General features: G+C 38.7%; 3 protein-coding genes and 1 long non-coding RNA gene across 4 annotated transcripts; 2 read left to right on the forward strand and 2 right to left on the reverse strand.

The window, feature by feature from the left end:
- Positions 1-16196: 16196 nt before the first annotated feature.
- On the forward strand, positions 16197-20568 carry LOC149593692 (uncharacterized). Its single transcript, XM_089861682.1, has 8 exons — positions 16197-16322; positions 16387-16481; positions 17230-17561; positions 18879-19273; positions 19338-19479; positions 19539-19725; positions 19806-19981; positions 20063-20568. The coding sequence occupies exons 1-8, from the start codon at positions 16197-16199 to the stop codon at positions 20434-20436; spliced, it is 1827 nt and encodes a 608-aa protein (XP_089717808.1). The 3' UTR covers positions 20437-20568.
- Positions 20569-20815: 247 nt separating this feature from the next.
- On the reverse strand, positions 20816-22291 carry LOC149593693 (uncharacterized). Its single transcript, XM_089861683.1, has one exon. It carries the CDS (start codon positions 22289-22291, stop codon positions 20816-20818), a length of 1476 nt encoding a protein of 491 aa, XP_089717809.1.
- Positions 22292-32343: 10052 nt separating this feature from the next.
- On the forward strand, positions 32344-35485 carry LOC149593694 (uncharacterized). Its single transcript, XM_089861684.1, has 5 exons — positions 32344-32379; positions 32629-32742; positions 32806-34920; positions 34980-35109; positions 35173-35485. Exons 1-5 carry the CDS (start codon positions 32344-32346, stop codon positions 35292-35294), a joined length of 2517 nt encoding a protein of 838 aa, XP_089717810.1. The 3' UTR covers positions 35295-35485.
- Positions 35486-38310: 2825 nt separating this feature from the next.
- On the reverse strand, positions 38311-39555 carry LOC149593695 (uncharacterized). Its single transcript, XR_016379524.1, has 3 exons — positions 39487-39555; positions 39371-39417; positions 38311-38387 (listed from the first exon to the last, which is right to left on the reverse strand). It is a non-coding gene; the product is annotated as an uncharacterized LOC149593695 (long non-coding RNA).
- Between the last annotated feature and the right edge of the window lie 32534 nt (positions 39556-72089).

Raw genomic sequence — 72089 nt, forward strand, 5'->3', positions numbered from 1 at the left:
ATGCGTTGGTTCGTCTAAGTTAAACTGCCGTTAAAATAGTTCGCCTTGGATGAGCTAATCGTACTCGCTCCCAAGGGGGTTTTGCTATGGGCATTCTTTTAAAGCAAAAGTCACTCGGATCTAGATCTCGTATTCTATTATCTCTTAAATATTGACCGATTTCGTTGGGGGAGCGTAACATACTGCTCTTTCGACCAGGGGGATAATAATAAATATCCATATCCACTTTTCCGGGTTGGACTGTATGGCGGTAACATAGCTCGCGAATCCATCCTTTCCGGAAGGGTTTCTCATAGTTTGTGGCTCTATGCTCCGGAATGGAGGGAGTTATTAGGGGTCGAGTGTCATCTTCACTAACTGAAGATTCAGGTACTTCTACTACGGCGGAAGGGGGAAGATCGCCTTCTGGACTTGTTGACAAGGTATGAGCCTTCTGCTTTTTCTTTTGGGGTCTTGTAGACGAACTTCTTGTCGTAGGCGTTCGGACGCGTTTTCTCCTTCGTTCATTCATTGTAATCTGGATAGCGCTGTCGGAGGAAGAGGAACTCAATTCGTCTCGCACTTGTCCATTTGGGCGGGCTCCTCTGGGTTCTTTTGTCGGTAGACTCCTACTGGATCCCTTTTTCCATAGTCTCTTCCTTGGTCTTATAGCAGAAGATGTAGTTGTCGGGTGACCTCTCTTACGGGAATCGGAGATCCCAGGTTCGTCACTCGTGAGGCTGCTACTTGACCTGTTTCTCGATTGACGTCCTTCTAGTCCTGGAGCCGCGAAGGGGGTCGTCGGATGACCGCGTTCTTCCGGTTCCGGGTCGGATACTCTATCGTCGTCGGTGGACGTGCTTAATTTCCGAAGGGTTTTCCTTCTGGGTCGGATTCCTTCCGTTGACGTGGTAGTAGGGTGATCCCTCTTCGTTCTCTCGGCTGTAAGCCTCGGGGATGCTTGTGTGGTCACGGAGGGAGGTACTGTTCCAGGTGGTACCGGCGTTCGTTCTGGTTGCCTCTCCTCCGGTTTGGGTTCTTCTACTCGAGGAGCAATTGGAGGGGTTTTTTCTGGTCCCCGGGTTTTCTTTTTCGGAACCCGCTCTACAAATCGGAATGGTCCGAACCTTTCCACAACTTCCTCAAAGGACTCGGAGGATGGCGGAGGTCTCTCTTGTGCTGCATTGTGGGAAGGCTCTCCTTCCGGAGGTGGTGTTATTCTTGTCCCTTCTGGAGCTACAGGTGCGCTTGGAATGGTGGTTTCCATATTCCGAACTTCTTCCTCCGGATGGACTTGTTCTGGTTCACCTAGGGGTGGTGTCCCTTCTATACGTGGTACTCTTTGCCTTTGTGGGGAGACAACCTCCTTTGGTCGAGTTTCTTGGTTGTCTTGATTTTGGTTATCCGGTTCGATTCCTTCTTCTCCTGGGGAACTGGATGTCTCATTTCCTTCCAATGGAGCTTCCGGAGTTTGGTATAACTTCAACTGAGAGATGTTTATAGGACCGGTCTTTTGTCCAGAAATCATGTCTTCCAAAATATATACCAAGGGACTGCGCTTGTCAACAATTTTAAAGGGGCCGGTCCATTTCGGACAGAGTTTGGCCATTCGGCCAAGATTGGCGTTTGATAAAGGATGAGTTACTTTCCAAACTATAGTTCCGACATCGAATTCTAAATCTTCCCTCCTGAGATCGTAATACTTCTTTTGTTTGGCTTGGGCCAGTTTGGAAAAGTTCTTTGTTAGTCGCCATTGGTCTCTAAGGATTTTTAACGTCTCGGATCGGTCTTCGAATTCTTCGAGGGGTAGGCCAACGTCTATATCCCAAGGGAGTCTAGGCTCTCTTCCCATATTCAAGTAGAACGGGGATCGTTTCGTTGTCTCATGAGGAGCGGAGTTGATCGCAAAGGCTAGAGCATTCAACGTTTCATCCCATGTCCGATGATTATTTTCGACATAAATGGAGATCGTCTCTCCCAGGACGCGATTCACTCGTTCGGTTAAGTTTGACTGTGGATGATACGGGGACGTATGGATTGGACCGATGTTGAATAATTTGCATGTATCATGCCATAAGGAGGACACGAACTGCGTTCCTCGATCGCTGAGGATCTGTTTTGGTGCTCCCCATCTACAGACGAAGTTCTTAAGAGCTGACGCGCAGGCGTCCGCAGTGATCCTTTTCAATGGAATCAGTTCAACAAATTTTGTCATATAGTCCGTGAAGACAAGGAGGTACTTGTATCCTCTTCTACTGACTGGAAAGGGTCCCATAATGTCAACTCCAATCTTATCGAATGGTCCAGTTGGAACGGTGGAGACCATAAGCCCTGGAGTTCTTCGGTTGCTAATCTTATATTGTTGACATAAGACGCATTCCTTGACGTATTGTCTCACGTCCTTCTCTAGATCGGGCCACCAGTACCTGTAGCCGACTCTTTCTTTGGTCTTATATTTTCCTCTGTGAGCGGAAAGCGGGTGATCATGTAAAAGTCGTATTGCTTCCCTTCTTAAAGATCTCGGTAAGAAAATCCTTGCTGGGCGGACTCCAGATGCCTTGTGGTACACCAGATGGTTGACCATCTCAAAATCAGGATTTTCCGGCGGATTATCTTGTTGCAAGAGTTCAATAATGCGACGGATGATAGGATCTTCTCCTTGAGCTGTTATAATGTCATCGCGGTCAAAAATATGAAAGTTCGCGTGAGGGTACGGTGGCAAAACATAAGCTAGGTGAGAATGATCCGATGGTGCATTTGATTCTTCCGACGATGTACCTGGATTTTCTTCTTCTTCCACCGAGGAAGCGACTGACATGGCATAAAGTCCAATCGGAGCTCTTGAAAGGGCATCCGCGACGACGTTTTCAACGCCTTTCTTGTGTTGAACCTTGAAATCAAATGTTTGTAAGTACATCGCCCATCTGACGAGTTTCGAATTTGGTTCTTTCAGTCCAAAGAGCCATTGTAGTGCCTTGTGGTCTGTCACCACCGTGAAGGGGTTACCCTCTAGATACGGGCGAAAATGTCTAATAGCCCAGTGAATCGCGAGACATTCCTTTTCGGATGTACTGTAACTCGCTTCAGCATTTCTAAGGTTCCTGCTAGCGTAGGCAATTGGAACTTCAACTCCGTCTTGGATCTGTGATAACATTGCTCCTAAGCCTGCATCGGAGGCATCTGTGGTCAGGATACTGGGAGCATCATGTTTATACGCAGCTAGAGGCGGAGATTTGCAAATAGCTTCCTTAATCTTCTGGAAGGCGTTTTCTTGTTCAGGACCCCATTTAAATTTGATTCCCTTTTTCTTCAGATGGTTGAGGGGCGTGGCCAGTTTCGAATAGTGGGGTATAAAGCGGTGATGCCATCCGGCCATTCCGAGGAATCGTTGAAGTTGTCTTAGGGTCCTTGGCCGGGGATATTTTCTGATGGCTTCCATCTTGGATGGGTCAATATAGATTCCTGTCTCATTGATGACATGTCCTAAAACGACAGCTTCCGACTGAGCAAAGCGGCATTTCTTCAACTGAAGAGTCAGACCAGCGTTTTTCAGTTTATTCATGACATATTCGAGCGCGTTCTTTTGTTCCTTCCATGTCTCGGATGCGATGAGGATATCGTCCAGATATACTACGATAGAGAATTTCTCTCCATCCCGGAATACTTCATCCATCAGACGCTGAAACGTGCTTGATGCGTTGCAGAGTCCAAATGGGAGAACATTGAACTCATACTTGCCGGCATGAGTTATGAAGGCGGTCTTGGGTGCGCTTCCGGGTTCCATCTCGACTTGCCAATAGCCAGATTTCAAATCTAAGGCTGTTATGTACTTGGGTTTTCCCAATTTGTTCAGTGTTTCGTCGATTCGAGGAATCGGGTAGGGATCTTTGGCTGTGATGGAATTGAGTTCTCGAACGTCTATGCAGAATCTATATTTCTTTTTCCCGGTTCCAGATCCATCATCTTGTTCGATGATTACTACGGGAGAAGCCCATGGTGAAGTCGATGGCTTAATGATACCGTCTTTCAACATTTCATAAATATTGCGCTCAATAATTTTCTTCTTCTCTTCACTTACGCGGTATGGTCGTTTGTGGATGGGTTCGCGCTACCTGTGTGTATTTCATGTACAACTAAACTAGTTCGTCCCAGTTTATCGCTAAACAGTTCCGGAAATCGAAGAAGGAGTTCCTTCAACTCTTTCTTCTGTTTAGTTGAGAGTGCGGTGGATTCGACCGCTTCGTTGACATTCGCGATCATTTGGGGCGATGGAGGCAATTGATCTTCTATCACTTCAATTAACTTTAGGGTTAGTCCGTCTATGGTAAAGGTTAGGTTCCCAAAATCAATTACAGTTCTCCAGTCCTCAAGGAAGTCTTGTCCTAGGATGGCGTCACAAAGTAGGGAGGGGACGATGTGAAATTCTTGACTAAATCGCCGGGTAATATTCTGGTCAAAGGTTATTTGAAAATCTAACATCGTGGTGCCTTTTGTAAATGAATATTGTCCGTTTCCCATGACAATGCACTCGGATTTTTCTGAGTTGGGCTCTAACCTCATGTCTCCTCTAAACCTTTGTATCGCCCTCCATTGATCTAAGCTTATCATTGAGACTTCTGCCCCATTGTCAATTCGAGTTGGTAGGCTTAAATGTTAAAATTGTATCTTTATTAAATGAGGAGTCCGTTTTGGGAGGTCTCCTCTTCGTTGGACTGTGGCAAGGTGAAGGGGTTGTCCTGCCACAGTTTCTTCTTCATTAGGGACTATCGAGACGCGGGAGGGAGACGTCCTCTGTGACTCCCCCCCGGGTTGGCGTTTCCCGGATTCTGGTCTCTTCGTCTTTCAACCCGTGGCGATGGGCACTCGCTTGCGTAGTGATTTTGACCACCGCAGTTGAAGCAGGTGAATGGACGAGCTTCTTGTTGGACAGACTGAAGAATTTGATTCTCCGGATTGGAATGGCGTCTCGGAGCTGGTGGAGGAGCTCGTTGTCGTGGATGTTGTTCTCGAGGTTCATAGGCTGGATTTCTTCGTTCGAAGACTCGAGACTGACGAGGGAAATCGTCTTGGGGTGGACGTCTTCTTGTGTCCCGATAAGGTGGCCTAGACTGGGGAGTTGACCTCGGGAAAGGGGCTCGGTAATTCTGAGCTGGAGGACTTTGTGGAACAGTATGGGCGGGGATAGGAGATCGTGATCCGTCCGGAAGTGGGATGTTAGTATTTCCGTGATGGATGTCCCTATTAGTAATATGTCCCATACATTGGGTGCACCTTTGATCCATTCCCGTTGGAGGGTTATTCGCGATCGGGGGAGCTACCTGCTCTCTAATAACTATAGGGTCTTGCGCGACCTTTTTTGGTGGGGTAGTCTCCTTTTTGGATGGGCTTGGTGGGTTTAAATCAAAGGTCTGTTCGATATTTAGGCAAATATCATGTAAGTCTGTGATTGTATTTGCGGGGAGAACCATGAGTAGCCCTTTAAACTCCATCCTTAAATTGCGTTTAATAATAAGGAGCAATTCGTCCTCGGGTATTGGGGGATTTAAACTTTGATTAACTCGAATGAAATGACCGAAAAACGCATCTATAGATTCATTAGGTTTTTGTTTTCTGGTTTGTAAGTCTAATCGGGCCTTGGCTCCCTCATCCTTTATTCTATAGTGCCTTTTTAATCTTCCCTTAAACTCCGCCCAATCAACTCCTGGGGGAAGGGAGCGGAACCAATAGAGGGCATTGTCCCGTAACAATGATGGCATAAAAAGCATTTTATCGTCATCACTAATTTTGTGCAAACTTGCGTACTCCTCAAAGTTCCTAATGAACTCGGGGACGCTCTCACTCCTTTTCCCATAGAATGCTAGCCTCTCAGGGGGCTCTAAACCCTTTACATTTCCTTGGTTAGATACTGCCAGATTAGAAAATGACTGTAAAATTGACGCTAGAAAAGCAGCCTGTTGGGCGCCTCCGGTAGTAGGATTTCCTTGTGATTGGGGATTTGATGTCCCCTGGGCCTGACCTGTACCCTGTGTACTATGGGGCTGAGATCCAGGGGGAGGTTGAGCATTTCCCTGGGGGGCAACTGGGGTTTGACTAATGGTCCCCTGCGATTGTCCTACCGGATTTGCTCTAGCTAATCGTGTCGGGGCACTCATGTGACTAACGGAACTTCTCCTTGGGAGGGTTCCTTGGTTGGAAGTTGTCGTTTGGGTAGTTAAAGGCATTGTGACTGTCGACGTAATTGTGGGATTTATTCGCGTGGAAGTAGGCCAATTCTGCATAAACTGTTTGGCCCCTGCGTAAGCGCTTAATGCGGTTGAGGGTCTAATTGGGCTACTTCTAGGAGTTATTTGTACTGTAGGGAGATCTGATATGCTCCCGAATCTGTTTCTCCTTGTTAAATTTCCGCTAGGGACCGGACTCTGGCTTCTTTGATTGAAAATAGCTAAATTTGCTTCGCGCCTCTGTCTTTCTTCCTCCATTAGAACACGGGTCTGAGATGAAATATTTCCCTGTTCAGACTGGGCTGTTCTATCAGGACCTAGGTCGGGGTTCTCATCCCACAGGGGTTCCTCATTTGAATCGTATGCATAAGCCATCTTTGTTGCGGTTAACCGAGGGGGGCGTAAAAGGCTTCCGACCACGAGATTAGGCTTAGCGGAATGAAGTGGGGATCCCGATGATTCCGAAGGTTTGGAAGAAGCCGAGGACGAGTCCGATTGTTTGCGTTCACGATAAAATTGATTATTAAAGCTTGGGCACGGTTCGGATTCGCTCGTTCAAATAGGAAGATTAAAGCCAAAAACTTTTGTGTCAAAATAATTATTTAAGCCTAATTTATTTATTCCATTCTAAAAGAAATAGGCATTTGTAAAGATTACGGAAACAATAAATAATAAAAAAAGCCGAAAGTCGGAACTACGCTGTAGAATATTCTAGAAACATGGGCGCAAAATCAAAATGGCGGCCTTCATGCCTAAACTTGAACTAAAACGAGAACGAAGCCGAAGCGGGCCCGACCGCCCCGTCGAAAAAAAATGGCGACGGCAAAACAAAACAAGTAATAAGCCAAGGGTTCGAATAGCATGGGCACAGGCACCATTTGTAACTGATTGCCCCGGTGAAATATAAGTGGCCGGTCGCGAAAGGGGGAATCGTTACAAGCCGCGGAAAACTGGAATTAGGGAAAATAGGCCTATGTCACTCCGAACGGAAGAATTGAAATAGCAATAAAACACATACCTTTATGCTCTCAGTGAAAAAAGATTTATTCGAGATTTACAAAACTTCCAAAAGGATGACGCGACTAATTACGCGGACGCATAAACTGACCCGAGCCTGGTCCCAGATAACGGAGAGAAAAAAAATCCGCAATAGAAGAAGATCAACTTCCAACTTCCAACTTTCAACTTTCAACTAACTGTTGCTCGAAGCCCGGGTGTTTCTTATCACCTCGGTTTCGGCGCATACTAAGAAGGGGAGGGGGTGAAACAAATACGCTCGACGGCTGGCAGAACATAAGCAAAGTTCCATTTCTGCCAAACGTGGTCTGCAGCGGTGTCTGCTAGACGCCGTTGCAAGTTTATAGAATATTTCCATACTTATTTCATGAAAAAGGCTCCATATGATTACCATATTTTGCTAGGGTATTTGGACATTCCAACCATAGCTCACATTCTCCTTATTAACGACGTTAAATTTCTACATAAATTAATTAATAATAGGATAACTCTTCCAGATTCGTTCTAGGCGGGCTATCGGTGATGTTTGCATATTTGGAAGCCTCCCATAAGTGACTGTACAATCCAAACACTGTTCTGTCACGCTACTTTTTCCGTAAATGGTCGACCCATAGGATCGCTTTTCGGGGGCGTCAACCGGCAAGAATATTCCTCCAAAATTCTGAAATTCTGGGATGCTTAAATCATCTTGCTCTTTTGCTCTTATTTCCACGAAGAAAAGCAAATCAGCGCTGACAATGAAACTGTCACGTCTGGCACCTTCCAAATGGCCCCTTAAAGACTTGGGGTTATGGAAAAACATTACTGGTCGTGAGAGCAATTTTGGCACAAAGAGTTGCGCCTCTCTTTCCATTCTGTCCATTTCTATTTTAACGACATCATCGTCCTTTGGAGGTTCCGGAGGTACAAAATTTCCGTCAATATAAAGTCCCTGGGGGGAAGTGGCTCGACTGCAAGCGACATATAACATTGACCGTTGCATTTTCCTGTTTTTGTTAATGTGAACCACCACGCATTTCTAGGTATCCCCCTGACTTTTATGAATAGTTATAGCTTCAGCCACTTGTAAAGGAAATTTCTTTCTAGAAACAGCAACATTTTTATTCGAGTGACGAAGCGTGAATGATCTCACTGTTTTCTCAAGGGGTGTCCAAGTTGGTCCGGCCTTTAAAGTGGAAACCAAACTGGCACTCTTTGCTCTAATGCCTTTTCCCACTCTTTCGTGATCAAAAGAAATCCAGACTCTGATAGGAACACGAGCCCATTCAGGACGCACTCCGTAGTCAATTTGACGGATTCTTCCAGTGGCTCCATTAACAATTTCATCTTCAATGTCTATGTTGTTGGTAACCATGTAGCGAGCATTAATTTGTAAGCGAATATTTTCGCTCAAACCGTAAGTGGAACTGGGCTTCAGTTGTTTCGCTTTTTCAAGGATGTTTTTTCGCACACCTCCTTGAATGTCTCCTTTGACGGTATCGAAAGCCAAAGACTCGAAGAATTCAGTATTGTACTGATTGAGACGCAGTTCATTGAAATCTGCGGCACCTTTGTTCATGGCGTACAGGTGAATGGCGTCGAGAGGAGGATCACCTTAATTATTATCTAAAAATCCGGCATAAGGAGTGTCACGAGCTTTAGGTACTTGAAATGCAAAGCTGTCGCCTACGGGTTTCAGTTGGTTAAAATCTCCAACAACCAATAGTGATAGCCACCAAATGATTCCTCAGAACCCATAATCTCTTGGTACCTGGAATTTACCTTCGTAAGAATTCAACTCCACCCATAGAAATCTCGTCTATAATGATCAGTTTGAGGTCCTTCCAGGCAACCCTCATTTTGTTCAACGTTTCAGATTCCAGTCTCGACATGGGTCCTCCATATTGGCTAACTGGAAGCGAGAAAGCCGTATGTAGAGTGGTTCCCCCTATGTTAAACGCGGCTTTTCCCGTGAAGGCGCACTTTAATGCAACAACGTTGGAGTTGTCAGCCCCTGGTTGTTTGTGGAAATACCTCGTGACGCCCTCGTAAACAGCGTTTATCAAGACGCTTTTACCTACTCCGGCTCCTCCAGTGACAAAGAGGCGTAGTGACTGCTCGGGCTTTGTTTTAAAATGTCCAAGAATATGGCCAAAAACTTCTCATTGCCTTACGTTTAAACTCTGCACCATTTTTCCATACTCAGTATCCTCTACGATACGAACAGATTGCACGATTGTGTAGTCTGGAACATTGCCATCCGGCAGTTCCTGTCCAATGTCAGCATTACCATCTCTTAAAGCCAAAACGGCGAATTCTGGGTCATTCATCGTGTATTCTCGATATCTTTCATCTTGATGTTCCAATATTGGCTGAACATTAGCAACATCTACTTGGGCTTCATTTTCAAGGAATTCCACCCTCGCTCTTTCAAAGTCAGCTTCACCAGCTCCGTTCACAAACTCTTTTCTCTTCATTGAAATCAATTCCAAATTTGCTTCGTACACTTCTTTGAAATCCTTATCCAAAATATTAGTGGCTTCATCGCGCCAAGGATAGAACAAGAGAAGCTGTTTCCTGTAGAAATCCAAGGTATCTTTTTCAATGTTGTAATTTCGGTATCGAATGACTTTAGCTTGTGTACGTTTGCGTACAAAACCATGGCCTTGGTTCAAAGAGATCCAAACCGAAGGTAAGTCGGATTCCTCCTCGCTTTCGATTTCTTCATCAACATTTGGGCTTGGAACCCGTGGGCCTCGGCCTTTTTTCTTGTTGAATTCGTACCAAGCTGCAAATTCAGCTAGGCAAACCGATTCCATGGATTCTGGCCTAAAAGGATAACGATCAATTAGGCCTTCCGAGAATATGTCTGTACTCTCTTCCGGTAAATCATCAAGCTGACTCTTGGGCCGGAGAATATGAAGCCGTTTCTCTGGAATATTTGTGTTGATAAAGATGGTAGCTCTACTGGACTTAGATACAGTCATCTGCAGGCATAAGTACGCCGCTTCTTGCGCAGAAATTTCTTGGCCCCTGAGAAACTTGTTAGCTATAACTTTGAGCCTTTCTTTAATAGTTGACCCCGCCTGCCTGGCCGATTTCATAGCTTCCATAAGCAACTGGGAAACTCCACGCTGCGATTTCCCAATATACGCGATGACGTACACAATGCAAGCGTAAGGATCCAGAACAAATTGAATGTCCATATTAGCTCTCCATAATCTAAGAACGTCTTTGTTGTAGGCGTTCACTCTTACTTCCTTGGGGGATCTCTTCAGCAGTGTTGTTTTTCTCTTGAGATTAAATGCAACACAATCAATATACACCCGTTCCGTCATTTGAAGAGGGCGCAAAAACTCTTCAAATGTTTCTGGTGCATTTTCTAGTGTCAAAGCCGCTATAGCCTTTTCAACCTTAACAGATTCGGATGCTATGCGTTCTCCATACTCCTTTGTCCAATTTCTTAATTCCGGGTCGTAAACGTATGTTCTCGGCATCGGAGGCCAGGGAATTCCAAAACGGCAAAGCGTCTCTTCCCCCCGCTTCACCTTGCACGTTTTCGTGTGTTTATGCGTTTGATGCGGAATGAGGTTAAACAAATCTTGGTCTTCAGACTTAGAACAAGAAATGAATTGATCAATGAAGGCCTCAACTTGGGTAACATTGGAGCCATCCGGTTTCAACTTTGGAGCTCCAGAAATCCAAAATACACTGTGCACATATGAGGCGACCCCCGATGTTGAAATTCCACTGGGTAATAGTAATCTACCACCGACCCCAGTGGCGCTGCCTTGCTTCTAAAATACCTGAATAACGCTCGAAACCTGTAATCGATGTATCTCGCGCATGTAATCGGGTCCTCCTGAATCAACTTTGCTATATCCTTGAAAGCCATATTTTCAATTTCTTGGTTGGTCATATTACTTTTGCCAGAAGTGACCAACAAAGCGTTGATTAACTCGAGCCATCGAGTTTCAGCAGCACTTACAGTCAGAAAAAAGGTAGGAATGCCAAGTTGTCTAGCCATGGCGAGAATTTCCCTCGATTTTCGCTGCCAAAATGCGGGGGAGTTGCGAAGAGGCTCCAATATTCTGAAACCATCGTCGTGGTGAATTAGCGATTCAATCCCACCAGCCAATCGTAGTGCTCCCGCTGTTAGTCCTCGGCCATCTGAAGCCTTAGTTTTGCGTAAGCAGATTTGAATGGCTTGACTAACTTTCATGGTCTCAATCTTCAACCATTTGAAAAAGAGATTGGTAACGTCGCTGGCGCACCTTCTGTCAGAAGACAGCAACGCCCATTTTACAAAATCCTGGTAGCTGCTTTTGATCGAAATTTCCATTTTCTGCCCTCCATAAATTCGAGGAAATGAGAGTTCTTCGCAATCTTCATCGTATAGCAAAGACACAGGGGCGGCTACCTTCTCCCGGTGCAAATGTTATCGTAACGTTTTTGTCCAATAAATCGTCAGCTGACAACAGCAAGGAATCTCTGGCTCCGCAATTGACTCTTTCGTCTTCCTTTTCTTCAACCCACTCTTCGTCACTATCAACTTCCTGTTCACCAGCGCTTATATCTATTGGTGCATGGCCTTCAATTGAGGTAGCCTCTTTTGGATGTGAGACTTCAGTTAAAGCAATGTTTCTGTCATTTTCTTTCACGACGAAATCAACGTTTTCATCCACCAACGTGTCCATGAGGCCCTCCGAAAGAGGGACGAATGTTTCTTGTAAAGTGGTGATTGCAGCAACGACCTAAGCGCTGCTAAAATGTTCTTAGGACGTACTGTTTCAAACAAAAATGGGCTATTATACTGCATGCGACGCATTAATTTAACTTGTATTGTATGCGTGTTGTCCGGGAGCCTTGGTAAAACAGAACAGGACGTGTCTACATTACAAGGAACGTTAACAACTGTACCCTTCGAACCTTTTTGCAAATCGCAACCAAGCGATCGTATTTGAATGAACGGAATTCTTGGGATAACGAGCCGTTGTTCTAGATTAGATAACCCTGTAATAGTCTCACTTACGACGGGAAATGGAAAGCCATTATGGGGACTGAATTTTGGAACTAGCCCTTTAGACACGGCTGCATGACAAGCCGTGCACAATTCCACTATCGGAGTCAGAACACTTGTAAGATATCCAACGCTTTCCGGAAAATTTTCTAAACTGATTAACGCCATAGAGCTTTTAAAACAAAGCCTGGAACATATTTCGCACTTATGCGTAGGAACATCTTTTATTGCTTCGCAATACAAAAATTCTTGATATAATGGATCATTCTTCTTTACAAGTTTTCTAACTTGGGCAGACAAATTTTCATTTTCCCGATCCCTATATTCCGGGTCTGTCCTTCTTTCCGCTTGGGCGGCTCGATCCCTTTCCTTGTACTCCGGATTTTCCCTTTTTCCGCTTGGGCGGCTCGTTCCCTTTCCTTGTACTCCGGATTTTTCCTTCTTTCCTCTTGGGCAGCTCCTTCCCTTTCCCTATATTCCGGGTCTGCCCTTCTTTCCGCTTGGGCGGCTCGTTCCCTTTCCTTGTACTCCGGATTTTCCCTTTTTCCGCTTGGGCGGCTCGTTCCCTTTCCTTGTATTCCGGATTTTCCCTTCTTTTTGCCTGAGCGGCTCGCAATCTTTCCCTTCTTTCCGCTTGGGCGGCTCCCTCCCTCTCTCTATATACCGGATCTTCCCTTTTTTCAGCTTGAGCGACTAGCTCCCTTTCCCGCTTCAGTTTATATAATTCCCTTCGTCTAGCATTACGTTTTTCTCTAGCCTCAGGATCCAAACTTTTACTCTCTCTACTTTTTTTTACTTTCCCAAGTTTTTCGGCTTCATCTGAATCATTTCCCCTTTTGTTACTGGGCATTTCACTTGTTATAGGCCTACCATAAATAGAAAATTAGGAATAGCAAATCGATTAGAGCCTACTTGAGTTGTTCAATCCTTTATTCCTCGACTCGAACACGAGTAGAAAAGGGTACTGAGCACACGCCGACAACTTCAACGCGCACGTCAACAATAACAATATAAAAAAATAAGTAATAAATAATAATGATATAATAATACTGAAGCAAGTAATAATATTAAAAAAATTAATAATGTAACACGTTAACAAAATATGCAGCAAAAAAAATAAAACGTCCATCGCTTAAATGTTTTTTCAAGTTTATAAAAATGCAGAATGAAAACGAAAGGAATGTCGTAAGTGGGAGGGGGGAGAAAAGGGATTGAAAGTTTTATGAAGAATGAAAGGGACGCGAATAGGCCTATAACCAAGGAAGTAGCTAAAACTTTCTTAGTATTTCACCATTCTGTCCGGTGGTTGGCAGAGAGTTTTTGGCGTGAATCATTACGTTACAAGTCCCCCCCACTTGCGTGACGTCGTACTGGCGATGATGGAGACGATAGATATGGGTTGGCGCCTTAAAATTAACAGGTCGGGGTTGTTTCCGGAGCTTCCTTTGATCTGTATAGATTCGTACATAAAAGAAATACGTAGGGTAGGGAACAGTACTTTCTACCTTAATCCTTTGGGAGACTCGTGGCGACATCTATTTAAACCAAGTTCAATTTTAATATTAAAAATAAAACTACAATGTTTAAATTTTTCTATTACATAATTAATTTTATGTTGTTCAATTAAATGCAAATCTAATATTTTTTATTTGAATCATTAGTTTTTTAATTAAGTATAATGTATTACGAGCGAGGACGAACACACCCACGGCCAAACAACATAAAAAACATCGTTTGTATAATCTTGCTTTTGAGAGGTATTTGTTATTTGCCTTTGTGAATCGTTTTTCTTAAGGATAGAAACCTATTCAGTGGACTGAATTTTGGAACTTAGCCTTTAGATACGTTTGCATGACAAGCTATGCACAATTTCAGTATGGGAGTAGCAATACCGCTTCTAAAACAAAGCTTACAACATATTTCACACTTGTGTGTAGGAGCATCTTTTATAGCTTCGGAATAAAAATATTCTTTATAAAGTGTATTTGAATTTGTTTTTAACGATAAGAAATAAATAAATGTACATATTAGAAATTCATGGATTTGGAAACTTTTATTTGTGTCATAGTTACAATAGATTGAGGAAACAAAGTGTTTTATTTGAGTATTTCCTCCTGTGATGATGTTTTAGGCGGTTCAGCCTGTGATGATGTCTTGGGCGTTTCAGCCTGTGATGATGTCTTGGGTGTTTGAGCTTGTTGACCCATAAATTGTTCTTCAGTTATGTTATGGAAAGTTTCATCATCGTCGGATGTGAGGTCAACATCCAGTATTTCTTGTGGACTGTGTAATATAATAAGAGTGCCAAAGCATGGATTTTATAGTGTCTTTAAACGTAAATGTAATGTACATGTCACATGTGTGTAATGACAGTAGGGAAAGTGCTTACTTAGTTGAGTTCATTTTCTGTTTTTTTTGTGGGTGGAGATTCAAATTTTTCGTCCAGAGGGTTGATGGATGTAGTTCTAAATGATGTATATTGTTTGATTAGTCATGAATCAAAGATAGAATCGAAGTTAAAATTATCTATTATCCGCATATATGATAAGTTTAAGTTATGATATATATATATATAGTTATGTAAGTAAATCTAAGATCTAATCCAAATGATTTTAGAAGACGCGTAATCATTAAACGCTTTGACCCGCCTTTGATAGTTCTAATATAGTTACATGTAATCCGTAATAGGTGCACAAGGTTAGTTCAGTGATTAGCTCCTCGGTTTCTAATAAAAAATATTTGATTTATCCACTTTGGAAGTATTTGCTGTTGTGCACTTTTAAATTTAGGTCGGAGCTTTCAAGACAGTATCACACTGACCATAATATTTGTATTAATTACCGGTATTTTATGTAAACATTTTAAAATAGCTTAATTTACATGGTCAGAAAACTGACAATCTACTATCTAGTGATTTCATATATTTTTGAAGAATTTATTTATTACCCTTTTAGTAAATGGTAGATTAGTCATGCATGTAAATATGAAAATGTTTATGGAAATTTTCAATGTAGAAGTAAAATAAGATATATCATGAAAAGTGGCTTACTCAGTTGAACAAGTTTTTCGCAGAGATGCTAGTGTTTCGTCCAATGACTTGGTAGCTATAGTTCTAAATTTGGTTTATTTTTTTATTAGTTATAAATCAAAACCAAAGGTTGTAACCAAAGGTTGTGTTAAAAAAATTTAATTTTTTCCTTGCCTCTTATTTTCCAAATTCATATAACAGGCAGACTTTGAGTGATAAGATACAAAGGCTTCCCGCAAATCTTGGAAATCATCCCAAACTTTGTACAAATTTTTTATAACCCCATTTGAGTTCAAGTATGCTGTCGAACCGTGGCAAAAACTCAGTGTATGGCAAGCCATTTCTTTGGGAACGTCGTTCAAATAACAGAAAGCCGCCAAGCGTACGAGTTCAAATTTATCCTCTACAGATTTTTTGAAGAAGGTTTTGTTGATGTCATCCGGCCAATCTTGAGCTTTCAGTCCAATAACACTTTGTAAAGTAATCCATGGGTTTGTAAAATAATTGTTTTTGCGAGGAGACACATATTTCGACATTTTTTTTTTAATGAAAATACTAAGGAAATAAACTTTTGTTTCAGAATGGTTACTTATAAGCAAAAACCAATTTACTTCGGGCTTGTAGGGCTAACTCTTCAATAACGTAGATACTTTGTAACTTAAGGCTTGGAATGCTCTATTTTAAAAACAGGATTTTTACGCTGGTTTTTCTTTTATTGTCCGATAGTTAGCAATCGTTGAAATACCAAAATTCCCAGAAATGAGAATTTGTAAAGCACGGTTTCTGGCCGGTATACAGAAGGTTTAGGGGAAGGAAATTTTTTGGTTTGTCCCGCGAGCCTGTTGTGGGGGTGGTGGTGGTGGTGGTCAGAGTTAACCAAAGAAATGGTTATGTCGGTGTCAGAGTTTACCGAAGAAATGGTTATTTTTTTCTTTTGGATTCTAAAGGATACATGAATGTACACCAATTCAACCCTGAATACACGAATGTACACCACTTCAACCCTGAATACACGAATATACACCATTTCAGTCCTGAATACACGAATGTACACCATTTCAACCCTGAATACACGAATGTACACCATTTCAACCCTGAAAAACACGAATGTACACCACTTCAACCCTGAATACATCACCTAGAAGTGTGAACAATATTTTATTGTTGACATTGATATTGAGCCAATAGTTCAAGGTGGGGAGTTTATGTTGAAGAATATTTGGATTAAGCAATTTTTGTAATTGTATTATGAGTAATTGATTAATGGAATATTAATTTTTGGAATTTTTTCATGGGTAAAATAGTTTAATTCTTCAGCATAAAGTAAGATTCTATTTGAAGGTCGAAGGGACTTTTTTCGTGTAAAATTTGTATAGAGAGGTGATGGAAACTGTCACGTAGGCCTTGTGGTCCTATAAAGAAACACCTACGTCATGGGTAGCCTTTCCCCTTATAGTGCAAGAGCTTGAAATTCTTGGAAATAAAAAAGACCACCAGAGTGGGGCTTTTTCGGAAAAGAGTTTGTTCTACCATAGAGGGTATACAGTAGAGGAGTAGACAGTTTCGATATTTAGTTCTTGCAAAATTTTTCGGGGCTACTTCCGGTGTTTGGTTTCCTGTTCGAAATAGAAACCGTTAACAATTAAAATTAAGCAGACGACGTTTTTTAACCAATAAGGAAGAGTCTTGCTTAGAAGTCAATCAGCCAATGAGAACAAACCGGAAATGAGGGTAGAAAGTTTAGCGAGATATTCCCGTATACGTTAGAAAAGGCTACAGTGTCTACTCCTCTACCCTCTATGGTTCTACGATAGTATTACCCCCCCCAAAAAACAGAGTTATCCGCCATTCTTTCTAAATCTTTGTGGAAGAGCGGACACAAACAAATATGTCTCTACCAAATACTCAAGGTATACGTTATTAATTTCTTTTTTTTTGGTTAAGGATAGTTCAAAATATTTTTGGGAATAACACGTTACTTTCAGAGGGCAAAGACAGTGTGACGACTATAAAACGAATCAAGAAAACATCGTCGATGAAGCCCATATGAATGAAGTAAATACTATCGATGAAGCACACATTAATGAAGATAACAACTTAGAAAAAACTACTACTGATCCAACATCGCCGACAACTGGAACAAAAAAGGAAAACTCCAGAAACTTGGAAAAACGTTGCTATCATTGCAAATCTCCACAACATTTAATAAGACATTGTCCTAATGTCAAACGAGGGCACCATCGCCGTGAACGAGGACGGATTGGCAATGATAACCACCAACAAAGACATGGATTACAGCGATCGTCAAGACATCATCGTAATGATAAAGCCCGCAACAAAAATTTGATAGAAAAACTTTTGGATTTTTTTAGTTTCTTACATGCTACAAGTTTTTTGAAGTTTTATGACAAACAAAAATTTGTTTGAAAAACTTTTGGATAATTTTTAGTTTCTTACATGCTACAATTTATTTTAGTTTTATTACATGCTACAAGTTTTAACGAGTAATTGAAAACAAAATATCCAAGAAGCACTCAATGTTTAATTGAAAACAAAATATCCAAGAAGCACTCAATGTTTCATTGAAAACAAAATATCCAAGAAGCACTCAATGTTTGTATTAAATTAGAAAATCATTTTCATTGTCATAGGCATGATTTTTAACACTAGAAATAGTAAAAAACTACGACAAAACCCATTTATGACATTCATGTATTCAGGATTCATGTATTTATGGTGTAATTGGTGTACATTCATGTATAATGGTGTACATTCATGTATTCAGGATTCGTGTATTCAGGGTGTAATTGGTTTACATTCATGTATTCAGGGTGTAATGTATTCATAGTGTCAGGGCAACTTACACAGCGACATCTATTTAAACCAAGTTGAACTACAATATTAAAAATAAAACTACAATGTTTAAATTCTTCTATTACATAATTAATTTTATGTTGTTCAATTAAATGCAAATCTAATATTTTTTATTTGAATCATTAAAGTTTTTTTTTAAAAAAATTAACTATAATGTATTACCACAATAGAAACGGCAACTCCCACTTCCTTCCCCAGTGAAACTAATAGCTCACATCTTACGATGTGGCTAAAAACGCCTTTCACGTGCGGTTTATAATTGTGTCGAGAGTCATTATGACAGCCAGGGTACAAACAGTGCCTTGTATCGACCATATTTGCTAAAAACTATACCTAATTTTATTATTTTAACACTTTTGTGCGTCAATAAGTGGCAATAGGCTAATAGCCAATAATAAAAATATACTTACCAAGGCTTAAGTGTGTTACTCGCGATTGCTTCTAATATAACCCCTAATATACATTAATTACGTAAAATGTAATGAGCCTTTTCGCACTGCGGGGAGGGAGAGAACAGGGGAGTTCGTTGGGCATGCGCGTTGCGTTGTTTGTAGCCGACTGCTGCCCAGGGTGATTGGGGCCTTTGGAGGTGAGTGGAAATTTCTTTTGATTTGTAAGTTTAGATGAAATATTTTATGTATTATTATTTTGTTTTAGGATGACCAAATTGTATAGTTCTAAAGACAACCAATCTTTAATAAATTAGCATATTAGATAGTTAGAATTTTCATTAAAATCAAAATGCCTTCATGTTGTGTAGCTGGCTGTAAGACTCGGTCAGGTACCGATGTAGCCAGAAGAGATAATGTCAAATTTCACAGAATCCCTATTGCAAGAATTAAATTATGGCAAAGGATTATTAATAGAAAAGACTGGAAAGCTTCATCCACTAGTAGAGTGTGCAGTAGACATTTTGTTAGTGGGTACCCAGGCTGGGAAGTCGAAGACCCAGATTGGATACCAACATTGTTTATGAAACCAAGTTCAACCCAAGTTAAAGCAAAAAGAATACGGCTATCGCAGTCACCTAATACCAGTAAGATTCTTGAAAACAAATCAGTGGATCCTGATATTGTCCCATTCTACCAAGAAGAAAGGCCAGTAATTTCTATTAACGAGAGAGAAGAACGATGCAAAACGAGGGAAGCTAAAAAGGTGTGATGATGACTTAAAACTTCTTATAAATACAAGATTAATGTTGCATATTTCTTTTTCGTAGCTTAAAAGAGCTAAAGAACTGAAAAATAAAAACTTCATGGCAGACTCTCTTAAAGCTTCGTTAAATTTTCATGACTATGTGGTTAATTCAGTTAGTGAGACTGTTGAACGAAAGAAGAAAAACAGCGAAATAATTTACACTTGTAGGTATATTTTTTCTTGATAAGTAATTAAACGGTTATTTATACTATAATTGTTAAAGCTATTGGCACGCAAACAATTACTGATCCACTTTTATACGAGAATCATTGTTTAAAAGAAAAAGTTCAAGAATATGAGGAGATATTACGTCAAAAGTCATGGTCGGTTGAGAAAATTCAACACGATGATAATGTCACTCGATTTTATACAGGAATGCCAACTTTTCCTGTTTTCATGTGGTTGTTTAAGTAAGTATCTTAGCGCAAAACTGTTTCGGGGAACTTTTGTAAATTTTAAGTGTTAATATGTTATTTAATTAATATTTTAGTTTTTTGAAAGAAAAAGCGAGAAAAATGACGTATTATCGAGCCTCAAAGGTAGAGAATAACGAAAGGAAGAACGTGCGGTTTCGGAAATTGTCCCTAATTAATGAATTTTTAGCAGTGCTAATGAGATTAAAACTCGGTCTGCTTGTGCAAGATATTGCCGATCGTTTTGATATTAGTATATCAACTTTTTCCGAAATTTTTACAACTTGGATTTGTTTACTGGATAGAGAACTTTGTGGTTTATGCCCATTTCCAGACAAAGAGCTTGTGGAAGATTACATGCCTAAGAAATTTCGCAAATACCCGGATACGCGTATAATCCTAGATTGTACGGAAGTTTTCATTGAGCGGTCATCAGATATGTTAACTCAGAATGTAACATTTTCTTCATACAAACATCACAACACAGCTAAATTCCTTATTGGGATTACACCAGGAGGTGTAATCTCATTTATTTCGGCAGCATGGGGAGGTCGAGCCTCTGATAAAGTGATTGTTGAAAAAAGTGGAATATTAGATATGTTAGACGCCGGTGACAACGTAATGGCTGATAAAGGATTCTTAATAGAGAAAATGTTGGAAGAGAGAGGGTGTAAACTTAATATACCTCCAATGAAAAAAATCAAATAGAGATCAATTTACAGAAGAGGAAGTCCTTGAAACTCGGAGGATAGCCGAGTTACGAATACATGTTGAAACATCAATTGGACGAATCAGAAATTTTCATATTTTAGATGGGGTATTTCCCATTACCCAAATAAAGCTAATAAGTCAAATATTTAGTGTTTGTGCATATTTAACCAACATTAATAAACCAATAATAAGATAGATTTAAAAACGTTTATAATAAAATTTATAGTTCAGTAAATTTAACATTGTCTCACTGAAATCTTTTGTACTATAATCAAATTTTGAACATTTGTGTACCCGTTATGTTTATGATTAACAGCATTTTTTATTAATATTTATACCATTCTCAATTGTAAAAAAGAGGAACTTAAACCTGTTGTTATATAATATAAGGTACAATGTAGCGTTGATAAAATTCAACAAGACTGGTTTCTAGTTCGTTCCAAGCATCGGGATCAAAACGAATTCTTTCCATATAGACGTGACTAGTTTCTTTGGTACCAGCAAATATCACAAAATCTGCCCAGGGCAGATTTTTAATTGCCATTTCCCCTAAAATCTGATAATAATAGATGGAGTTTCGCTTTAAAAAGTATTCGTCATTTTTCCTCTCTACACAAAAATTTTTGAACTGACTAGCAATTTTGGTGGCAGGCATGTTACTAATATCTATTTTGTTTAAAGATGATGGACATTTAACCTCTAAGACTCCTTTTGAAAACTCGTTAGGGTCCATTACAATTCCATCGGAAGTCGCTCCAAGAAAATTGTACTTGGTGTATAGTGTAAGGCCCGTTTCTTTAACTTCGAATCCAGTTAGATCCTTGTACCTCTCTATTGCTAACGGTTCCAAGTCTATTCCTCTCTTCATGGCCTTTGGAAGAGACGAATACATGTCCAGTTTTTGTGGATTGAGAATTTTTTCAATGATAGATTTTGGAATCGTCTTGCACTTGGCTTTCGCAACAAGTCCAAAGTTGGAGCTGGTAATTCTGCCAATTCTTAAATCTTTCCATAAATCACAGTTTGCTTGAGTTTTGGTGTGCTGCTCAATAAATTGAACCTCTTCCAAACTTATTTTCTGTACATTTATGTCTATGAAAGCTCTTTCATCGGTAGGATTTCCCAACTCGTTTTTTATTTTGAAAATGAATTTCTTTGCATCAATTACAGCGTCAACTTTGCTAGAATTTTTTAAATCAGATGGTTTGGAAGAGTCTGTTAATTCAGCAATTTCAAAAGCAGATTGGGCGAGAGATGGTGCTATTTCTGGAAATTCTCTAACGTTGATATCGTTTCCAGCATCATCTGATCTAATATCAATTTCTATAGCAACTTCCGGCACCATTTCTTGAAATTCTTCAATTGGGATTTTCCAGAAATGCTGTAATCCAGTTGGAAAGATTGTCATTAGCTCTTTAACTGCTTGCCTATTTTTCACAGGATCAATTTCTCGATCACAAGCGCGGCGTCCATCAAAATCGAACTTGAGGTTGTTAGCTTCTTCGACAATACGTGTAGTGTCATTGCACAATCGTGGTCTTTTAAACATCTTTGGCATAATTATACTAGGTTGGAAATCTTGAGAACGTGGCTGGTTCCACACACATGGCTTGGATGTGCATGCTGAATCTCCAGAAATTTGGCGTTCCCGACTTAAAGCCTCCAAGCACAGAAGCAATGCTCCGATATGGCTACATGATCCAGATAAGCCTCGAGCACATTCACATGCCCCGCCACAGATTTTACCATTGGTTTTGATGCAAACGATAACATTGTACGCCAGACGCTTTTGTGATGCAAAACACTTTGACTTTACGTACACTAAAGTGGCTGTAATTTTAACAACTAACATCAAAGAATGAATGTCACCAGAATTTTTATGTGCAATGGCCCTATCTTCCAATGTGAACGTCGTCAATGTTTTTGCAAGTTTGAAGCCTTGGGCAATCAGTTACTGCAGCTGTAGAGGAGCTGGAAATGTTATTATTTTGGTCTTGACCGCCTTGGTTACCTAAGCCTTGGTCACAACTTTGTCTTTCATCACAGTGAAACTTTTCTAAAGCTTCGATGTATTGAATTTTTTTCCAGTTAGATTTAAAAACTATTTCCTTTTCTTTCAATAACAGTTTCAGTTGCGGAATGGTGTATTTACTATACATTTTGGATATAACTGTACTGTTCACAAACCCTCCATTCGAAAATAAGGTAGAATCGCGCCGAAGCGAGAAAATAAGCTACATCGCGCTTTCTGCGCAGGCGTGAATAAATTAGCGAAAAGGCTCATTACGAACGAAATCAAATTTAATTATGAGCAAAATGTTAACAATTTGTACCTTTAAAATAGAAAAACAATAGGAAGAACGTTCCGAACCGGAATTATAATGGAATTCAGCGCCTCAAAAGAAACTTTTAGAGCAGTCAGATTTTTGGGGAATCAGAGACCAAGTTTGGCTTTGACCAATAAAATTTGTCTCGGAAAGTAGCTAGGCGCTTTCAAAGGTTAGGTCTCCTTAGGGGAAGGGGTGTGGGGTGTGCCCGATATATAACTCCTTGCTATGCTCTCCCAGATTCAGGGAGGAAAGGAGGTTCCCCTGGGTTATTACAGCAAGTTATTTCAAGGGGCGGAGTTTAACTATGGTATCCCCGAGAAAGAGTGCCTCGCTGTCGTTAAGGGCATACAGAAATTCCGCCTTTATTTGGAGGGACGTCACTTTACTTTAGTTACAGATCATGTCTGGCTGTTGACATTGAGGGAACAGAAAAGCAAACTCTGAGATGGGCCATCGAGTTACAGGAATACGACATCAACATCCTTCACGGTCCCGGAAAAACCAACAGGGTTGCTGATGCGTTGTCCCGTCCCATTCAAGAGCTCCAACAGAGCAAGAAAATACCGTTTAAAACCTTTTTGTCCATTTTCCTAGCCGATGACCATCATGAAATCCAGCCTCTGTCATCAAAAGACATTCGGGAGGCTCAGGAGGCTGACTAAGAGTGGGATACCATACGAACAGGTATTAAGAGTGGTAAAGAACACACGGTGTACGAGCTCCGATATGATCTGTTGTACCGGAAGAATTCTGCCTTTCATGTTGCTAAGCCAGTGGTACCGAAGTCTCTACATCCTCTTCTCCTGGATATGTACCTTAGCCATCCCCTTTCCGGTCATATGGGGTGGTCTGGCCACTGAACGCAAGATTCTGACTCGATATTACTTCCCGCACTTTCGTCCTATTATTCGTCGTTTTTTTAAGGAATGCAAGACATGTCAGCACTACAAGGCCCGTAATATTCGTCAGCTGGGCCGGATGTTGTCCAACACCAGTGCCTTTGTGCCTAACCAACTAGTATGGATCGATATGATGGGTCCGTTACCACCTACGCAACGCCAGAATCGCTTCCTTATTGTCATTGTCAATTATTTCACCAAATATGTGGAAATACACGCTGTCCGTAACATTACTGCCGTTACCGTGGGAAACGTCTTCCTGAAGTACATATCACGCCATGGGTCTCCTGAATCTGTGTGTTCTGATAATGGCCCGTAATTCACGTCGGCCCTGTGGACCCACGTTTGTCGTCTCATGAAGGTAAAACCAACCTTCACGAACTTAACCGAACGAGTTAATCGGGTTCTCAGCGAACTCATGAGTATGTATGTGTGCAACACTCATGCAGATGGGACCTAGGTTTGGAGATGCACGAGTTAACCATAAACTCGGTTGTCCATGTAACCACTGGATTTTAACCCTTAGCTTTACAGTACGGACGTGAACGACGTCTTCCATGGGAGTGCGAAGATCGCCCTTCGATCCATCAAGGGACTCGATGTCATGGTCCCTGACCTGATTACTTACGACAAAGGGCCGATAAACCAAATACAAGCCATTAGAGACGAGACTGATTTGTTTTCTCGCCTTGCACAGGCCCGACCGAAGTTCTACTACGATTTACACTACAGTGGAACGGAATTAGAACAGGGACAACTCGTCTGGAAACGGTCTCATAAACTATCGCAAGCAGCTACCGGCTTTAGTACTAAGTTGGCACCAGCTTGGGAAGACCCGTATCGTAATGTGGAAAAACAGGGAACCCTGACAGATGTTTTACGTCATGGTATCACGGGTGCGCCCGCTGGCACTTGGCACATTAACGAGCATAAACTTTTTATCCACCAGGGGGAGTTTCCTGTCCCTCCTGATACAGATTCTGAGGACGATGCCGAGGAAGGGATTGATGATAAGTGCAAGGACACTGCTTTTAATTCTAATTTAAATACTACTTTTAATAAAGCCCTCTCTGATGTCGTACCATCATCGCCTGATACAGGCCCCACGGCCTCAAGTGATGAAGATCCCATACCTATGCCGTCCCTAGACGAATCACTACTCGGCGATATATCTGCTACGGGAGACCAAGAAGAGTCTTCCACATCGCCATCACCTAATCCGTTGCTAGTCCCGTTCGAATTGGGATGGACACGTGAAGTGGTGAAACGGAAAAAGTCGTCTGCTACGGGTCAGACTCATGCGGTGTATTATTACACTGTAGGGCCGTTGCAACGGAAATTACGTTCCTGGCCCGATTACTTGCGAGTGCAACATATTTTTCGTGGCTTGCAACGCCATCACTTTAGTTGGCTGGAGCTCCTCCGCACTTGGAAATATTCCGGGACGCACGGTATTTATGTCTCGTACTAACTATCTGACCTTTTCATAGATGTCCGACGAACGCCCACCCCCCTTCGAAGGCACCGTTCAGGTTGTCCTTCGCCGGCAAGAGGGCGTTACATTACGTTCCCTAGGCGTGAGAACGTCTCCCCCGCCTCGACAGGTGTATATCACCTCAACCTTTTGTCAAGATAGAAACCGGTCGGAATCCGCTTACCCTCCTCGTTCATGGCAACCACGCCTACAGTACGGACGTGAACGACGTCTTCCATGGGAGTGCGAAGATCGCCCTTCGATCCATCAAGGGACTCGATGTCATGGTCCCTGACCTGATTACTTACGATAAAGGGCCGATAAACCAAATACAAGCCATTAGAGACGAGACTGATTTGTTTTCTCGCCTTGCACAGGCCCGACCGAAGTTCTACTACGATATACACTACAGTGGAACGGAATTAGAACAGGGACAACTCGTCTGGAAACGGTCTCATAAACTATCGCAAGCAGCTACCGGCTTTAGTACTAAGTTGGCACCAGCTTGGGAAGACCCGTATCGTAATGTGGAAAAACAGGGAACCCTGACAGATGTTTTACGTCATGGTATCACGGGTGCGCCCGCTGGCACTTGGCACATTAACGAGCATAAACTTTTTATCCACCAGGGGGAGTTTCCTGTCCCTCCTGATACAGATTCTGAGGACGATGCCGAGGAAGGGATTGATGATAAGTGCAAGGACACTGCTTTTAATTCTAATTTAAATACTACTTTTAATAAAGCCCTCTCTGATGTCGTACCATCATCGCCTGATACAGGCCCCACGGCCTCAAGTGATGAAGATCCCATACCTATGCCGTCCCTAGACGAATCACTACTCGGCGATATATCTGCTACGGGAGACCAAGAAGAGTCTTCCACATCGCCATCACCTAATCCGTTGCTAGTCCCGTTCGAATTGGGATGGACACGTGAAGTGGTGAAACGGAAAAAGTCGTCTGCTACGGGTCAGACTCATGCGGTGTATTATTACACTGTAGGGCCGTTGCAACGGAAATTACGTTCCTGGCCCGATTACTTGCGAGTGCAACATATTTTTCGTGGCTTGCAACGCCATCACTTTAGTTGGCTGGAGCTCCTCCGCACTTGGAAATATTCCGGGACGCACGGTATTTATGTCTCGTACTAACTATCTGACCTTTTCATAGATGTCCGACGAACGCCCACCCCCCTTCGAAGGCACCGTTCAGGTTGTCCTTCGCCGGCAAGAGGGCGTTACATTACGTTCCCTAGGCGTGAGAACGTCTCCCCCGCCTCGACAGGTGTATATCACCTCAACCTTTTGTCAAGATAGAAACCGGTCGGAATCCGCTTACCCTCCTCGTTCATGGCAACCACGCCAACCTCAAGAGGAGTCTCAACCACAACGGTATAGAGACCGTTCGCCACGAAGACCAACAAGAAGCTATGATGACCAGCCACGTCGACAAAGGCATTGTCAACGAGAATGCCTCGAATGCGGTATGCTGGGGCACGAAACTCCGACATGTCCTTATTTACGCCGTTGTTACCGGTGCGGACATCGGGGCCTTTTAGTAACAGTGTGCCCGCACCCACGACGCGTGCTACGCAAAATCCCCAACGGCAAGCATGGGTTACGAAAGGTTGCCTGTGGAACGCCTTCCCCGTCCACGAAGACATTAATATTATGTTGAATACTTAATGAAAAACAAATGACATAACATTGTTCTAAATACGTTCCAAATTTATTGTTCTAAAAATATCATTCTGTTTATAACAAGTTAGATAAATTGTAAGAAGTTCCTAATGAAGAAATAAACATATATGTAAATGCTATGTAATTAGTTAAGCCTGTAAATATTGTAACAAACACACTTTACCGCCGAGATTGAGGGGGGAAATGTAGCAGACGACGCTAGTTAGGGGATATAACGGACGGACGGCTGGCAGAAAGGGGCAGTCGGAATGGTCCGTGGAGTCAAGCGGTTAGAATAGTCAATCTCGTATGAATTTGTGTTAATATTTAGATAAAGGAAATAAATCAAATTCAAGTACAAAGTAAGAAGTCTTTATGTTATTTATTTAACTATCGGAACCCATCGACATGTCATGCTCACGCCTCCTACATGTAAGCTGTCCGTTACAAAACAAATCCAACAAAATCAATTAATATTATGGTAACAAAGTATTGCAAATAGGAATTAGCGGAGTGAAACATAAGTCGAGACTGAATGATGACCTGTTACTCAAAAAACGTCTAGTATTATGATTTAAATAAAAGTGAATTTATATTAACTTTATCACGTAGGTTTCTTGATGTAAATTAGTTTCTTATTTTTAATATATAAAAGACAATTGCATTTGACAACTAAGTAATGTATACTTAAGGTGATATTAGGCAATTAACTGTCGTAGACAAATGTATGCGTCTGTTTTATTGGTATTAGGGTGAAGGAGGACTGGCATTCAGGTGCCATGAACAGATATTTTTATGTTCTTAAGTATTGCTTTGTATAAATGATCATTTTAAAATTGTATTAATATTCATTTCAAATATGACTCATTAAATATATGTATTCAACTTAAAATACTGAATAATAAAAAGTCTTTTATATTGATATCTGTGCTGCAGTTTTAAATGAAGATTCCCGATATGTAAATTTTCATGTACATTTTAAGGTGTTACGATGCAAGATTTAAATGATTAAATATTTGGTAAAACTATAATTTTGTACGACCTATTCAAAAATGTGTATCAATTTAAACTGTAATGATTTATTTACTGGCTACTAACCCTTTAACAGTGTTTCTTTTGACCTTTCACGTCTAGTCACAACTAATCCTAGTAAAATAGGTTATGACCTCAGCAAACTTTAACGAAGATTCGATTAGAAAATGTCCCGACCTAAAGACTAGTAAGCCTATTGATGATTCAATGGTGATATTTCCATCTTACATTGCCTACTTTGTGATCAAAGGGATCAGTTATTAAATTTTCGTGCATCTCAATGTATTCAAGGGAAAATGCCAAGCACAAATGAGTTGAGACAATAAAACAACATTTGAATGGATAGAAAATGGGGAGTCAACATATTCTTGGGTTTTACTATTATTTCTCCAACAGTTCCCTTGAGGTTGGACATTTGGCAAGTATTTGTATATATTCTTCTGCTAGGTCGTGTTTGGCTTTCGATGAAGTTATAAAACTACGTTCTCCATGAATTAGTTATCTCCACTTACGAAAATGGACACGTTAGTGACGAAAGAAAATATTAATATCCATGAAATTCCTACTGTAGAGGTCAAAAATTCGTTACATAGAATGTTGGCAGTGGACTGAACTAATTTTTAATGGGATGATAGTATCAGTTTCATTTTCTTCATGTCAAACGCGCTCACCAGGCCCAATTACGGAGCTCTGACCAATAACATTAATATGGGCTGATACATGATAGTTTTGAATTTAATAATTTATTATAGCATATAATTACATTTGACCTACCAAAACACAACACAGAAATTTACATTTCAATATCGTAAGAAATAACTTTTCCAATATTATAAAGCACAGTACACAAATTCTCAAAGCCCGTAGGAGACACATATGGTTAAGTTTAGGTTTATAAACTTGATGGCGTAAAGCACTTAAAAATTTAATGTAAAAGTTATTGCACTGACCTTGCACCCACAGTTCAGTGTTCACGAAAAAATAAACTGAACTGATCCAGATTATATTTTCTTCCTAATATCAAGATCCAATCACAACCCTTTCCTAATATCAAGATCCAATCACAACCCTTTCCTAATATCAAGATCCAATCACAACCCTTTCCTAATATCAAGATCCAATCACAACCCTTTCCTAATATCAAGATCCAATCACAACCCTTTCCTAATATCAAGATCCAATCACAACCCTTTCCTAATATCAAGATCCAATCACAACCCTTAAGTTAAATCTGCCTTTAACCACCATCAACAATGAAAAGCCTTAAGCTTGATTTGGACTGACCAATGAGCGAACTTAGGAAAGGTAGGAGGAGATTCCTTTGTCAGGTTAATCCGGCGACTAAAATATTCCACTGAAGAAAACCTTGCTCCTGAGATTAAATAAATATTCATCGAGACAGTCCGGTGCAAATAGCAGCGGTTGACTCTTAAAGGGAGCCATCGGAGGGTTTGCATTTCCCTCCCGCAGATTTCCGAGCCCTCTTCTAGTTACGAGGGGAGTGAATAGATAGTATCCCCCTTTTTTTAAGGTAACTACTTTTTGTGGAAATGGGACACAATTTTTGAAGCCGTGAGTTTGCTGCTATGATCGCCATCTATTGCTTAAATAAATTATAGCTTCTCCAGATTTGAGTCTGTCTCGTGTTTTTTTTTTAAATTCCAACATTTTAATCCTTGGCGTAGCTTAGGGTAAATTGAGTTAATGAGTACTTTGTACTGTTGATCAAAATGCCTTGTTCTTGTAGAACCAATTGCTTAAGCAATAAAAATAGAAACGTTTGAAAATGCTGAACGGAAAACTTAAAATGCTCAAGTTTATGTACTAGTGGGGAGAATTTGGAGTGCTGTAATGGCGAAATCGATGTATGCGCAGGTGGTAGTGGTATGGGTAATGAGCCCCCAAGGAAAAGAATTAGAATCGGTCGTCCTAAAATAAAGAACTCGAAAATAACCCTTCATGCTGCGACCAGTAGGCCCAAACAATATGATAATGAAGCACCCCAATCCAACAATGTAGAAGAAGCTTCTTTGATTCCTAATGACCCAACGCCTCCCATTGTAGCTAATGAGGTATTCAGTTTTTTCGCCACATCGTATATATACGATGAGGCTATTAGTTTGTCCCGCGAGCCTGTGGGAGTGGTAATGGTCGTGGTCGTGGTAGTTGTAGTAGTTTTTTGCGATTTGGAATGTGGTCACAGTTACCCAAAGAAATGGTTATGTCAGAGGTAACCGAGGAAATGGTTATTCTATGCTTTTAGCAGTATAAAATTTTTCGTTCTTCATTGAAGGGAGGGAGAGTGAACGTGAGAGAATTGTGGTGAGGTAATATTTTTCGTTCGTGTATTTTAAAAGGATGGGGATAATAATAGCATGTTTAAGCATTGCATTTAATTGTACAGGTAAGATTAAGCTTTGTGAATTGTGGTTTACGTTTCCTCGATATATTTAAAGCTAGAGAGAGAGAATTTTAGTAGTGCCTTAATTTAAATGGAAGTTTTAATACTCCCTTTAAAATTCCGGTCACCCGTGGACAATGAGGGTTTCACGCCATCAATCATCCCTCTCCCCGATTTCAAAATTCAAAGAAATGGAGGGGGATTTTTAAGAAGCAAATGCAAGTAAATACCGACGTTATATATTGAATGGTGTTTATTATTAGAATCTACGTGTATTTCTCCTCAAATCGAGAAGAGTTTTAAAAGAAAGTCCGAGCCCGCGAGAATTCTAGAAGCGCGCTTTGGAAATTTTTTAGTTCCTTCTTAGCTACAAGGTATCGATGGGACTAATAGTTTTACCTGAGTAGTAGTGGTAGTAGTAGTAGTATTAGTAATTTAATAACGGGCGTTGGCGATATTTGATTCTCTTTGTCAAGCAGCCATTGAAAAATTATTCCCTCTGACCGGTATATTAGGGGATATTTCACTAGAAATATATTTATTGTAGTAGGGATAGAGAGAGTACGTAAAAGATGTGGCTTAATTATGGGCTAGACCATCTTGTTTTGTTTTATTTCATTCTGGAGAAAGGTAACAACTAGTTTGGTGGTGTTAAAGCTACAAATTTTAGGCTATAAATGGCCTGTCCGTTCTGTACGATAGTAAGGTTGTAAGAAAATCTGCGGGACTTTAGATTTTTGAGCGTGGTAACTCATATCAATGATTTCCTATAATTAACTTGTTCTGGGGTATTTAGAAGAGAATATTCAATGTTTGTAGAAGATTTTATTCCATAATGTATCGATCGTAAACGTAATTCATATAATTCAGCAGAGTGAGACTCACAATCGTGTAGATCTGAAAAACCTCACAGCAGCGCAGCTCCGAATATTAATTGAAAAAAATCCAAGACGATAACCCTAACATTAGGATAATGAAGTATTTGGAAACTTCAGAGGACCTTGAAGAACCATGGGAAAAATTAAGCGCAGATGATATTGAGCCTCCACAACCAAATCCCATCCCTAATGTTGACCCTCTACCACCTAACCTAGATGAAGGAAATGATGTCCCATGGTGTAAGTATGGCAATTGCCAAGAGATGCCAACCACAGAAGAAACACTCGAGGAGAAGAAACACTGGTTGCATGACAGATATTCCAGATTTGGAAAAATTAATTTTGAATAGAGGAGTTTTGGATATCCAAATGGAAATGGGACAAAATTTAATGTACCTTCTCAAGGAGGATGGGGATGTTAATAGAAAATACAGGCATGCTGCTTATAGGCAGTATATTTATTGGCAATGGGGTAAGCTTGGCCAAGGGAATCGGCGAGTTATACCTTCCTGAGTAGTATGAAAAATTAGAGTATGGTATCCCAATCCAAATGGTATTTACACAGGATATAAACAAAACCGTTATCTTTAGGGGGGTTATTATTGGTGGTTTTCACAAATTCATCTTTGAAAATTAAAACATTTGATTAGGAGGTTTTCTTTCATAATTGTTTTTAACGAGTTCATTCTGTTAAAAACTTAAACCCGCAGATACATTGTACTCTCTTACATTGGAGCTGAGCCAATAAATGATATATATATATATGATCAGCTAGCAATTCATGTCTGGGAGGGCATGGAACCTTAGCAATGTTCTTCCTATTCTTCGTTATAGCAGGGTCCTCTGGAAACATATCCAAAACATTGCGAACAACTTGGCGCGACATTGTGATGTCCATAAGATTTCTTGCTTGCTGATGTCTTTTGGGTATTTTAACTGGGACAACAGTCTATCTCGACGTAGATTTCGAAAACTTCGACTACATTCAGGGAAAAACGTTATGTCAACTATAAATTGAGAGAGAAAAATTAATTATATTAATTTTACCTAGTTGTTCCATTTTTATTAGTCGCCACTGGGTGAGAAAGGCTACTATTATGGTCAAGGACGGCCAAAATATTCCTTGCTATATATCCTTTCCATCTAAAATGTTTTTTAATATTTAGCATATAACTTATGACAATACTAATACTATATTCTTACGGATAATAATGTCTTTTTGGGGCGCACTTCAACAATACGCTATGGTATGATTCCAAAGCCCCTGTATGTCTGCAATAAGTGTTATTTCCAGATCATTATCAATTAGCTATGCTAAAATTACCAAAAAAAGTTAAAAAAAAACAACCTGAAATTCTTATAATATGGAAAATCTTTTAGGAACTGTTTGTCGCAAACGATTTTTCGCAACTCAATGAATGGCAAGGTATTGTTTCGCAGCCATGGCTTTACACGATCGTCCTCATTAATTTCCTCATGCCTACATTCACCGTAAGGAAAATTGTGCACACCCAATCGAACGTGTGAATTGCAATACTTATCTTTGTTCCAAACATTTTGTTGGTGGTAATGGGCCTAGCCCAAATTTTCCTGATCCAGTACATTCCAAAGTAAGTCTGTATTCTCTTCAAAATAACCAATACATGGTCTAACTAAAATCTATTGTGAACCAGGATTATGTTTCAATTTTGAAAACTAAACCCAAAGAAGATTCCAGTGCTACGTTTATAACGCATTCATTGAAAGAAATTCAAGAGGTTGTAGTTTCCTTACCAGAACAAACTTCCCAATCTGAACAGAACAATACAGAACAAAACCGCCAGAACGTAAAGAAGGTGGATACAGGATGTTTTACGTTAAAGCCAGCTCTAGTTCACTTGACTCCAGTAGAAAATGCACCGGAAGAGCAACCTCAAAACACAGAAACAGAAATTGTAAATGACACTGACCAGATGATGTCTGCAAAATGTATCGCATCAGTGTTCGGAAACTTCTTGGCGCCACTTAATTGGTCAATTACCCGCAAAAAGGATGAATTCAAAGCACAGAAACTCAAGGAATCGTGTGGTGTAATTGTGGGTTTAGCAGTTGACAAAGAATTTGCCGTTACTTACGAAGCTTTAGGGAAACCCTTAACCAATTTGACTCTTCTTCAATCCCTCCCAAAGGAAATAAAGAACACTACTGACTTAATGATTGCTATAAACTGCTTGGATAAAATGAAAATGTGCAATGGCAATACTGAGGTTGAGTTTGTGAAAATGTTTAATGATCGTAACAGCTCTACTGCATTCTTGAGCCTGATAACAGGTGGAGTTCACAGTGAAAGGTGCTGCCTTATCGAAATTAATGAAAAAAGATCTAGATATTTTTATTGCGTTAAACAAAGAGCATGTCTCAAAACTATTTTAAGACGAAACCAAAATAAGAATCACCGAGATCTAACGCATTTCAAAAACATGGACAAAGATTGCCTTGTGGCTAATTTGAAATCAACTAAGGGTCTTGTTTATAAATTAAAAGCAAAAATAGTACGTCTGAAGAGAAGATTAACTAAAGTAATTTCTGTTCATGGTGATGAAATAGAAGAAGATACGCACAACGTTTTGAAAGATGTTTTAGACAAAAACCTGGCTAGGAAAAATTACACCAATGAAGATTTTGCTAAAATATTCTTGCAAACCCAACAAACGATGCTTAATGGCAAAAATTCCAAAAGCCGACGATGGCATCCTTTAATCCTACAATGGTGTCTGTATATGTATGCAAAATCTCCATCTCTTTATCGTATACTCAATGAATCAGGCATCCTCAAATTACCATCCAAGAGCACATTAAATAGAAGAGCACCGAAAATTGGTTTAAATCCTGGGTTTCATAAAGAAGTGATTCAAAAAGTCCAAAAAGATTTAGAGAAACTTGGTCTGCACCCACATCAGGAATTTTTTGGTCTAGTTATTGATGAAATTAAAGTCAAGGAAGATCTCGTATACAGAGTTGAAACTGGGGATGTTGTTGGGTACACTTCCCTAAATGATGTTCATAACAGAATATCTGATGCTAAAGCGGTACTTTATAAAGACCGACCCATCGCTACACATTCCCTCCAATTTATGTTGAGAGGAATTACTTCAGGATACAAATATCCCATTGCGTATTTTGCTACCAATAGCTTAACTGCGGACAAGCTTGATTCCCTCATCATGGAAGCCATTCACAAGTTTGAATTTTGTGGATTGAAAATATTATGCGTCACTGGTGATGGTGCCTCGACAAATAGGAAGTGCTTTGGATATAACACCACCTCGAATGAACCGCACAAATGCAAGAACCCAGCTTCCGGAGAAGACGATAGATTTTTGTTCTTCGTATTCGACCCACCGCATCTCATAAAAACCGTTAGAAATGGTGTGGCCAATAGCACAATGTCTTGCAAATACCGTTTACTCAAAATCAATGGAGAGTACATTACGTGGGATACCATCCGAGCCGTGTACAACAGAGATAATGAAAATGGGGGAAATTTAAGAATGCTTCATAAACTTACTTTGGACCATATTAATTTGCAAAACCGCATGAAAGTTCGCTTTGCCACGCAAGTTATCAGCCAGTCAGTTGCGAACGCCATTAGAATTGAATTTCCTGGTCAATATCCAGAAACGGTTAGATTCCTAGAAATCTTCAACAAATGGTTTGATCTTATGAATGTTGGACACCTCTATGAGGGCAGAAACAAAGCAAATGAGAATCTCCATCCGTATACTAGAGCTGATGATTGCAGGCTTCGCGTAGGTTGCCTTTTAATATTGAACAGCGATAGAGTACTATTAATTATTATCCGTTTTAGTGGTTAAAAGAAGTTTTTTTGCCGTACCTCGACGAATGGGAAACATACGTTCACAATGAGCCTGTTGACAAACAAACAAAAAAGAAAATGCTACTTCCCCAAGAGACATTTTTAGGACTTCGTCAAACAAGTCAGTTATAAATCTAACTTCATATAACCAAATAAATATATTAAATTGTATGTTATTTCATAGCGCTGGCAGTTATGGAAATGATCCCTTTTTTTTGTTGGCCCAAGGGGCACCATTTGTGTTGTCAACGCATTTTAACCAGGACCTTCTGGAACAGCTATTTAGCAGACATAGGCAAGCATTGATGGCTGGGTCGTGTCCGTCAATTTTGGATTATTCAAGAAACGGGACAAAGCTCCAAAGATTAGACGAGGGAAATTTAAAACTAAAACAGAGCAAATTTGGTAATACCGAGTAAACTGGTTTATTTAACCACGTTATTGTCAAAATATCAATCTAAAAATATCACGTAATACACTTTTGACCCGTAATAAATAATAACTTTTAAAATATCTAATCACAATAAAATATTGTATTTTTTTTTTACAATTTCTTTTAAGTTGTTTTCAATCTTGGTTTTTGATTTTTCTTTGGTGTTGCTTTTTGTGGTTAGCGCCTTGCTCCTTGTCTTAGCTTTAAATTCATTACGTCGATTTTTATTGTGTCCGTTTCCACAAGTGTTGATTGAGGTGTTAATGATCACGGAAAATATTTTGTTACCACTCTCTACGCTAATTTTAGCCTTTTCTGCAACTGTATTGTATTTGGTTCTTAAAACGAAGTCATCATTTAGGTCACAGAGAACTTTCTTCTTTCGGTTTGAAATGTATGTTTCATTATAATATTTTCCAACGTGTTTCATAATCCGGACAAATATTTCCATTGACTCTAAAGTAGGATACTTGAGATTCTTTCTATTTTGAGCATCTATCCATTCTCTCAATTTCTCTGGCACTTTTGATACATCTTTTTCTCTCATAACATCACCAATAGCCCGGCTGTCTTTAGATGTTTTAGATTTCAAAAGCTTATGGACAATGAAACCAGCTACGTAATACAAAATACGTGCGTCTTCCTTAATTTCTTTCACAGTTACTGACGTTTGCTTATTTTCATGCATATAAATCTGTCCAATGTTAAATACCTCAATCAAGAAAAAATGAAGAGCTGAGTATTTTTCTTCATCAGTGACGTTCAAAACAGTCTGTAAAACAACGTTTTTTGTTTAGTAACTTTCATGCCTATTTACAAACACACATAAGATATTAGTACACACCTTTGGAATATCACAAATGATGATGAGAGATTCAATCGCTTCCCCTCTTCGAAAGGCTCTTAAATTGTCCGTATTGTTTATCCTCTGGGGTTTTTGTAAAAAGAATCTCCCAACCACGTTTCACTGCTTCAAAAACCCGAGACGATTGGTCCAACAAATTTACATAACAAATTAAAACTGCCCGTCGTGGCAATATTGGCAGATCCTCCATTTCTTTAAACTTTTCCTGAGCTCCCGTCCAAGTGTTTTTAAACATTTCATCATAATCAGATCCTACAAATGAATGGTGTAGTTTTGGTTAATTATTAATTTTTGGCCATCAGAACATTTCCCATGATCTGAATGTCTACATACTTGTAACTATTTCCTTGGCGAAGCTATTAATCAAACTTGCTTTCTTTGTCGACTTTTTGACACAAATTTTCTTTTTCCTAAAATTGTACGCATAGACAAATTTGTTCATAAAAAAACAGAGAAAGGAACACGAATTTTGTCTATTGTTTAAGGAAAGTCGAAAATATTCTTACGGAGATCCTGTATTCTCTATTGATTTTATTGGTGAAAACGCTACAGTTGTGTCGTCAAATTCCCCTTCATCATCTTTAGAATTACATTAGTAAAAGCATTAGTACACCTAAGCCTTGGCTTCAATATTACAAATTTAAGAATTTATAAAGTTAATATTCTTGTAATACCTGTTAAAATATGGTTTTGAAAATTTTCCATTTGCGAGATGGGTCACGGAATACCTAACACTTCAGAGGTATTTGCAGAAAACATTTTATTAACAATTATTGTGATTTTCATTTAACATTTCAATTTTTCAAAGCTACGAAGTGGTTAGGATTACGTGGGTAAAAAAGCAGACGAAACAACAACCGACTTGACCCCGTGAATCAGTAAATTGAATGTTTCCGGTTCTAATCATTTCGGCCGCGAGGGTGCGTCTCGAACAAACATTTTACCGCGGTGATTTATCCCTGTTAGTTTTTTTTTCATCCATGGGTCAAGCTAGTCTTTTTATACAAGCATTTGAATAGTGATAATATCCAATAGCTGCTTAAATGTCATGATTATTTTGCTTTTGCTTAATTTTGACTCAAAAGTTTTCATGTTGGTAATTTACTATCTATTAGTTCAATAAAAATCAAAAATATCAAATAAATCAACTAAAATCAAAAAAATCCGATTTAAATCAAAAAAATCGATTTTTTTTTTGATTTTTTTTGAAAAAATCAAAAAAATCAACAACCCTGCTCAGAATCCCATAGCTGCATAATTGCAGGGTAACACTCATTAACCTGTTTGTCAATGATTGTTGTTGAGCCTATTGATTTAAAATCTATCAATTTGCATAAATTGTCAAACTGCAATAAAAAAAAACAACCAACTTCAGTAGTGTCACATTGAAATTTTAAAGTAAATATGTATATAGTCTCTGCCACAATAACTTTGAAAAGGAGCATCCCGAATATAATAATCCAGCAGCCAGTTTGAGATTCAAGTTTCCTGCCGCTGCTTCCCATTTGTCATAATGGTAATTTCTTCCCTTTTGGCATTTCCATGACACATGAAACTTAGCACCCATGAAGAATGACTTAAAGCTTAAGGTTTTACCACAACCCTTCACTCTGCAAGTTGAACCAACGGATCTTTTGATCAGTTTTTCAAGTTCCTTTACTGATGTTAGACAAAGTTTAGAGTCATCAAGTTTTGTCTCTAGAGAATTCTCCATTTCTTCCAAAGAAAAATCTAGGGATTACCTAGAAGTAGAGTAAAGTTGTAAGAAATATCAATATTTACATTGATCTAAAACTGTTATTAGTAACGCTGCTATGTGGGGTTTCAGCAACGCTTGAAAGAGGTGATAAAGTGGTATTTACACTAAAAAGAAATTAATATTTGTAAGTAATCCCAAAAGTTTAAATTAAGGTGAATATCGCTTAAAACAATTTCAACTTTACTTTCTTCTTCTTTTTGGTTTTGTCGTGCCATCACATTCCTTATCAGGGTTACTGCAATTTTCCAAAAGTTTGCGTTTTTATTTTGGGGTTGACGACATTTTATAATTACTAGTAAATTCTCTAGTAAAAGGTTCGGTGGAAGGTAAAACTGCCCCTGCCTAAAAATTATTACAGGCATATATTATTTGAATTTATTTCGTCAAAATTCAACAGATTCTGATAGTAATGAAACTTTTGTTGTCCAGATAAAGGGGGGGGCTGTTCGAGGAGGTACCTGCCTAAATAGGTAAAGCGTCATAGATTTCAGGATTTTCTAGCGACTGTAGCACAGGTTTTACACATCGCATCCCTATCTGGTTTGGTTTTTCATAATATAAAATTATTTTTCTAGGTAATCATCGAGTCGAACCCGCGCTGGTTATTTTATTTAATTTTATATTAAATTTTGAATATGACGTCAGATGCAAAAACATGCTTGGGGAAATCATTCTCCAACAAAATTTTTTTAAATATACTTCAAAATTTCAAATTAGTGCTTCCTCGTGTAAAATTTTAATGGCAACATTTAAAAATGACCCTCAAAGAAGCAGCCTAAACGTTTCGTTTTAGATTTTCTAAACTATACTCTCAGGCATAGTAGAACAAGCCTTCATACGTACGAGGAAAAAATAGTGGAATAGTCTTAGAGAAATAAGCGATTATATAATTTAATAATTCCGCTCTTTTATGAGTGAAATTTTAAATATACGCGCCTTATCATTTGTGACGCCATTGTTTCCCACTAAAAGGATTTTAGAAATTTTTTAAAAATAAATTTAAAGCTACAATTGGTGATGAATGTAACCGCTATTCATGCTGGATTTAAGATAGACATCTCTTCTCCTCGTCACTCCTTATATCTAATTATTTGTATAAATTTCCAAAATCCTCGATAAGGCGCGTATTTTTAAAATTTCACTCATAAAAGAGTGGAATTATTAAATGTAAAATCATTAAATGACATAAAATAGCTAGCGCGGGTTGGACTCGATGATTACCTAGAAAGAAATCCTAGATTATGAACGAGGCTTTACCTTCAGATTTTTTCCAAACAAAAAGGTTTTTTTAAAAATGATGAAAATGTAAATCACGATAATCTTACTATTGATGGACTATCGATGCATGTTACTGGTGACATTTCTTTTCGGACTGCAATTAAAATAAAATAATTTATAATACATTATTTTATGCACAAAAAATTTAAATCGGGCTTTATACTATGCAAAAGTGTTGCATCATTTGTATCTTCAATTTCCAAGTTCACTAATGGAACAGATAGATTTGCAAAGCATTGTTCTTCACCAGAATCATTTTTTTCAATATCACCTTCCTGTGGTAAAATTTCCTCCGCAAAACTGTCATGTCCTAATTAATGAATAAGAATTTTTGGGTTACTTTGATTAAATAGACTCAAACGTTAACAAAACTCAACTACACATTTTCATTGTAACAGATTTTGCCGATATTAGGTGAAAATGATTCTATTTTAATTCAATCATATCAATATTAAAAGAAAAATCAGATTGGCAATTTCATTGGCCATAATTGAGCCAAATTATCAAACTATCTGGATTAAGTTGCCATTAATTGTGGAGTTGCGATTATCAGGCTTAGCTATGGCCAATGAGAAGAGAGCAAGGCAGATTTTGACTTAAAATACAAAAATGGCTTAATTAATTTTGTATCATTTACGCCATATAACGTCAATTTTAAAATGAATTAATAATTAACGGGAATGTTTTGATGAGTTTTTAACATTTCTAGCCTAATTTATCATTCAATATCAAATAAAATCCACTTGTTTGAACACTTCATTAAAAAAAAGAATCTTCTTGCAATTTCTTTGAGCTCAAGTGGATAAACCTTATACCTGAAATGCTAGTTACACTGGTTTGATCCAGGGTTTCATTAACAAACTCTGTATATGAAAGATGATATTCAATATGTTTTTAAAAGATTGTGATGTTCACAACACCCTTAAACTGAGGTTGTGATCATTAAAATATATATATATTACCTTGCACCACTTTAACAGGTTTTACCCTTTTCTCCGATTCCAGATGTGAAACATGGTATGATATTACTGCAAAAATATAAATATAAATTACATACATTACCCGAGTTATGAACAAGAGGAGGCTTTGTACTAACAAGCTTGAATATATTAGTTACTGCCCTCGCTTTACAGTTTATTTTTTGAGGATTTACAAATTAAAGGTCTACTTTTGATCTTACCTTCCATATGTGTCATGAGTTGCTCCTCGCTCTCCGTAGCTATAAGTACTGGCTGCACTGCTGCTTTACAGAGAAAAGGTTTCAATTAATACAATCTAAAAATCCAAAGTTTGCTCCTTACCCTTCTTCATGTCATAACATTCGGTACAAAACCTTTCGTGTAAAGTCAATAAGTGTTGAGCGAAATAAACATTCATCTTGGGCATACTATTTGGGTCCTGATGAGGAGTTTTAGCCAAAATTTTAGCACGCACTTGTGCTAAAACTACATTCCCTGTGGGAACTTTTGACAATGATAACCATGATGCACCAGCAGCACCACACCGTGCACTATGGTTAGGCTTTTGCTTCAATTTTACTTGGCTTCCAATATTAACCGCAATCCAGTTTGACTTTTCCCTTTGCCACTGCTCACTAGCTTCTAAAAGAAACACTTTTGTTTGGTCTCTTTTCAACTGCGTTAATTTACGCTTTTCTAAGCCGCTAATTGGAATCATTTTGAACGTTGAAACAAAGGAAACAGTATCGCGCAAAACCATACAACAAACGTGTAAGAGAGAGAGACGGACAGACAAGCCGTTAGTGACCGTAGTACCAGCGTTTCAAACTTTCAGCCTTCTGTAGGCTTTCAAGGCGCGTAGTAATATCATGGCCACCTAGAACCAGGCTTCTCCCACAGAAAACTGAAACAAAGTTGGACGTGCAGATTCAGCGCCACAAAAGTGCAGCGTCAAAATTTGAAACGAATAGGCAGACTGGCTAGCATACCCTCCGATGGCTCCCTTTAAAGCAAGCTTTTGCAATCACACCAAAGTTGCTCATATACTAACATTTTCCCTTGAATTAGTTATGGCTCCTTTTCTGTTGTATAGAGTTATTTTCCTCCTTTAAGTAGAAGCAGCAACGGTAGCATTTTTTGGAATATGGACATTTGACTTCTAAAACCCCATAATTTTGAGATATCTGGTGACTCTGGTCATACACGAGCCTATCTGGAGATGCCGCTAAAAATTAAGTCTTTACTAACAAACAAACCGCTATTAGATACTGTAACTGGATTGCCTTCTTGACATTTAAAATTAACATAAATTAATACAGCGTTATCTTCACGTTCTTTTCAATGACGGATTTACCGTATATCTTCCAGGGTTTTGCCATACAGTAGGTTCTTAAGCCGCTAGTCAGGTTCTGTCGTGCATTTTGCCATTATGCCATAATTAGAAGACTTAAGGCTTGACCGCCTTTCTTTCATCCAATCTTCACTTTATCCTTGTTGTCTAGTCTTCATTTCGATTACCCAAAATTATTATTCTTTTAAAATTTGAAAATTTTGTTTAATAAAGCTATGAATAGCCTCGCGAATGCAGAGAAAGGGAATCATCGAATTTTGGGTCCAGACATTTTGGGCTACCACTACATCGTCCCAAAATGTTCCTCTTTTTTATAGGGCTTAGGATACGTGAAGGTATTTGGATAGTTGATTGACATGGTTCTGGATTGTTTGCTGTTTGAATAGCTGACAATACGGAGTTTTGAATGGCTGTAGACGTTGCGGTTTGCAAGGTTAGTTGGTAGCGTAGTTATCTCAATAGTGGGTCGTTCAATCGCAAACTTGCAAATTTGCTTGTGCCCCTTTAACTGGTAAATCTTCGAAATGCTGAACAATTTACTTGACGGGATTTTTAGCTAATTATCTGAAAAACAGCAATCGTTTCTTTTGGTCAATCACCCGGCAATTTAATTATCTTGGATCCAAATCCTTTTTAAATAAGTTCTTCGGTTTAATTGTTTTGAAACGCTGATGTTTCACAATGACCAAGGCACCGATCGATTTCTGATACGATAAACTATTACCACCCACATTAATCCACTTGCATAACTTCCCTGTGGATGTAACATCATCAGGTAGTTCCAGATCTCTCTGAAAATTGAGCAACAGGTCAAAAACTAAGACCAAGTGGTGGCACTTTCCCAACTGACTGATAGGAAAACCTTTAATTTAAACATATAGATAAATTTGTATGAACACCGAGTTTAACTTACCCACATGGGCATTTGCAATAGCTATATAGCACTGCACCAGTAGACTTCCTGAACCCTAGTATTACAGAATAGTTCCCTTTTTCATCGAATTAAAAACATTAGCCCTCACGGCACAAACATCATTGTATTCCTCAAAAGGTTTTGGGCTGTAAAATATTTTCTGAACATAGCCTTCCTCCCGTAAACTTTGTCCCTTGGTCGATTATATTGGTATAGGGAGCTAACAGTTCTGACCCTGAAACGTCACACCTCTTATCTCTTACTGGAGTTTTATCCCCCCTAACGGTTGGAAACAATATTCTACGTGCAAAAATTCCAACCAGAGAGGGGCTAAGTGACGTCAGACTATCTCTTCCCCCTAGCCAGTTGTTAGCTCCCTATAGTCGAATAAATTTATCTTCGATACTACAAGCAAAATCTTGAAAAGATTTAACCCCGCTTTATTCTTCTTATAATCCTTTGGTGTATCTAACTCATTTCTAAGTGTAGAAATATCCAAAATAGTTTTGCTGTTCATCATTTACCAGTTTTACTACCTGAAACTCAAACATCAAAACGAAAACGCGTTTAATATATTGCCTCTTTAATATTTATAATCCGTGCAAGGCAAACACACGATAGAACTTCAAGCGGCACGGTAAAAAACCAGACGATGCAAGTGACATAACTATAAGTTCCCTGTTTCCTCACACGAGCGCTCCACTGTTCTGGTCTTGCGCAGTTCATATCTCTGAAGTGGTGAAATAATGGAATGGTCTACAACAATCCGGAGTTAATCGATAGGAGTATCTTGAAGCAAATTCCTATAGGCCAAGGCTTTAAAAATGTATAGTCAATATAAATACTAGTCAAAAATGAACATATCATTTTGAAAATTATCAGACTTCAGAAATACTCTTAAAAAGTTCACACGTAATTATGTACTTAGAAATTATGCAGCACACCAAACAAAAGAGTAGGCTACCATTTGTTATTGTCGAATTATTTTCAGAAATGTTCTTATCATTATTTTTAATTGCTTTAAAGAAGAGTGTGTTACAATTAATGCTTAATAGTTTTACAATAAGTATAACTATTGGGTGACTTGGTTCAACCCTAATTATTGGTGAATTATTAATATTTGCTGTTAACCATGTCACTCAAATACTACAGAGTGGCAAAAGTTATTTGAGGCGGACCAAGGACCAATAACGTCTCTAATCATAAATCTATCGTTCACAAAATAGTGAGAATTGGCTCTTAAGAACCAGCAGTGACTGCTTCTTGTTTAAGCCAGAGGAAAGAAACTTGAACACGTGACTGATGTTGCCGTTGATTGAGTCTCACCCAAATCTTACATAAAGATTAGACGGTTATTGAAGATATAAATTCACATTACGTGGTGAAATTTCTTTCGCCAAGCATGGAGAAGAAGCACACAGGGTAGCTTATAAGATTTCGCGAACGAAATATCCATGATTATAGACGTAATTGGTCTTCCTCAAGTAGCTAAGCCACTCTCTTGTATTTGAGTGCCATGGTTCACCCCAATATAAACAATGAAAATCCGTCAATATTTAGGATTAAAGCAAGTTGACCATTGGTTATATTATTGTTAAATTATTTTTGGTTGCCTCCAACTTCTCTGTAAGACCTTCTCTATTCGGTGCTTAGTCAACCTATTTTTTAAGCTCCTTTACGCAGGGATAGAGCTAATAGTTAGGGACCAGATTTTTTTTGCACTAATTTACTATGGTGTGCTGGTTTTTTGGTGATGAAGGTTTTTCATCTTTAAGGCTCGATAAGATAGAAGTTAAGGGTTTACACATTACGCTTTAAAATAGCAACAATAGTTTAAAATCTGGGTGCACCCGCCAAGTTGTCATGCACTACCAGCAATCCTTTACCCGAAACATTTCAGCCTCATTTTCGCCCCCTCGTAACTCGGTTCTGGGGAATAGTACACCACTCATATTTGCACCTCAAGGGCACAGTGTTAATCCTAAGAAGTCCTCCAACTTCCAGCTGACACATCATCAAAACCTCTAGGGCATTTCCGGTTGTGCTAGAATGATGAAATTTGGCATACTTGTACCACTAAGCATACAAGCAAAGGGAAAAGTCCCAAAAGCGGGAGTTTTCCCCTTTTAGCCCCTGAAATGGGAGTTTAGAATTAGAGTCATCATCTAAACCTCTAGGGCACTTCCGGTGTTGCGGGGATGATAAAATTTGGCATACAAGTAGGACTTAGCATACAAAGAAAGGAAAAAGTCCCAAAAGCGGGAATTTTCCCCTGTTAGCCCCTGAAATGGCGGTTTTATAATTTAGATTCCCTCGTAATAGGACATTATAATTTAATTTTTTCGTCTTTTAATATTAATAATTTTTACTAATATGATTCTTTCGTATTGTAAAATTTAATATTAATAATTTTTACTAATATGATTCTTTCGTATTGTAAAATTTAATATTAATAATTTTTACTAATATGATTCTTTCGTATTGTAAAATTTAATATTAATAATTTTTACTAATATGATTCTTTCGTATTGTAAAATTTAATATTAATAATTTTTACTAATATGATTCTTTCGTATTGTAAAATTTAATATTAATAATTTTTACTAATATGATTCTTTCGTATTGTAAAATTTAATATTAATAATTTTTACTAATATGATTCTTTCGTATTGTAAAATTTAATATTAATAATTTTTACTAATATGATTCTTTCGTATTGTAAAATTTAATATTAATAATTTTTACTAATATGATTCTTTCGTATTGTAAAATTTAATATTAATAATTTTTACTAATATGATTCTTTCGTATTGTAAAATTTGTTTTTTACTTAAAGTTTTAGTAAATAAATTTTTTACTCATTTCCTTTTCATTTCGTCTGAAATGGTTCTAAGCGTGTTTTGATTCATTTAGTTTTTCTTAAATCTATTCTGTTGATTAAAAGTGTAACTTGCCACAATATAGTGTTCTTCGAATAGAAATACGGTTAACAACTGGGATTATAGTGTTCTTCGAATAGAAATACGGTTAACAACTGGGATTATAGTGTTCTTTGAATAGAAATACGGTTAACAACTGGGATTATAGTGTTCTTCGAATAGAAATACGGTTAACAACTGTGAAAAATGTGGTGAGGTGATAAAAGTCGATTAAAAAAGGTAAAAGTCGATTAAAAAAATATTTTAAATCTCTTAATAATAATTTTGCGCTTTGATACTACATTCGGTCAATGCGCTTGAATTGGATTTTTAAAGATCAGGTATTGTTTGATCACACCTTCATATCATTGCGGTTGAATTGGATACAGAAAGTTAAGGTACTGTTTCAACATAATGTTGACCCTTTTCAAGTTGCTAATTTTACAAGTCTTTCTTTCAGCGATGGCTGAAACAGTGTTTCTGAAGATTATAAATCTACAAGAACATGCACGTACAAAAAGGAGTGAAATCCCAACAAAAACATCTCTGTAAAAATATGCCAAGTTGTTTGGCCGTAAAACGAAGTGAGATCTAAAATACGGCCAAGTTATTATCTCCAGGTGAACCAAGAATTTATTTGACTTAAAACTTCTCAAGAATGTTTTTATGACTTGGCCATTAGCATTCCAAACTTGCATCCTTCTTCTTTGCGCCCGTGAAGGCGAAGAACGGAAGTTACAAGTTTAACCACAAAGGCTATTCAAGAATATTTAACCAATTTGATTTAATATTTTAATTTCGATCCATATCTGGAATTAAACGAATCTTTGAAATGCTAATGGCCAAGTCAGAAAACATTCTTGAGAAGTTTTAAGTCGAATAAAATGTTGGTTCACCTAGAGATAATAACTTGGCCGTATTTGAGATCTCACTTCTTTTTACGGCCAAACAACTTGGCATATTTTTGTTGGGATCGTCCCTTTCTGGGGTTTCTCTGGAATTTCTTAGGTGTTCACTCTCTGGTGACGGTTCCCTTGCTTGCCTTTGTTTTTTATAATGCCTTCCTCTTCACTATCTGAAGCTATCTCCCTAAGTTCATGGCTCTTCTTTGTTCCCACATTAACACACCCTATTACTTTACCGTTAACAACTCCAGATGTACAATTGCTATTGCAAATGTGTCCCGCTTTTACGCAAGGACAAAAGACCCTGCGACTAACGCGTTTATCGTAATTGTTTTTACAATTGAACTACATAGTTGTAGCCATCCGGCAAGATTCCTCCATTTCAATTGGCAACATAAGAAATAAATTGTTAAAAAATATTTCTATAGTCTATAGTCTAAGCTTCTTTCTGGGTTACGACTAAACTTTACGGTATGTTAAGAGAAAATGAAATGGGAATATAAGAATTGCACAGACCACTTAAACGTGATTCAGAGGAAAATACGCGGGGGGGGGGGTAATATTTGCCTTTCATCTCCCTTTTTAGCATCTGCAACGGATCAGCCCCTTTGTATGTCCCAATACTGAAGCTTTTCTACCCCCACCCCTTTACTAAAATGGTCTATTGATAAAGATCTATAAGGTTCGTCATACAGTAAAGAGAAATGGTCCTTTCTTATGGAAATCTCATATAGCAAACCTAAATTTAGCTCTCACTATAGTAGTAGAACTATGACTAAACCATTTTATTAATTCCATACGAGAAGCAAAGACCTCAGGGATGGATCGCCGTCTCAGGTTATATCCTTTGTACCAAGAAACACATAGACTCTTGGCGCCCATGTGTGTTGGCTTCTCTGCAAAGTCGAAAATTTGATAGAATTGTTAGCCTCCTCAGGCAGTAGCAACTACTTGCATTAATGAACGAATTCTAATAGGTTTAGTTATCAAGAGCATTTTTATTGCACCAGCGTATAAAGAAATTTGAAAGATAACCTAGAGGGAAACTCTCCAGACTTTGAGTGGAAAACGTGTAGTTTTGACGGGTGATGGGCGTAATGACAGCACTGGTCACTCATCCAGGTTCTGTTCCTACACTTTAGCTGATTGCGAAAGCAAAAAAATTCTCAAAGTCAAAAACAGAGATGTAAGGCCTGGTAAAGGGAAGAGCGCCAATATGGATTTATTGGCCTTCGAATTGGCAACATCCGAAGCCATTGATTTAGGCACAAATTTCGGAGTTGAAATGATTGAAATAGCAACTGATGCCCATTCATCAATAGCTGCAGCTCTGAGTAGGCAAAACCATAAAAATATATTTTTAATTCTTGCGCTCTAAAAACAATTATAAAATTCTGAGAGAGCGGTAGCTTTCTTAGATAAGACTTCATACTGCTCTTAATGTATAAGGAGGGTATTTTGTTTGGATGTAGTTTTTTTGTATTGTATTAACTGTTTTGGAAAATTTCCACAGAAATTTAATTAGTTCATTTTATAAAAAATAAAGTTGCTAAGGGTGGTTTTCATTTCCATAAAATTAACCACAGATTTTGACGAAAAACTCGAAATTTCCCATGAAATTAACATGGGAAATTTTCCAAAGTTACAAATTTTGTCCGTACCCTTACAAACAAAACTATACGTTAGATAGATTTGAAAACGGTCTTAAATGAAAGCCCCATATTCATAATTGGCGCCTACTTTTTTTAATCAAGAAAAATTATATTTGTTTCGACATGATGCAATTATTTAAATCGTAATACCTTTTTTCACTTGTACGTTGGTTTTGGTGCTTTTATGTCAGAGCCAGAAAATAGTGTCTTGGGTTGTGATTTTATAATTTTTGAAGCCGCAACACGACCATGCAAGAAGTTGTGTTTATTGATAGCTTCCGTTCCTAACGATATATCCTTGTTACAGATTTTGCAGTGGACATAATTTGCCTTTTTCGAAGAACTTTGAAGTCAGCCAGGGTATTCATTTTCCCATTCCTTGTTGCTTGTATTTTTTCCTTTTTAAACTACTTTTGGAGCTAACAACCCGTACATCTTCCGAGGACGACGACGTCGACACGGCCGATTTTGCCGACGCCATTTTTTATTTTGAGTACTTCTCTTCCTCATAGTTAACGGCCGAGCGGGAACGAGTTTCAAGCTCTCAAACTAGAACTAGAACTACCGAAATAGGAGGGACCCAGTGGGGTGGCCAGCTTCTCACTGCAAGCGGCCGAGCCTGCACAGAAGGTTTCACTCCTAGAGAAAAAGAGGCCAGCAACGGTAGCAAGAGTCCTTCACGAAAAAATTGCGAACAAGACTGAAAAAAAAATGTTTTTTATATAAAAAAGCTCTATCACTTCAAAATCAGTAGGAAATTCAGTCAATTCGAGAAATATCCTAGAAAATCTGTAGAAAATCATAATATTCGGTATTTCCGTAGTCAGACGAAATATCGGTACATATACCGGTTTTTCGGTAGGTTCGGCAACACTGTCTGTTAGCTAGCCTTCAATATCCTAGAAGAGTTGAGTCTCATAAACTGTGGTCTACCGACTTTCACATGCTGGAGAAGAAGATGGACCTAAAGAAAAAAATAATAATATTTATTTCGTAATTAACGTTACTTACACTCATAAGCCGCGATTACACGGGCACTTCGAAACGTTTTGAACCGTTTCCGAACCACCGTGTAAACAGAAACTGTTCTCGCTCAAAACGATTCGAATCGTTTCGGCCAAAATGCCCCGGGGCGCGATTTCAAAACGTTTTTAGCGCCTTCTGGCGTTGACATCCCGTGAATAAGGTTTTTTTTATCAAATCAAATTAAAAGATGGCCGCAACTTGGCGTGATAACGATGTTTTGGCATTAATATACCTTCTAAAAGAAAAAAATATTATCGGACAGTTGGATAGTGTCCGAAGAAATAATTTGATATATAAAGAAGTCGCGTTAGAGCTGGAAAAAATCACGGGATCAAAGTTTACTTTCCAACAAGTGCGAACTAAAGTAAAATCCCACAAACATTTGTGAAAGAGCATAAGGGACAACAATAATAAAAGTGGAAGAAATAGGGAAAACTGCAAGTATTTTGACGAAATGCAGGATTTGTGGGGCCACAGGTAAAATAATGTATACTTAAATATTTCCTCGTATACTTCATATAACATATTTTGTAATATTTAATCAGGCCGGCAGCTGAACCCCCAGTTGTGATGGACTCGGGGTTTGAAGTTATCTTAGAAGAAAATATTCTTTTAAATGAAGATGATGCTACACGTGATAGTAAGTCCTGTCCAAAAATATAACAAGTATCATACAACTATATAATTATCCTAATTAAAGGTGAAATCAACGCCAGTGTGTGTGACGAATCTAGTCACCAAAGTATAGACCAAACTAGTCATCTAATCTTGGAATCTGGTGGGGGAAATGGCTCAAAATCTACAGCAGATTCAAACGATATACCACAAGCTGGACAATCGAGTAACTCAACACTGTGTGAAGCCTCCAAAGGTACGGCGGAAACTGGCTGAAGTACAGTATAACCTATAAACTAATTGATTAAATTACGGTGATTCAAAGTAACGTACCATTTCAGGTCCCAGAAAAAGGAAGTTAGGGAGGGCAGAGTCCCTTTCTAAGGAATTTCTGGCTGAGTGTCAGCGAGTTACGAGTGAACAACAAAAACAACTTAAAGAGCAACAAAAAAAATTGACGGGACATTTTATGAGAAAATGAGAGATTACGAGGCTCATGGAATTTTATGATAGAGAAGCTGAGAGGGAGAAGCGCCAACAGGATCATGAGCTTAAAACTTTTGGAGTTGTGAGGCTGAAAAAATGCGCATAATTTACTTAATGAAATCCATACAACGTGCATTGTATTTTATTTCAATAAATTATTGGTTTTACGTCCACCATAGTCGCCATTTTTCTTAAAGACGGAGATCCCAGCCAACGGAAGTTTTGGAACGAAAACGAAGGAGCATAGATACCGCCACAATCGACTGTAAAGTTGTATGTCCATAAACAGGCTAATCCTTTCTATGGGCAACGACAAAATTTTATTCGCAATTTTTACCATTACCTCTATGCCCAGTTTCTTACTTCCCCCCCGAAGGGTGGTTGTTATGAACTCCTGATATTTGCAAATTTTCTCAAGTATTTACGTTAGCAGCTCATTATTTTCACCACTGCCTTCTCTAATACTTGGCCTTGAAATGTACAACAGAAGCATTTTTATGTGACATTTTGAAGTTGCGCTTAGTAACCTTTAGATGGCTCTTTTCTGAGGCAAATTCTTCCGATGACGAAAGTAAATTCGTACTGCGCAGTCGCGCATGACGTCTTGTCTGTCGCTTATGGCGGACCAGGAAGGGAAATAAGGATTTTTTTAAACTGGACTAAATAACGTGGTCCATGACCATTGACCAGAGCACATCGTCTGCTAAACTATAGAAGTGGATAATTAAAATATTGGAGATAATGTCTGTGTCCGAATTCAGCTGCCAAAGAAATTTCCTACTACTTCTCCTAAGCTCGCTCATTGGGCAATCCAAATCAAACTTAAGGTATTTCATTGGCAGTGGCAGTTTTTGGGAAAAATTTAAGGGCTGTGATGGGTTGAAATTTCCATGCAGACGCTATTGATACGTGTCAAAACATACACCAAATTTAAACCAGAAGTTGATGACTTCTTATCCTGGGAAGTGTTGGACACTAAGGCATTATATAGTATCCATCCCTGCAAGTCAAAATTGCCTATGGCAATCGTAAAAGAGGGTCGAAAGTTTCCTCCCCACTAGGAAAACTATCTAATCTACTGAAAAAAAGAGGCTGTGGCACTCAAACTATGGGGCGTGTTCAAAACTTCTTCAGTGCCAATCGTTGAAAAGCCGTCTGGCTAGAACTCTATGAAAATCCATTACAATCCGTGGGCCTAGGGCCCCACACTTGTTTGACTGGAAATTCTAGCAGTCTATTAAAACAGCTGTTCTTGTCACCGTTTCTGATTCGTTACCTCAAACCACAGGACACACCTTTAAGTTTCGTTTCTTGCCCGCTGCTGGCGCGCAATTCAGCCTGCCAACTTAAAATGAGGGAAATGCCGTAGGTGGCGCAGTGATCGGACCTAATAAGAAGTTGGCTAATAGAGATGGTTCTGGATATGATTAGAGTCCAATACTTCCCAGGATAAGAAGTCATAAACTTCTGACATAACTGGTTCTGACACGTTCACTTTCCTTACAGTTTTGATCTCGGCGTTCTGTAGCCTTACTTAATTGGTTTCTAACACGTACGCTACCTTTGTACCATTCATCAAGCCCTTTTTACCTCTCCGAGTGACGTATGTCACGGAGAGGTTCTAATTTCGACGTATCTGTCTGTGTGTGTGTGTGTCTGTCTGTTGTTACACCCACGTGACCGCGTTCGCAGTTTGCAAATCGGAGCAAACGTGTTCTCAATTTCCGGAAATTTCGAAAATTGTATTACACTTACAGGCTATTACTCCATTGCCTGTCTAACATCACCAGCCTCTGGTCTTTGTCCATCCCACATGGACACCAGTTTGTACACACTGGCTTCTAATCACAATCATCTGCTGCTCTTTGTCCATCCCACATGGACACCAGTCTGTACACACTGGCTTCTAATCCCCACCCTCTTGTGGTCTTTGTCCATCCCACATGGACACCAGTCTGTACACACTGGCTTCTAATCACCACCGTCATCTGCTCTTTGTCCATCCCACATGGACTCCAGTCTGTACACCTGGCTTCTAACACCACCATCTTCTGATCTTTGTTTTTGTCCATCCCACATGGACACCAGTCTGTACACACTGGTTTCTACACACCACCATCTTCTGGTCATTGTTTTTGTCCATCCCACATGGACATCAGTCTGGACACCTGGCTTCTACTCCATCATCATCCTTAAGTTTAAGACATACGCGGCGATCGGCCAGGGTTACGAGAAACGTCCGGCCTCCCTAAGGTGGGGCTTCCACCAAAGGTTCACGCAATTGCGCTGTTCTTATCCATAGCTGCGATTCGAAACCTTTATATACTACCTATTTTAGTAAGGCGAAGCAACCGGCGTATGCTTCATTTCAAACGCCAATATTAGTCAAGTCTCTCAAGAATGTTTAATTGTTCTTTTTTAAAACGATGTAACGTTCAATAAGGCGAATAACTAACGAAGAAAATATTAAATATTAATTATATTTATTTTAATATTTAAGATAATCTTGTTTCTCAATTCAAAATTAATACGGAAAGAGTTAAAAAGCAGTCTATGTTTTTGTCAGTGTGTGTCCGTCCTTTGTTACACTAGTGCGCTGCGTTAGAAGTTCGTTTTGTTTTGATGTGTAAAGAAATCCTACAGAACCATAATATTCCTTTTATCCTTAATATAAAGTGAATATGTGGAAATATGTTTCGTAATTATGATGCATTTAGTACTTTTGTAGCTTTAAAGCTCTGTTTCATTTTGATATTCCAAAGATTATTTTTAATATTATTATCTGAAATGGCTGTTTATATATTACTTAAGCTATACTACATCTATATATAGAATAATCCTTGTCTTAGTGATTTCATGAAGAAAACTAAGATCTAGACTCCGGCGGGTATATTTAATATTACCCGCAATAGGCTTAGTGAAATAAAGAGTAAATAATTGAGGCCTGAGGTGAAGTAAACTTTGGGTTTTGATTTTCGTGTCTGAAATGAAGAGACATCAACGGTTCAGAGTGAGCCGAAAGTTAAATACACCCTCAAATAATCAGGTTAAGATTTTATAATAGAAGAAAAGATCATGGTGGCAATTAGATTAGTAGGACTAAGCTACAGAGTTTTTGTTCTCTTTATGGTGCGCATTGACTATCAGTGCGTCTAGCTACAATTTAGCTTTGGTATTATTTAACGTTAACACTCATGTTGGCAAACTAAGAATATTGTTGAGGTGAGACGACACGGTAGTGTTTACACTGCTAACCAGTTGTGAATGTAGCTGTCAGAATATAGGGTAAACAGCTGAAGCGTAGACTTCATTTCCTGTTCTTTTTGCCATTGACTGATTTCCATGTGTCCAAGATTTATCCTTATTGGATGTAAAATGTCGTCTGCTTTACTGTATTATTCGCTATGCTTGGAATACTGCTTCAATATTTCGTAAATTTTTACTTCAAAAAAGTGAAATAATTCCATATCTAGGTAAATAAGTTTGTAGTAGTAGACCTCTTGACTCGGAGAGGTAATATTTTGGTTTTCCCAACTTGTTTTATGCTTAAATGGCCCCGCTTTTTTCTCTGAGCTAGGAAACCCTGCGGTCTGTTTTCTGTTTTTATAATGAAATGAGCATCGTTGTGATTTGGTTAAAGGTCTTAAAGGGCGGGTGAAAAGGAAAATCATGTAATTTTTTATCGATTGAGGATTTTTCTAATAATTATAAGATGAATCTTTATAGGTAAACACACAGGAAATACCAGAGCTCCGATGGTTTTTAAAATTCAAATTATTTAAATTAGATTTATGTATAGATAAATTGAAATTAGCACTCCCGATCAATCTTGCTAACAAAAATTCTCGTGATTATGATAGTGCAAGTTCATTTTTAACATTTACAAGCTTGGGTATATCTAAAATCACGTAACATAACATTTCAAAACGGAAAAGCTTTATCGCAAAATTCGACTTGGCAAATCGGTTGAAGAATATTTCGGTTATGGCCACGGCTACTGTTCCTGACAGCAGCATGAGAAGGAAGTAGAAGGGAACGCTGACGCTGCTCAAGTCCAAATCAGTCGTGCTTTTCAACGGTCTCTTCCACGTGACTTTTTCAACTAAGTAATCCTTTTCAAAATACAGATTCTTGAAAACTTGAGTTTCAAAAATTGGTACCAGGCTGTAATAAAAACATTGGTCAAGCGCTTAAATTGGTTTACAATAGAAAAAATTCGTACCGATCTTAGTTGCAGGTTTTCGCGCAATTGAGGACTGCTTCTCAACCAAGAGGTGTTGAAAACGAAGTGTGTGTACTTAAAGCCAACGTCGTGTTGCGAAAAGTAAAAGCCTCCGTTTTCTGCCAAGAACATTTTGCTCTGAGAATCAGATCTAAGGAATTCTCCCATTATCCAACTCAGATAGGTGTCCAGTGCGATTAGAGATTTTTCCCCAGAAATAATCGGAATGTATCCATCAAGCTTCGTATAACCCATTAAAGGACTGAACATTTTCTCCTGATCCAGTACGTCTAGCCATTCTTTAACAACCTTATCTTGTGTTGCCTATAGATACGCAACAATGACGTCAAATGAATGTAACGTAACAACGCCTATTTACCAAATATCTCAAATAGTCCAGAGTTCCAGCAGCTTCGATCATTGTAGGTGGGATTCCCGATTTGATCAAGTCCGAGAGAGTGTTAATGCAATTGTAACTTTCCGTCGTGAATTCCGTCCGCAAGTAGCAACCCAAGAAAAACAGAATGAAAGTCACTCCGATCAGCCACGATGAAGCGAGCAGACGACAAGTAATGTGGGGAAAATGGAGGGAATCGCTACGACACATAATAAATCTGATTAGAGCGTCAGCCATCTGTCGTTATGGGGACACAATTTCTACTATTATTTGCTTAGGTTCGGCGCACAAGAGGGACGCGTTGTCCCAGACGTTTCCCAGGGTTTCTTGGGCCATTTTCTTGACACTTTCTTGGCGGGCAACGATTTGTATTTTTTGGTTAAGATGGAGTGAACAACCAGCAAAAGTGACAGAAGGATTAAGGCCGACCCCATTAAAATCACCACCTAATTGAACCAAGAATGTAATCAAATGAACTGGATATTAAGTTGATTGTAATTGCAAAGTTTACCGGAGTGTCCATATTTAAGAAGGACAAAGAAGTGGACGTCACTTTCTTCGGGGCGGCGGACAAGATAATTGTCCTGGCCGTTGAGAAGACCGGAGACGGGCTAAAACGTTCCTGTTGACCATCGAAAAATGAGCGTGCCCTGGGCATCATGATAGCATTTGCATCCTAAAGCAAGAATAAAAGTTATTGAAAATTGGCGCATCTGTAAACTTAAATTTTAGTTTTATTTCTCTTTCACTTACGTTTAAGAAGTTAGGATCCGTGGTTAGTTTCGAAACATCAAAATAGCTCGCTATACGTCCTTCGTAAATTGACCTGAAACCAAAGATCATCATAAATCACATAAATTTATAGCTGTTCATAAACTTAGTTAATATTACAAATTATACGAAGAGCGGAACTTTTGTAGAAACTTTATTATGAACTAAAGGCGTTAATTTGGTTTTTTGTTGGGCGAGTAGTCGTTTTTGATTACGATTGAAATAGATTAATTCTGTACGAAACACGGTTTGATTAATCGAGTATTTAAAGAATAACTGTGAAAAATCTCCCTTTTAATCATGAAAAATTTCGAATAATTCGTCAGTTTCATACGTTTAAAATTATTCAACCCCAAATAGGTAAGTAATCAAGTTCTGGAATAGCCGTTCACCCCTTTGAAGAAACGACTGAGAACTACGTAGTGTGTGTAAATAATTCTTTCTCGTTTGACGCAATTACTCGAATCTAATTCAAATTAATATGAAAAATACTTTATGTTGAGGGATCGTTTTAAATAATCAGCTATGGTGTTGAAAAATGACACGGATTTCTCCTTTTCCCACGCTCCCTGAAAAAAAAAAACCAATTAAGTTCAGTTTCCGTCAGGAGAAAGCATTCCTTCTGAGACTCGCGATCGAATGTTGATAAACTCACCGCAGGTGTCGTCACATTTATGGGAGTCTCATGGGCGTACCCATAATAAATAATGTTCAAATCGACGATTACATTTCAGATTTGAAAATACAAGTTCTACCTGTATTTAAAGTATCGATCATTTCCCAGAAATTCCATTTGGTTCAGCGCCATTTTGGAATCCAAGTAAATCCTAACGTGAAACTTATGTAAAAATATTTGTTTATAATCGTTAATAGTTTAACAGAATTATATGAGACTTTTGTACTTACCTTTGATTACCGTTTTGGCATCGGGATGTATTTCTGGGCTCTTACCAAGATTTTTTAACGCGTCGATAACTGCTGCTGTTCTTGTTGTTAACCACTCGCAGCCGCTTATGAAACTGTTGCTATGGTAATTGAAAAAATAAGCGAATGATTACGATAAACTTCAAGCTTGACGTGACAAAGAAGTGATATTAAGTTTTATGATTACTTGTTTGCGCTCCAGAGAATGTGGTCAATACTATCGTAGTTAAATAAAACCAATATCAGAAAAGCTCGAGGGGGGAAAGTTTAACATGGACGAGAATATGTTTTCTAGGTCAATATTGACCCATTCTATTAGATTGGATTCCACTTTTAACAGGCTCGCGTTACTTACCGTGGAAAAAACATTACTGTTCGTAGGTTATATTGACGTTTTCGAGCCTAATTCGAAAACGAACACTTAATTCATGCAAAAACCAAGTAGTGTTAATAATGTACGATTGTTTCACCATCTTTTTTCTAAAACCTATGATTTTGGGCGGGAACTTGTATTTGATAAGTTAAGTCGTGTGGTGTGACGCTTGCTCCCAGAAGATTCTTTTTTGTTCTTTGTCAATCCTGACTCCTCTGGCTCTTCCATTATTCCGGGAATTATTTTCATTTCATTCTTTCGTTAAATAAATATTTAGCAAATTGTGAGTTAATTAAACAATATCCTTCATCATTAAAACCTTTGTCAGTTTGTGGTTTCCAATCCAGGGGGAAGTTAAGACCCTAGATCTATTAAACCCGGTGGGGATGTGAAAACTGTACGCCTTGTCCATAAAATAGATCCAGGATTCCAGGGTGATAAGAAAAATTTATTTTGGATTCGATTGCTATTTAATTTCACACTCGAGTGCATATTTTTAGTTGCAATAATATTACAAGTACATAATGACCCCTTACGAGTTGACGTAGATTTCAAATGACATAACGTGAGTATCACATTTAGAAGCAGAAAAGGTAAATTATATTTTCGAGAAATTTCTCTTTTCTTAAATTATCAGCTATTAAGCAAATTGGTTGAAGATTATTTCGGTGATGACGGCGGCTACTGTTCCTGACATCAGCATGAGAAGGAAGTAGAAATTAACGCTGCTCAGGTCGTATAATAAATTATCAGCTGTTAAGCAAAGTGATTGAAGAATATTTCGGTGATGATGGCGGCTACTGCTCCTAACAACATAAAGAAGAGCAAGTAGAACGGAACGCAGACGCTACTCAGGTCCATATCAGCCGTGCTTTTCAACGGTCTCTTGCACTTGAATTGTTCAACCAAGTAACGCAATTCAAAATGCAGATACTTGAAAACTTGAGTTTCAAAAATCGGTTCGTAGCTGTAATAAAAGCATTCCCTTTAATCGGTTTACTGCAAGAAATTACTAGTACCGACATCAGTTGGTGGTTTTCGCGCAATTGAGGACTGCTTCTCAACCAAGAGGTGTTGAAAATGATTTAAAAGTAGTCAAAGCTAATTTCGTGGTGCGAAAAGTAAAGGCCTCCGTTTTCTGCCATCAACCTTTGGCTCTCAGAATCAAATCTAAGGAATTCTCCCTTTAACCAAGTCAGATGGATATCCTCCGCGATTAGAACCTTATCCCTCAAAAGAATCGGAAGATATCCATCAAGTGTCAGATAATCCGGACCTTTACTGAAAATATTTTCCTTTTCGAGTTCGTCTAGCCATTTCTTAACTACTGGATCGTGGGTTGCCTACAGAATCGCAACTAAGACGTCAGCGGAATGGTTAAGGATTGGACATGGAAAACCTATCTACCAAATATTTCAAATGCTCGAGAGTTCCGGTTTCTTTTATTATTGTTGGTGCAATTCCCGATTTGATCAAGTCCGAGAGGGTGTCGATGCGATTGTAGCTTTCCGTTGTGAATTCCGTACTCAAATAACAACCCAAGGAGAACAGAATGAAAGTCACTCCGATTAGCCACGACGCAGCCAGCAGACGACAAGTAATGTGGGGCAAAATGGAGGGAATCGCTACGGAACATAAACATGTCTCACTCTTTGGCCCGGCCATCTCTGCTAACATTCTCTTCTGCTGCTAATAATCGCTTACGTTCGGTGCAGAAGAGCGACGCGTTCTCCCATACATTTTCCAGGGTTTCTTGGGCCATTTTCTTGACAACTCTCTTGGTGGGCACCGATTTGTATTTGTTGGTTACGAGGGAGTGAATCGCGAGCAAAAGTGACAAAAGAACCAAGGCCGACCCCATTAAAATCACCACCTAATTGAACCAAGAATGTAATTAAATGAACTGGATATTAAGTTGATTGTAATTGCAAAGTTTACTGGAGTGTCCATATTTAAGAAGGACAAAGAAGTGGACGTGATTTTCCTCGGGGCGGCGGACACGGTGATTTTCCTGGCCGTTATGAAGACAGGAGACGGGCTAAAACGTTCCATTCGGCCATCGAAAAATGAGCGTGGCTCTGGGAACATGATAACATTTGCATTCTAAAACAACGATAAAAGTTATTGAAAATTTTAGTCTAATTTCTCTTTTACTTACGTTTTAGAAATTAGTATCCGTGGTTAGTTTCGAAACATCAAAATAGCTCACTCCATGTCCTTCGTAAATTGACTTAAAACCAAAGATCATCTTAAATTACAATATATTATTAACGTAAGATTAAAACTGTCCATAAACTTAGTTAACATTGCAAATTATTCGAAGAGCGGAACGTTTGTAGAAACTTTTGTTTTGAACTAAAGGCGTTAATTTGGTGGTTTGTTGGGCGTATGGTGGTTTTGATTACGATTTAAATAGATTAATTCTGCACGAAACTAATATTTATTAAATAATAAATAAAGTTTCTCTTATAATTGTGAAAAATTTCGAATAATCAACAGTTTCATTAAACAAGTCCAAACAGTCGAATAATATTAAAATTCTGGCATATTCGCAGCACCCATTTGACCGAACTAGCAAGAACTGGCGTGTTATCACGATTTTTTCCGTTTGACCTAATTACTAGAATCTACAGATATAAAAAGAAAATCACTTCATTAACAATTCTTTGCCTTTGGCTGTAGACGACATGTATCGTCCTCTCAACCCCTATAGGAACTTACCAATCAGGAAAGAACTTCTTGACGTCATAGTTTTATAGAAAGTAGTACATGATGCTGGCGATCCAAACGTTAATTTTTGATACTACAGCTTCCTTAGACTGCTTTTTTAAGAGCCTATTCATGGCTTGTTCCCTGTGCCACAGTTGGGAAGGTAAATCATACGCAGAGGGGGGAGGGGTCGGCACTATTCTGGCTGGGATAAAGGAGGGCTTGTCATATTACACGGCGCGAGCAAGCTTCAACGAAGTCTACTTTTTGCTTTTATATCTATATACTTTTGGTAGTATGAGTAATATTTGATGTTAAGGGATCGTTTGAAATACTCCGCTAGGGGTGTGTAAATTGAAACGTGGCTCTCAATCCCCCATGATTCCTGAAAAATTAAGTTTAATTGCCATCAGTAAATAGAATTCCATTCGAGACTCGCTGGTGAATGTTGATCAACTCACCTCAACTGTCGACATGTTTACGGGAGTCTCTTGGGCGTACCTATAAAAACTGATTAATCTTCAAATCGAGGATAACAATTAAGATTTTAAAATAGTAATCGTACCTTTATTTAAAATATCGATCATTTCCCAAAAATTCCATTTCGTTTTGGGCCATTTTGGGGTCCACTTAAACCATATCTTGTACAATCCGAAAGGCGATGGCAAAATGTACAACAATCCTTCAAAACGTCAAGTGTTTCAAATTTCTACGTTATATAAATGTAATAGAATTAGAGATGGCCGATACCAGGCTTAACCCGATACCGATCGATACCGGTACAAACATGAACCGATACCGATCGATACCGATATTTACTCACTATGATCCAAAACCCGATACTTCAACCGATACCGATATGGTATCGGTTCATCCCTAGAAAGATTTTAGCTTATAAGTTGTTAGATAAACTGAATTCAGTTACTTTTTATATAAATGAGAACTCGTCACGATTGAAATTCATAGAAATGAGACATTATCACCATCATTACGTTGCTAAAAGACCTAAAAATGTCATGTAGCGCCATATAACGCATTTCAAACGAGTATCGGTTTAGTATCGGTATCGAACCAACCGATCCGATACTATCGGGAAACCCCGAGTATCGGTGCCGATACCGATATGGTATCGGTACCGGTTCATCCCTAAATAGAATATTATACTCTCCTTTGAGTACCGTATTGCACTCGGGTATTTCAAGTGTCGTCTTGGAACAGAGTTCGGGTAACGAGTCAGAAATAACATTTCAAGTGACCTTGTCGTTAACCACACTCTCCCGCTATTGTAACTGAAATGGAAATGTTAAATATTTGATTACCGTTTTATTAAGACCTTCTTACAAACGCCCCGCACAATCTAATCAATACTTTTGTAATACATAAAACCCAGATTAGAGTTGGAAATGGAGCTTCTACCGCGCACTAGAATATGTTTTATGTATAATTTTTTACCCTTTCTAAGATTGGATTCCCCTATAACCATGATTGTAAACAAAGATAAGGACATTACGGTGTTTCGGTATTTAAACATAGGTACTTCGACCTCATTATTCGGAAAACGCTTTGCAGTCTCTACCTTTTTATTGACGTTTCTGGATCTCCTTTTAACAAGAAGGAAAATAGTGTCAGAAGTAAGATGAGACTAGAAGTACTGAGCTAACCAAATTCTTCACTTGGCGAAAGTGAATATTCTTGATAACACACCAACTGTTTGGCCCTCTGGTAGCGGTTTCTGAATTTTCCCTCCAAAAACGTGAGACGCTCGCTCCGGTAGATGGCCGAACTGGATTCAAGCAGCCGCGTCCGTGTTCCGCGGCTTAAGGTTGAGGGTAAGGGGGTAGGGAATTTTTTGGAACTCTACCAATTTTTTCTCTCTAGTGTAGGTGCGCTGGAAGGGCATAAAATCCTCAAATTTGTTCACTAGTGCCAGGATCTACTACCAATGCTAGAGCTCTTTACTTCTAGTCTCATCTTACTTCTGGTAGTGTTAAAGGAATAGTTCAGGATCAGGTCACTTAACATTGCACATTAAAACAACACCCTTTTTCTAAATATAAAAGGAATTAAATATTAAGAAAAAATAAATGATATCTTATTACAAAATAATTAGCATTTAATTAGTCTTAAAAATGGTCAAGGACTACTGCGCCATCCTCCATTGGTTTAGTGGCGTCTGCTAGCCCGAACCTTGATCTTATTGCTACCTCTCTCACACCCGGTGAGAGTTCAACCAATCCCTTTGTGGGTAAGAGGTTCGTTTTAGCAGACGCTTTGTCATTGAAATGCAGCCAAGTAGATAAGAAAGACAGATTTAGTTTGGATTCTATTGCTATTTAATTTCACACTCGAGTGCGTATCTTTAATCACAATAATATTACAAGTACACAATTAAAATGACCCCTTACGAATTAGCGTAGATTTAATATGACTTAAAGTAAGTATTAGATTTAGAATTAGAAAAGGTAAATTGTATTTTCGAGAAATTCGTTTTCGAGTCTGAAGTATATAAAATTGAATAACGCGCCAAAATCTGTTTACTAGGACTGACCCGAGAGGGCGACACGAGATTGGCAAGATAGGGGACCAGAGGGTTAGGGAGAAGGAAGAGGGGCACTTCAGAGTGAGGATTAGGACAGTACAGTACGACAAGCGTTATAGTTTTAATTAAGCCAGTAAGATATTAATAAATTATTAATCTGCTTTTAACTATCAAGAAATTACTTTACTTGAGTTAACAAACAAACACAACAATGGTGACGGAGGCGAGATCTGCGTACATTTAATTCAACGGCAAGGGACACTTAAGCCTTGGTCAACAAATTCGGCGGATCCACATTCCAAGATTCCACGCAGCGATTTAAGGGACACTTAAGCCTTGGTCAACAAATACGGCGGATCCACATTCCACGCAGCAATTTTATTAATGACAGAAGATCTCCAAAATTTGAATCCCTCACAAACTCCAGGTCACATTATTGCAGAACCAGGGATACCTGCACGGACACACACGATGGGCAAGTTACCAATTAGCCTCTCATAATGCGGAACAGATGAAAGCTCATTCTCTTCCTAATGGGATGCAAGTTTAGAAAAAGATAAATATTTTGGCGTGTTAAAATGCAAGGTTTTAGCCCCCAAAAAACTATACATTCCGATTCTTGCATTTAAATCTAATTCAAAATTATTGTTTAGTCTATGTCGCACCTGCGCGGAAAAAAGCTTATCAAGCCCTTGTCAGCATTCGAGAGAGCAGCGTATATTCGAAGGTGTGTTCAATACTCCCGGATTTTATTTGGCAATGGAATTCGGTTACGAGCTGATTTCTATATCCGAAGTTTGGCATTACCCCGAGCGATTCAGATACGTGAAAAACCAAAGTTCTGGATTGTTTGGGGATTACATTGACAAGTTTTTGAAATTGAAAATTTGTAATAGCGGTTGGCCTGACAATGTAGAGACTGAAAGTCAGAAAAAGAATTATTTACAATCCATTTACGAAAAAGAAGGCATCTCGATATCAATCGAAGAAGTGACTAACAATTCAGCTTTAATGAATATTTGCAAGCTAACGTTAAACTCGCTTTTCGGTAAAATGTGTCAAAATCTGGACAGAGGGAAGACTGTTATTATAGATAAATACGAAGAACTAGTGGCTATATAAACCGATGAGACTAAAGATCTGGAAGATATTCGGCTTCTGAACGATTCATTGGCTATGCTAACTTACACACATAAGAAACCTTTCGTTCCTTCTTTACGAAGTGGCAGTCCTGTTATTGGAACTTTTATCACAACCTACGCTCGAATAGAGCTATTTAACGTTATTCACAAGCTTGGGAAACGTTTGCTTTATATCGATACTGATGGTGCCATATTTTTAGAAGGGGGGAAAGATGATTGGATCCCTCCCAAAGGAAGTAGTTTGGTAGAGTGGAAATCAGAAATAGGCGCTTCGCATATAACAGAATTTGTCAGTACAGGACCGAAATCGTACGCTTATAAAACATCAGATAATCAATGCGTGGTGAAGTCGAAAGGTGTCACGCTTTCTCGTGAAAATGAAAAAATTATAAATTTTGAATCTATGGTAGACGCCTTACAAAATCCAGAAAAACGGTATACGGTAGATATCCCGTTTAACGTTGTTCGACGCAAGCGGGACTTAACTTTGCTCTTAGGAAATTTAAAAAAACAATTTGGAGTCACCTTCTCTAAAAGGGTTCTTCTAGATGACTTTACTACATTACCCTTTGTGCATTGCCAAGAAGAAGAAGCAAGTGATTGCCAAGAAGAAGAAGCAAGTGATTGCCAAGAAGAAGAAGCAAGTGATTGCCAAGAAGAAGAAGCGAGTGATTGCCAAGAAGAAGAAGCGAATGATTGCCAAGAAGAAGAAGCGAGTGATTGCCAAGAAGAAGAAGCGAGTGATTGCCAAGAAGAAGAAGCGAGTGATTGCCAAGAAGAAGAAGCGAGTGATTGCTAAGAAGAAGAAGCAAGTTACCTTTCATCACATTGTTAAAGTTCATTGGCTACCCGATAGCGAAGATAGAAGGAACGAGTGGCTGTACACCGCCGCGCGATTTAAAGATAGAGTATTACTTTTGAACACTCTTTTGAACACCCTTTTGAAGCCAATTTTTGAACGAAAATTAAAAGAATCATAGTCGACAATGTCCTGTCGGTTGAAATTCGTAGCACCCTTTCAAATGATTGTTTCCGGCGTGTCAATGAGCGGAAAGACGAATTTTGTTTTGGAGTTATTCAAAAATCGTCAAAAAATGATAGACCCACCCCTCACAGGATCGTATATTGCTACTCTCTGTTTCAAGAAAAGTTTCACGAAATACGCAAAGAAATACCAGAAATTGAATTCCTGGAAGGATTGCCGCCTGATGATACGGATTTCTTTAACCCCAAAGTTAATAATCTGCTAGTGTTGGACGATTTAGCCCCTGTTGGTAATGCAAGTTCGTTCATTTCTTACCTTTTTACGGTTGGTTGTCATCATTTAAATTTAAGTTTAATTTTAATTTCTCATAATCTATTCTCGATGGGGAAGGAATCTAGAGTTATAAGTTTGAATACTTCTTATTTTGTAATATTTAAAAATTTAAGGTCTCGGAGTCAGATTTCCCACTTGGAAAGACAGATATTTCCGGGTAAAAAAATAATGTCAAAAGCGTACGAAATGGCTACATCTGACAAACCGTATAGTTACATAATTTGCGATTTGCGTCAAACTTGCGACGACTCTTTGAGATTAAGAACAAATGCACTTCCCAATGAAGGAAACATGATATTTTTTGTGGAATAATAAATATTTTTTTAAAACAGAGTCCCTGGTGGAGATTCAATTCATTGTAGTGAAAGATGCCATCCAAGTCATTTCGGAAACATTATCCTTACCTTAAACAACTGAGAGATATTAATCCTCAACAAAGGAAAACTTTAATATCGTTATCTAGCAAAGATCAGTTAAAATCTATTTGCACTATATGTTACAACTTGAAAAGAAACGCGATCGCTCTTCCGCAAAGCAAGAAAAGAAATTTGAGGCGGTACGAAAAAGTTATAAAATCGCTATCTAATAAACGCCGTAGCCCAAATCAGGTTCGACAGTTGTTGTACAAGCAGACTGGAGGATTTTTTCTACCTAGCCTGATTGGTGCTATAATTCCAACTCTTTTGTCAGCTATAACCGGTGGAGAATGAAGAAAATGATCCTAGTTCCGGCGTCCTCAATTATGACCGATGTTGAAAAACAGGTTTCTTCGTTGGATAATGAAATTACCACCATTCTCAACCAACCTGGGAATCCCGATGATAAAGCCAGACAATATCTAAAATCTCTTCAACAATACCTTACAATGAAAAACTTGGTTGAACCTCCCGAAGTTAGAATAGCTCCTCAGCCAACGCCTGTATCGTCAACATCCATGCCTTCATCAAGCTATCTAAAATCTCACCAATATACCGGACAATCGTACGAACCACCGGTTCCAGTAATTGTCAAAACGAAACCTCGAAAAAAAATTGTGTTAGTTAAAAAGACCATTGGAAGTAATTATCAAGTTCGACGTTCTCAAAAGATGAAGAAAAAGAAAATTAAGCTTTCAAATCCATCTCTAGAAGCAGCAAAATCGTCTCCTGTTCTGAAAGAGATAAAAACACCAAGGACTGTCAAGAGATCCCCGTATGAATTAAGGCGAGAAAAGGAAAAAAAAAAAGCAACAAATGGCTAGAATTTTGATTTTATTCATTACAATATCGAAACTCGTGATTTAACAAATGTGTACACAAATTTAACAATGATATGCTATCGTTATAATAAAGGTTTTTCTTATAAAGCAATTGGATTATTTCTTTCATACTGTAACCCTCGCATTTGGCGAAACAGTACATTAAAGTATGCAAACCGCAAAAATCGCTATCGATAGGCTGAATTACACAATCGTTGTAGATCCATTCTGATGCGTAGGGGGTCAAATCAAATCCGTAATGGGTAGGATTCCTTCCAAAGGAGCAAAATAATTCCGCTCTTTCTCGGTTGACGAAGATAGCAACCCAATGTCCATCGGCGATATAAGAAGGTGAGGTATAACCGACGAAAAGATAAACATTTTTCTCTAGAGGGGTGATGGTAGCTTGTCCGAAGGAAAAACGCCGATAAAAAATGGTTAAGTTCGAGGATCAAAGTGCAAGACTTCGGAGAGTTGTTGCGTATTCATGGCCTCACTTGTAATAATTGCGGTTCGTAAAAAGCACCTCTGATTGATACACCTTGACCATCTTTAACGTTGTACGCTGGAGTACACTGATGCAGGACTTTATCTATGATGAAATTCTCTTTGGCCCAGTTGGCAGTTCCTCCCTTTTCGAAGTTGCTAATTTAACTATCATACCTGGTTTGAGAGCGGGTTTCTTTCCCTTCTTCTTATCTCCGTATAATCTAAACCAAACTAAATGCTCGATATTGATATTAATATCTTTTGGTTTAAAACCAGTTGTCGAATGGACGCTCGAATTGTAACTTTTAACCAAGTTTGGCATAACTTTAACATAATCATACTTCCCGCTTCTGGTAAAGTATTTGTATATCTTTGACGACAGTGTAGCATTGAATCTCTCTACAAAGGATGCTTTAGTATCATTTACTAAAGGGAATGAACTGACGTTGTGTTTCTTTAAAAAATTGTCAAACCTTTTATTTACAAATTCTCCGCCTTGATCTAAAGTGAGTTTGGAAGGTTTGCGAGATTTAAAAATACTAGAGAAAGCTTTAACTATACTTTCCGGTTTTTTATCTCGAAGAGGGATAGCCCAAGCAAAGCGCGATAACACATCGATGATAGTTTACACGTAGCGTTTTTTATTATTATACCGCTTAAACCGGATGAAATCCATAAGATCGCACATCGATTGTTCATCTTTAGAAGTTACATAGACTTGATTTCTGGGGAATTTGAGTTTTCTAGGTCGATGAGTTATGTAGGTATTCTGAGCTAACAACCAGTTTCTAGTATCCTTTTTCGAAATTCCTTTAACACTATTTTGTAATTTCTTTATACTTCCTAACCCGGCCGGGTGAGAGAGATTGTAATAAACTTTCGCCAACTTATCGAGTCTCGACATTGGTGTGGAAAATGAGTAAATAACTTTCAATCAGGTGAAATTTATATTTCTTTATTCAAAACATTTATCCGTACACAATCATATTTTTCAAATTTGTTAAATTATTAATAATATCACTATAAAGGATGTACACGTCTTCTAATTTCGTTCCATCCACTTCTTCGTAAAATTCGAATAAAACCTCGTCGTAATTCATCCGCGGAAGCGCCTGTTCGATATTCTGTTCCACCGCTTGACACCAGTTGATATTATCGGCTCCGCAGGAAATATCGTGAGCTAACTTGTGATGACAACAACTGTTTTCACATTTGATGGTCAGTGAATTGATTTAATAAAGTATATTGGTCAATTTTTCCAAAACGATCCTTTTCATAACATCCTTAGCGTCGAGTAAAACTTTGACTTCGCGATCGATGGTACTTTTCAAAGACTTTAAACTTTTGCACGATTCTTGATTCAGGGAGAATCCGCGAGCGGAAGAGTAAATAATGTGATAGTTATGTTTCGCGCCGCGAACGTATTGTCTAAGGTCCAACTGCTTTTCCTTTCCAACGGTGAGACACTCTAGCAGAATATTATCTTTACTCATCCAAGTGTGAAACCTTTCAGATTTCCCATCGAAGTGAGAATCAATTTCGGGTTGCAACTTCCAAAGATCGTTCCAAATAGAATGATGAAACGAAACTTCCAAGTCGTTGTCTCGTCTTCGAATGGTAACGTAAGAATCGACGATATTTCTTACTACGATCTCCAGATCGCTGGAAAGATTGTGACTGACGAACATCTTGAAAATTAATGAAGAGTTGGTCGAGATTTTTTTCCATTTATAGTCGCTATTTTCTTAATTAGATGCTGACATCTGTGTTTTAATCAAGTGGATAAATAACGCTTCGGTCTCTGGTCACGTAGAGCTCTTTGTTAAATACAGCATAAATTACTCAAGTGGTGTTGGTGTTGAGTGGTTTAGCAAACTTCATACTAAGACGAAGATTTCCCTGCTTAGGGGGTTGATAAAATCACTTTGACAATCACCGGCAGCTGTTAAATCGTACGCGAATATGGTATAACCGTTACCATAGTCTTCGTACGAAATATAATTGACTTTGTTTTTACCTGGTATATCTAACACGTCGAACAGTGAGGCATATTCTCTGGTATATTGTCTTTTATCAAAGTTGGGTTCGAAAGGAATGTCTGGAAAATTTGTCGAGCCAATAGCGAGCGACATATGTGAGATGATAAGGATTGGTATCTAACGTACCGTTGAAAGCGTTCGTGGGTACGAAGAAAACTATCATAAGATCGGGCATTCACCCAATGAAAACATTTTCCCTAGTGCAATCGACTTCGCCTTTAGATATTGGGAAATGTTTAATAACCGTTTGCTTAATCGAGTATCGAGCTGGGTGTTGCTCTAAAACTTTAGCGTGGGGCAAAAGAATTTCAGGGCGTACCTTAACCAACTTGGCTATGAGAACAGCTTCATCAATAACAGCATGGTACGTCTTATTGGGTACTTTGGAAATAATAGGGAAATGTTTAGGAGATCGGAAAAGTCGAATCATGAGGTCAACTCCAGGAAGGATGTACTTATTCGTACGAAATAAATCTGCCGGTAAATGTCCAATCATTTCGATTTGATTTGATAATTTTGTTCTAGCGGCTCTTTTCAACATTCAGTTTTCATTTGTTTTGTTTTGCTGAGTAAACATTTCGTCAGGGGAAGTTGCCGAGTCTTTGTAAAAACATTGTAGACCGAGTTGAGATTTTTAGCATCTTCGGAACAGCTTAAAACTGTTTCAATAAGTGGTCCGTATTGAGCGCAGTTGCTCGATGCTTGATTCGGTGTATTTCGTGCCAAAACATCGATTTGACTGAATATGGAGAATAAAAACAGATTGACTGGTCCAACGTTAACCTCGTTAGGTTCGATTGCCGTTCCGTCTTCGTGAAGAATTCTAGCTTTAACTTTAAGCTTTGTCTCGGCAAGATCCATATACTCTTCTTCGTTCGATTTAACGTAAAAGGTTATCGGTCCAGATTCTGTAATCGCGCTAATCGGTTGATAGGTTACTTCGGTACACGATATGACATTGCTGTTTTCCGTTGGAATTTTAAAAATGTCTAGCTCGTTACGCATCCCCTCTCTCACCTCCATGGTTTTTGATTATGGTAGAAAATCTCTCTTAGTGCGATTCTTCTTAACGCGTTTACTTTTCTTTTTAGCTCCGCCTTGTGAATTTCTTTTCCTTTTTCGACGAGCACCAGAACCGAACTGCGAAGTAGCTACGTGATCACCAGCTTTATGTAAAAGATTACCTCCAGCTAGTTTTAGATTCTTTTTAAAAGCCTTTTTCGGGTCTTCTCCAGACTGGATATCGGTATACATTCTGGTACCGATACCTAAAGCCTCGCGTCCGACGGCCTTAGCCACGGGTTTTACAATTGGTGTAATGAATTTAATTAGCTTGCGAAATAAATTTCCAAGACCCCTCCAGCGTTGAAAAACAGGTCCAGAAAATGTTGGGAAGCTGCTAACACCTGATTCCTGCAGGTAATACTGTAGATAACTATCCCTTTGAACCACCTTTTACGAAATGTAGCTTGAGGATAGTCTTACCTAGTGTAAATGGTACGTGTAAGTTTGCGTCGGTTTTTGTTTCTACCTCGATAATTTCTAGTTCGTTAAGTCTTAGCGGATAGGAATCAATATTAGTAAACGTTTGAATGAACGTTTTCTTGTCAGCATTATTTGGTCTAGCAACTATTCGTAAAAGAGGAGCAGCGACGTCACCCACAAATTGATATTGAATAATATTCGTATACACGAACAGGGCTTCGATACCTCTTTTTAAATCCGCAATAAATTCACCGGTAGTATGATCTTCGAGCTGAACCCCGAGTTGACTCTTCGCGAAGCCTAACATTAAACCAAGACACGGAAAACCTGTGGGAAAAGCCAGGGTATACGTTTTGTCGCACCAAATGAGTGGGGTGGCGTAGCGGTTAGCGTTTTCGCCTCGCAGCAAGAGGATCCCGGGTTCGATCCCGGACTGTGGCACCGGGTGAAAATCTGGGAACAAATCCTTCTGCGTAGAGTTTGCAAGTTCTCTCCCCGCTTGTTAAAAGGAGTTTTCCTCCGCGGTCTAAATCGGTTTCTCCTTTCCATCAAAACTTGCTGAGGTTAACGGTAATAGTTTGTATAGGGCGCTGTAGGTTAGCTGTGGCATAGGGGCTAGCCACCACCCCCCTATGCATTGCAAAGTGACCCACCTGTAAACAAGCCACAGGCTTAGTGTGGACATCCCTTCTTAGACCTAGCCTAGATTATTATTATTATTATTATTAAATAGTAACGGTTTGGTCTTCATTAACGAAAAATCGAAATTTTTCTCTATAAGCATCGGGAATCGTTTTTCATAGCTCTTAAAATATCTTCGATATCGTGATAAACACCCGCGGGTATGATATGCGTCAATTGATTAATAATCTTTGGCATGATGGCTTGATCATTTGGCAAATCGTCGTCACTGGAATCCATCATAGGCTGATCGTCAAGTAATTCATCCTTAAACGTATCACCATCTTTAGCGGGTTGATCATTAGAGGAATGATCATCGGGTAGATCTTCCTCACCTTTTGCATCGTTAAGAGCTACAACTTTTTCTCTAAGACCTCTATTTCTAATTGGTATTACGTTAATATCAATCGCTTTGAGCTCGTCATCGACAGTTTTGGGTGCATTAATCGGACGGTCATGTTCATCGTCTACGCTTCCCGTTCTTTGTAGATTTACGGCTTTGAAATCCTTTTTTCTGGACCTTATTTCGATATAATTATCCTTGTAAGAATTGGATAAGGTTTTGGCGTGACGCGATAAGGGGAAACGGGAAACGTACCGACCCGAGACGAAATTTCTCTCTCGAAACTCTAGCATGAGAGAGAGATGTCCTTCCGGGATTCTTACTTGCACATCCGGGTGTATATTCATCAAAAGAAACCTTTCTTCCGATTATCGACCAACGACATTCGGATGGCGATCCACCTTCATTTGCAATAAATCTCCATGTTTTTGTTTTATTTGATCGCGCAGGATATCAATTAAAGTTTTATGTAAAGAATATTTAACCGTATGACCTTTTTTCGTTCTTTTGCACTCATAATCACCTGGTGGTATTTCTATCTTGTAAGTAAACCAATAAGCATCATCGTCGATAGAGGGTGCCATGGTTTAAAATCTATCATAACCCTGAGTAACATTGTCCCAAACTGGTGATTAAACCACTTCAGCCAAACCAACCTTCCAGTTTGATAAGAGTTTAATAGGTTGTGGCAACTTCACCTTGAAAGATGATTGGTTGTTCTCGGGGAAATCGTCCATAGACGCATTACTGGGCAAAGTGACGTAAAAAGTCTTCCATAATTAAGAGATTTGAAGAATACTGAGTCAGAATGGTGAAAGAGTGAAGGTTTTATAGTCGGGAAAAATATCTACCCCGGGGAGGTGGGCTCGCTAACACGACACTTGTTTACTTTGGGGGCGTAGTTGTTTACTTTTCTCTTAAAGTACAGGGTTTAACTACTATTCGAAACCCGTTTATACTACCAAATTTCTGTGAGGCGAATCAAGTGGCATACGCTGCACTTCAAACCTCAATTTTACAGAAGTGTCTCAAATATTTTTAATTGTTTTTCTTTAAAACCATATAACGCACAATGATGTGAATAACTAACGAAGAAAATGTATAATATTTAATATAATCTTGAATTTCGTCTCAACATTAATAGAGAAAGAGTAATAGACCCTGTCGATATAATTAAGAGGGAAATGCAAGGCGCTAAAATTTTGTTTTCCGTATCACTTTTTGACGCCGGCGCTATAACCCTTTTGAATAATGAGAATGCTCAGAGACGGC

The sequence above is a fragment of the Phalangium opilio genome, unplaced genomic scaffold (genome assembly GCF_054372755.1).
Source record: "Phalangium opilio isolate 3A_F unplaced genomic scaffold, DU_Popi_V2 ptg000487l_1, whole genome shotgun sequence".
In the NCBI taxonomy this organism is placed as follows: domain Eukaryota; kingdom Metazoa; phylum Arthropoda; class Arachnida; order Opiliones; family Phalangiidae; genus Phalangium; species Phalangium opilio.

Excerpts from the sequence above, each read along its gene's own strand:
- LOC149593694 (XM_089861684.1), top strand. The coding sequence starts at position 32,344 with ATGTCTTTTTGGGGCGCACTTCAACAATACGCTATG. Across the intron at positions 32,380-32,628 it reads CACTTCAACAATACGCTATG|GAAAATTGTGCACACCCAAT; the intron begins GTATGATTCCAA and ends ATTCACCGTAAG. Across the intron at positions 32,743-32,805 it reads CTGATCCAGTACATTCCAAA|GATTATGTTTCAATTTTGAA; the intron begins GTAAGTCTGTAT and ends ATTGTGAACCAG.
- LOC149593693 (XM_089861683.1), bottom strand. The coding sequence starts at position 22,291 with ATGTTAGTTGTTAAAATTACAGCCACTTTAGTGTACGTAAAGTCAAAG.
- LOC149593692 (XM_089861682.1), top strand. The coding sequence starts at position 16,197 with ATGAATGTACACCAATTCAACCCTGAATACACGAATGTACACCACTTC. Across the intron at positions 19,274-19,337 it reads AAACGAGGGAAGCTAAAAAG|CTTAAAAGAGCTAAAGAACT; the intron begins GTGTGATGATGA and ends TCTTTTTCGTAG. Across the intron at positions 19,982-20,062 it reads TGCCGATCGTTTTGATATTA|ACAAAGAGCTTGTGGAAGAT; the intron begins GTATATCAACTT and ends GCCCATTTCCAG.